The sequence below is a fragment of the Balaenoptera acutorostrata genome, chromosome 11 (assembly GCF_949987535.1).
Source record: "Balaenoptera acutorostrata chromosome 11, mBalAcu1.1, whole genome shotgun sequence".
Classification (NCBI taxonomy): Eukaryota; Metazoa; Chordata; class Mammalia; order Artiodactyla; family Balaenopteridae; genus Balaenoptera; species Balaenoptera acutorostrata.
Window position 1 is genome coordinate 61,578,662 of NC_080074.1, and position 60,948 is coordinate 61,639,609.

Here is a 60,948-nt window from a genome sequence, read left to right on the forward strand (position 1 = left end):
ACCCTCGTTTACACATGCCCTCCTCATGGATGGGGGAACTCAGATCCAGGGACAGAGGCCCCAGCCTCCCTGCAGCCTTTGCATTTTGGAGAGTTTCCTGAAAACAACTTGGAACCAGAACTGGGGGATCCAATCCCAGTTCTCCGGCTCAGACGTGCCACCAGGACTTCCTGTCCAGCTCCAGCCTGCAAAGATCTGTCCTCAGCCCTGCCAGAAGCCCCCAGTTAAGAACCTGGAACCTGGGGAGCGAGACATGGCAGCTCTGGACAGCCCCCGCCCCGGTGGGCCAACAAGGAACAATAACCGTGGATTGTGCCCCAGGCCCCGCTCAGGACAGATCCCACACCAGGATCCACGCTGGCCCAGAACCAGCTGCAAGGGGAATCAGAACTCGAACAGGGCCAGATCGAACCTGGGGCCTGGGGTTGATCTGGGACCCAGACTCAGACATTGGTAACCTAACTAGGCAGATCCAGGACTACATTTGAGCCTGCTCCAGACCTGGGCCTGGAGGCGCAATCCACCTCTGACTCAGGAGAAGTCAGGAATTGCCCAGGACCCTGAAGGGGCCACGATGGCAACAGATCTGGAACCTTAACACTGGCCGGACACAGGCCCTACCAGTCCCCTGGAGAAAGGGGGAGCCCGCTGTCCCCGGCCTGCAGGATCTGTGTTCGGCCCACCAGCTGCACTGACGCTGCCCCTCCTCTCCCTGCCCAACCCTCCCCTCACCTTGGCTCCGGACACCCGGGACTTATTTAAACTCTGTTGCAAGTGCAATAAACCCGGCCCGGTGCCCCCACTGACCAGAGCTGGAATCTGTCCTATCCCCCTCTTTCCAGAACTTTCCTGGAACCAGACCGCTTGGTGGGTAGGAAATGTTCATGTTTCTTGCAACTTCTTTCCACTGGGAGCCAAGAGTATGACCCCCAGCAACTGTGGAACTAGTTTTGGGGTTCCCTTTTCTTAAGTGAAAGAGATGATGGAAGGGGTGAAAGAAGGGCTTGACTCCTGTGCTTATCACCCAGCCCCGCCAGATCTGGTCCCAACACCTCCGGGAGAGAAGGGAGCGGAATCCCTTCTCTTTGGGTTTGAGGGTTAGGGAAGAATACAAAGGGGGAGGTCCAAGTTGAAGGTGGGGGAAGATGGTCCAGAAGACTCACCTGGGCTTTCCTAAATCAGAATAATGAAATGGGTTGCGAGAAAAGGCCACAGAACTAAATCAGAAGAAAGCCAGTTGGGTTTTTGTTTTGTTTTCATTGCCCATTGTATTCTGGTGCGTAGAGGGAGTGTTAAATAGTTTACATACAGTATCTCATTTAATTTGATAGAAATTAAATGTGTGAAGTAGGTACAATTAACCCCATTTACACAAGGGGAAATTGAGGTCCCGAGAAGTTATGTAACTTGCCCAAGGTCACAGACTCAAATTCAGCCTTGCCTGACTGTGAAAGCCCTCATTCTTAACCAACATGGCCTTGAGGTTTTTGAAGAGAAATCAGAGTGAGGGAACCCCTCAGGATCCTCTGTCTCCTCTAGGACTGTCCTAATATCCAGGAAGAGGACGGAGAGGAGTGCTGAAATGCTAGCGGGATTGTTAGAGGCAAAGATGTTCATGTCCTGCTAAACCAGAGTTCAGCCACCAGAGGGCAGAAGAGCCACAAATTCATGGGAATTTGGGGAGGGGAGGAAATGAGGTCCTCCTCACCTTTCTTCCCCCATCAACAGGGCTATTCTTATTAACTTAGGCTCCTGCCTATCAGTACCCGCGTGGTCTCAAAATTATCTCTCCTAGGAGGCCAAGCCTGCTCCAATCTGTGACTTCTTGATAATTCCGTAACTTGGGAACTTCTTCCCAGAACCCATAAATGAAGAGGGACTGACAGGCAGGGTGAGACCTGATGAGGCAAAGAGCCACGCAGTATTTCCAAGGATGACAGCTGTGGCATAACAAGGCACTGGGAATTCTCCAGGAAGGAAATCCCATACTCGCCCTCTCGGGGGATGGGTGGGAATGGCATCAGCCAAACTCCAGGAGCCAAATCTGAAATTTCTTATACTATTATGAGGAGGAAATGAGGAGGGGAAGTGGGCTGTGAGTACTGGGCTAGTATCATGGGCATGTCTGTATAGTGCCTGTACCTTTGAGTCTCAGAGAGTGACAAGGTCTCTCCCGAGGATGCACAAAACAAGATAAGAATTCCTTGGGCTCAGCAATGCTGCAGATGTAACCCAGCACCAGCCTCTCTGTCCCTGAACTGTAATTCTCAGGCTCTGGTCTGTTTCCCCTTCCCAATCTCCCAGCCCCTCCAGAGCATGTCTGCCTCCCATCTTGAGACTTGAGTGATGCAAAGGGACAAGAGTGGAAGGGGAAGGCCTGAGTCCTAGCCTTGTCTGTGTCAGTGGAGATGGAAGGGAGGCCCTGGGAAGGGAACAGAGCAGCTGGGGGCACAGAAGGGGGAGGGGGCTCAAGAGAGGCAGCTGGCAGGCGGGAAGCTGATCTGGGGGTCTCAAGTTTCTTGACATCAATTAGAGCAGCCGGCCTGGGCTCATTAGTAGCCCAGGGTGCAGGGCTCATCAATAATGAATTCATCCCACACATTGTCCCCCTCCAGCTGCCTGCAAGGTCACCCCGCCCTCCAACCAGCTGCCTCCCCTTGGTGAGCTAAGGAACCCCTCTTCTAAGACCTCCCTAACTCAGGGTCCCTGGGGGTAGAGTGGGAGGATGGACAAGGCTGAGGGCAAAGGGGTCTCTATCACTGATCAACCACGCCTGATGCTGACTCTGGTTTGTTCTCTGAGTCCACCCAGGAGAAAGAATGGGAAGAGGCAAGGGGGGTAGATAACAAGGTCTGGGAGAAGCAGGCTTTGTGATACTAGGCTCGAACAGCATGGTGGTAGGTCGGATCTGGAGCAAGAGAACCTCCTCTGATGGGCTCGGAGACCCTACCTTCTCCCCCAAGGCCAGATTCAGGCAGCAAGGCCACAGTCCCCTGAGATCTCTGGGTCTCTGGATCAGAACAAGACCAAGGCATTAGCACCCCCAGAATTCACTTGCCCTTGAGCTGGAGCATCTTGGCAGGTGCAGAAACAGATCTTTTTTTCAAACCAGATCAGTGGGGTGAGGACAAGAGACTGCTGAGACCCAGAAACAGGAACTTGAACTTCCTGTACTTTAATTAGCCATATGGTCCTAAATTCCCTGCAGAACCCAGGAATGCCAGTCTTCAGTCCCCTTCCTCTTTCCTAGACTGTTCCAAGACTCCAGTCCCCCCACCCTTCTACCGACCTCTTCCTCCCTGCCTCCACTGTCCCTAAATCCCAAGTGTTCTAGTTCCTACTCACACCTCCTTTCCCTCTGGCTGGGGGTTGGCCTGAAGCTGGCTGCTTGGCGTTCTGGGAAATCCTCCTGCTGCCCTCCCTCTTGGGGCAGGTACAGACAGGTCCAGGCTGCAGCAGCTGCATCTTCCCCAGACACCTCGTAGACTCCCAGACTCCAGCCTCGTGCTGCGGTCCCAGTTGCCTGCCTTAGAATACATCCTGTTGGTCCTTAGAATACATCCGATGTCCTGTACTCCGCCTCTCCCCTGACATTCTCCCCAGCCCATACATTCTGTCCTATCCTCCATCCTCCCCTCCACCTCATCAAAGACACCCTACCAGGCCTCTTCAGTCCAAGTTCACCTTAATGGGGAATGCCCTGGATAGATGCTCCCATCCCCACACCAATCCAGGTCATCTCTACAAGGTTGAGCCTCAGTTCTTGATCTTCTGTCATCTCTGGTTGCCCTAATGATCTCAGTTGCAAGCTTCTATTTCCACCTCTTTGGGTCCACTGATTGCAATCACTTCCCTCAGACCTTCCCTAAGGACCTAGGCATTCAGACCCCAGCCAGAGATCAACCTGGGGTCCATCTTCAACCCCACATTTCACCTCTGAGACCCAGCCCCCAGGCATCCTGCTCCAGAGCCAGGGAAACAAACTAGTACCCAAACATTCTCTGCCCCACCCTCCGCTCCGGCCCAGCGCATCACTCTGGAGAGGACTCAGGTGTCCCATCCAGCCAGGTCCCATCCCTCCCCAGAGTACTTAGGCATTCCCCACCCCATATAAGCCTGTGACCAGACTTCCCGCCCTCAGACTCAGCCCTTCCCGGGATCCAAGGCATCTTAGTTTCCAGCTTCCTGTGTCAACACACACCGTCCTCTAGATGCCTTGTTCCCCCAGCCCTGGCTGCAGTGACACCGTAAATCCAGGAGACCCAGGCAGCAAGTAGAAGAGAAAGCGGGAGGGAACAAGGAGCCGCCAGGACGCCCTCTCTTGGAGCCCTGTGTGCCCGGGTCCCCCCTCCTCCCGTCTTCACCTGCTGCGGGCTCCGCCCCCGCTCCGCCTCGGCCGGCCTCTGCTCCTCCCCCGACTCCACCCCCCGTACCCCCAGCCCGGCCAGAACGGCCCCCGGGATAGAGCGACGCGGAACCGCGGGCGCCTGGGTCCCCAGCATGATCCTCGGTGAGTGGGCTCTGCGGCTCCGCGGCTCCAGGCTCCTGGGTCCCTCTCAGTAGGTCACCCCCCCACCTCCCGCACCGCGGTGACTGCGGCCGCCCGTCAGCCACCGGTTCCCCCTCCCCCTTCATCTGGCTCCACATCTGGGGCCCCCTCTTTCCCTCTTCCCCAAACTGCCGCTTCTTCTCCCGGTAATCCAGGGAGTGGTAAAGGGGGAGACAGAGCCGAGTGAGACCCCCCGCCCCATAATGAGAACATTGCGTATTCATGAGGCTCATGAATATTATATGACAGTCTACGAGAGGCTGGGGGAGGGGCTGGTCCTGGCCTGGTAGAGTTGAGCGAAAGGTTCTGACCCGTCCCCCCCTCCCCCGCCTCCCCGGGGCCTTCCCCCACCCTTAGCTCAAACACTCCGACATCCTTCTGGGCCCAGGATAAGAGGGAAAGGAGGAAGTGAGGGGCGGGCGGGGGGAGAAGATGGTGGGTGTAGCTTCGAGGTGTGTGGTGGGAGGTGGGAACCTGAGGGCTGAAGATAAGGGGTCTGGGGAGAAAAAGGGGTGGGAAACTGTCCACCCCAGGGCCCCTGCGGCACGGATCCTGTCTCCGCAGCCATCCTGCCCCAACACGCCGGGACCTGCCCATCTCTCTCCCTGCTCTGGCTGCCTGGGCCCTTCCTTCCCGGCTGCCTTCTTCTTCCTTCCTCCCCCACCCCACCCCCACCCCTGCCTTGGGCCGGGGGCACCAGCAGAGGAAGGGGCCCCGGGGAGCACAAGGATGGCGGAGGGAGGCTCCCGCGGGGCTCTGACATCCCTTCAGCCACAGCCACCCCAGCCTCATGACCTACATGGGAAGGAGCCCCGGGAGGGGGAGGAAAGGACTCCTCATCAGTCGGGCTCCAGGCCCCTGCTCCACGATAGTCCACAGGCCTGCTCTGTCCTCTGACCTCTGACCTCTGCCCTCTGTCCTGGTTAGGCCGGTTCCTGGGCCCTGTTGGTGGTGGGAGACCCCCCACCAGGCCCAGACACCTGTGGTCTCCCTGCCCCCCACGGGGGACACCTGGCTGCATGCTGGCACCCCAGGGCTCGCCTGGCTCCCACCTCAGCCCTCTGCTGGGGCCCCCTTGGCTCTTTTGCTTTTCTTCTTTCGTTTGACCCCTATTGACTCCCACTAGGTGGCTCTCTCCCTTTCTGCCCTCCTTCCTCCATCTCTTTCTCCCCCTCCCCCCCCCGTAGCTCCTCACTCTCACCACTCTACATCTGCCCCCCTCCACCTGGCACCCCATCAAATCCATTAAATGAATGAGCCAACAGAGGCACGAATGACTGGTTGCCTGCCTCCTTCCCAAGAGTGTCTCTAGCAGGAAAGAGACTCCAGGCCCATCTATGAAGACTGTCCCGACCCTAGTGTGACCCCCACCAGCACACTTGGACTCAGGTCCCCAGAGCACAGGCTCCATATTCCTCCAACCTGTGCAATCCCTGCACCCTGGCCCCAGCCTGGGCACGGGCCCCAGAGGCAACATCACGCTTGTCCAGGACAGGCCAGTTTGAGCCGTGCTTCTCCTGGTCAGTAGGCCTTGGAGAGGACCTCGGGAACCTGCTCGAACCAACCCAAGATCCCACCACAGGAGGAATGCCAGGGGCCACCAACTGGACGCCCACCACACCTCCCTGAGGACACTGCAATTAACTCGCTCCTTGTGCCCAGCCCACAGAGGGGTGGGAAGCCTGGCGGGCCACATACCTTACCCCTCTTTGACGAAGGAAGGCAAGAGGGAGGCAGCTGCCGGCCAGGCCTGAGGCCCATTCTAAGGTTTTCAGGTTCTGAACGCTGAGGTCCACTGAATCTGTGTGCAGGTGCTCTGCCCGGCAGGTGAGGCCCAGCCTGCCTGCTCAAGAGCCAGACTGTGGGCCCAGGTTTAAGGTGGTGGTTCTGGGCTCAGGTTCACCGTTCTGAGCTTTGCTTACCCTCCTCTCCAACTGGGCCCTTGGTGTGGTGTGCGGGGCGGGGGCATTGAGGGAGGCTTTCCCCATCAGGCTGGGGAAAATTCCCCAGGGGTCTTCCTTCTGCCTTTCCTGGCCACCTCCCTGCTTTAGGCCCTGCCCCCGCCCACATCTCCCCCGGGGTTATTAGGCATGATGTTTTGAGTAGTTGTTCATAATCATCCCCTTGTTGCTTTCATCTTTGACTTCAAAGCCTTTCCAGCACTCAGCCTGCCTCCTGCCAAGAAGGGGGAAATTGAAGCAGAAGGGGACAAATACCTCAAATACCTGAGACTTGGTCAAGAAGGCAAGATCTAGGGGTTCCAGGCTCTCCCATTAATCCCCCAGTTTTAGGCATTTCTGGGGTTAGAAGAGGCCAAAAGGCCTGAAGTGAAAAGGGGATGGATTAGAGATGAGATTCCAGTCCAGACGCCAATCTCATTTCTCCTTGGGCCCCAGAGCCTAATTCCCATTTTAACCCAGTGCTGACCCTATGTTTTTCACCACCTTGGGCCCTAACGCTACTTGCAACCCTATCCCCAATACCTCTCTGTGATCTGAATCTCATCGCGGCCCAATCTCCAGACCAACACTAACCTGCAGCCTTACCCTAACATCCTTCCTGGCTCCTGTTCCTACCCAGACGCTGCCACTCCCAGAGCCAGCTCACAGCAGACACTCCCATTCTTTGCCACAGGGGCTTCAGGCCCTAGGCCCGACCTGAGATAGCCGAGGCACTGGGACTCCCACCTGGCCAGAATTTCTGGGGAAGAGAGGAAGGAAAAGACCAGCTCTGAGTGGGATGGAATGAGTAAGGAGTCAGACCTGGCTTGGTTGTGGCCTGGTGCTGGGGGGATACCTGAGCAGGATCAAAGGGCCTAGGTCCAGGTAGGGTGCAGAAATGGACAGATGGCCATCCATCCAAGGGACTGAGACTTCACCCCCCCTAAAGTGGTTGGGAACTGTCTTTAATAAAGCATTTGGCAGCTCCCCATGAAGCTGGGTGGGGCTCTATCTGCTCGAGCTAATGAGCTTCCCTCTGGAGTGGCCTGTCCCAGCCAGGCCTCAGCTCCTCCCTGCCATGCTTGACACGGTGTGCAGACCCACACGCATGCGCGCGCGCACACACACACACACACACACACACACACACACTCCAGTTTGCTCTCCACCTCCTCCTCCAAACCCACCTGAAGCCCTCACCTAACCAGCCATAAGAAGCCCTGGATTTCCTACTTCATTTCCTCCTTCACAGCCCTTATTATATTCCTGCCTTTTCCCCCCTCCAACCCTAGGAAAGTGTGGTGCCTGAAAGCCCTGTCTGGAGCCAGCCAGACAGGTTCAGATCCCTCACTAGCTGTGTGACTTTGGTCAATTAACTCGCCCTCTCTGAGCTGATGGTCATCTATAAGATGAGGATTTGTTTATTTACCAAACATTTATTGAGCTTTCTTTGTGGCAGGCCAGCACTTTACATGGATTTGTTCAATCCTTTCAACAACTCCACAACGCAGGTACCGTTGCTCTCATTTGACAAAGGAGAAATGAGACAGAGAGGGTTCGGAAACGAGCTAGTCACCCAGCTAGTGAGCAGTAGAGCCATCCGCAGGGGGGCGTATATGTAAAGTGCCTGGCATACAGTGGGCCCTTATTATTCTCAGGATGGCGGAGAGGGGACTGAGGCGTGGGCTACCTGACACCAAGGGCCCAGCTTCTCCCCACTTGGTCCATAAGTTGCCATCTGCCCCCTCCCACCTCAGATCTCGGTGGAGTAGACCCAGGAATCTGGGAAAGAGACACATGAATCTCCAGTTGCCCACTTTGGTTCCTTGCCTCACTCCATCCTTCCTTCCTTCCTCCCACTTCCCCTTCCCTCCCCCGACCTCAGGGCTCCTGTCAGTGGAAAAGATGAGTTGCTGGCTAGAGGGAACTGGCTGGCTGCTACCTGTTTTCCTCCAACTCCAGGAAGGACATGAACTTGTTCTCCCCTTCCTCTCCTTGGACAAGACGGAAGCCTTTCTCAGATCTCTGCTGAATTCAGAGTTAAATTGAAGCCCTTTGGGGTTGTGTAGCAGAGAAAGAGGGTGACAGATCTTGATGGAAATCCCAGCTCTGATATTTACAGGCTGTGTAACATCAGCCAAGTCTTTTTAAGTTCTCTGAGCCTCAGTTTCTTCAAGTGTCAGATGGTTAAAAACTAGTATCAGCTACCCCATAGAACAGTTACCTCAGAGATTAAATGTGCTACTACTCAGAGTGCTTTACCTGAAAACATTCTTTTTTTCTGTTGCCTTTCGTGGAACTCATCTCTCTCCTCTGAGGTGGTTGTTTGAGGGGTGGGGGCCTGGAGAGTTCAGAGCCAGGAAAGGGTCAAGGAGCTGAGCTGCCTCCCTCTCTGGGGCCAGAGCAAGTGCCAGTCCCGGACCAGCTGCCTGGGGTGGGTGCTGGTTGCCGGGGACTCTGGGAGCGCTCAGGTTTCTCTCACCATTCCTGATTCCGCCTGGGACTCGTTAAGGCTGCCCTGGCCTTGTGTGCCAGGCAGGAGGAGGTGGGCACAGAGGGGAGAAGCCATGGGGGGACAGAGGGGAAGGGGAGATGGTCGCCCTGCCCCATCAGTCTGTCGGTCCCTCTCTCTCCTCTCTCCCTCTCTCGTTCTCTCTGTTCTCTGTCCTCTGGTCTTTCTGCCCTTGTCTCTAGCTCTGTGTCCAGCTTCTCAGCAGTGTCTCTGTTTCTCTCTCATTTCACTCTCTTCATCTCTCCATTGTCCCCTGTCCTCTTCTCTCTCAGTGTCTATGTCCCTTTTCTCAGTCGCCTATTCCTGCTTCTGTCAGTCTTTCCCATTCTATCCCACTCACTTTTGTCTGTCTGTCTGTCTCTCTCCTCTCCCCCCTACCCCATCTCAACCCCGAGGTGGCAGAGGAGGGAACGGACATGACATACGGACCCCTAGCTGTCCAAGGGCCAAAGCCAAGCATCCTGCCCTTCTCCTTCAACCCTTAGATGTCTGCAGCCCAAGCTCCCAGCAGCCTTGACCCCTCTCTGCCTCAGGCACCCTGGCCACCCAGTCGTAGCAGTGGGTGGAAAAGACAGACCCCTCCAGACCTTCCTGGACCAGCTCCCTGCCCCCAGCTGTGCCTGAGCCCTCCCTGCCCCCACCCTCTCGCATCCGATTCCCCTAATCCCTGCTCCCCCGCCCTCCCCTCTGCCCCACTTTTCCAGGACTCTGATTGGCTGATTCTACTGACTGGACTGGGGGGGAGGCTGGCAAGGGAGGGGGCAGGGGGCAGAACCAAGGGAAGGGGACGCTGTCAGGCCCAGGCCCCTGGGGGGCCAGGGCCAGGCCACTGCCTGGGGGCAGCAGGCACCAGACACTGAAGGTATGAAAAGGGGCCCTCTCTGGAGGGAGTAGGAAAGGATCCCAGGGGGACCCTCTGCCCCAGTAAGGTCATGGGAGGACGGGGCTAAGCTTGCAGCCTCCTGGGTTTGCCTTTGTTCCTGGGAACCCCTGTTGCTGTCAGGGAGTTGCTAGAGCCATGAAGGGCAGCCAGAGTTCCCTGACTGGTTGACAGAGAAGTCTCAGAAGGGAGCTGGGCCAGCAGAAGCCCAGAGGGGTCCTGAGGGCCTCTGGGCCAGCCCTGTGGAGCCTGGCAGAGCTCCTCCCATGGCTCTGGGGTAGGAGGAGAAGGTTTCAGGGACGGTAGTGGAGTGGCTAGCCTGGAGTTTCATTTCCCCTTGGGGTCAGACCCAGGCGTTCCCCTCCCAGCGGCTGGTCGCAGTTCCTCCCGCAGAGCCTGAGCTGAACATTCCCGCGGCTGACAGAGGGACCTGGGGAGGACTGGAAGGTTGGGAGAAGGGGCTCTGAGAATGGCCACAGGCAGTCCACCTCCCAGATCGAATGCCACTTTCCTACCCCGAGACATCGACAGTTAATTAAGAATTACGATTAGGACAAAATCATAACTCTCTGGGGAGCCTGAAAGATCCAGCAGCCCTCCTCCAAATACAGGCCTCAATATTCCTCTCTAAGCAGTGGGATGAATCACTCACCTGACCGTTCTCCCTGGGGTAAGACTTAGCCTTTGGGATTCCCTGGGGGAAAGCAAAACCAGAAGAAGGGAGTAGCCAGGGGTGTGGGACTCCAGAGTCCTTGTGGTCCAGCAGGCAGCCTGCAGAGAAGGCCTGTGATCTTCCTGGGTCTGTAAAATGCCTAAAGGTCTTGGGGGAGGGAGGCTGGAGAAGGGGGAAGTGAAAATCACCCAGAAGGGAAGAACAACAGGTCTGTGCCCTCCCCCAGGCCCACAGGGCACCGTGCTCCATTGCTCCGGAGCCAGCCTGCAGGGGAAGTGTGTGTGATGGGGGTCACACTTCTGAGTGTGTGCCCCCAGCTGCGGAGCGGGACTGCTAGGCTTGGGTTGGGCTCCCGAGCTTCAGGCTTCCTGCCCCACATAATGTTTTCTCTGGTCTTTAGGCAGCTTGAGCCGGGCAGGGCCCCTCCCTCTGCTACGGCAGCCCCCCATCATGCAGCCCCCACTGGACCTCAAGCAGATCCTGCCCTTCCCACTGGAGCCGGCACCCACCCTGGGCCTCTTCAGCAACTACAGCACTGTGAGTAGCAGCCCGCCTGCCTTCCCCACTCTTCTGCCACCCCGGCTCCTTCTCTCCCTGCCCTCTTCTCCTCTTGTATCTAATTCCTTATGTCTTCTTAGGGCCCCATCTCCTTTACTTCTAGTCAGTTACAAGTGTCGTTGGCTCTCTGGTATACTATTGACAACAATAACAATAATAACTAATATTCACTGAAATCCGGCTATGGGCCAGACACTGTGCTAGGTGTTTTATATGAATCATCTCATTCAGTCCACCATCGAGAGAAGTCACAAGACCTAGACGGGTGGTAGTGAGTACAGGGAGGTGGAAAGAGAGACTCTTCAAGGGCATAAGCAGCCTGTTTGTAAGCTCCAGCTCTCTGGAGCCCACCGTTGGGTGGGTAGGGTAGGATCAGTGGGGTAGGGCTTGGAGGGCTGGCAAAGTTGTCTAGATTTAATCACTATGAAATAGGGAGCCATTATCCATTCTTGAGCAGGAGAGTGAGTTGGAAGGAGCAGTGTTTGAGGCAGGTGAGTGGGGCAGCTGGATGGAAGGGAGCAGAGACTGGAGGATGGTGGCCAGTTAGGAGGCTGTCCCAGCAATAAGGGCCTGCAGGGGAACCTGGAGAGCCAGACCGGGCCCATCGCGTCGGCAGAGTGAGTGAAGGAAGGGGGGTGGGTGAGGTGTTTCCAAGGAAATATTGACAGGCCACGGTGACCAACCAGGCTTTGGGGGTGGGGGAGAGAAGATGAGTCAGGGGTGACTCCAGGGTTCAGGCCTCTGCGCCTGGGAGAAAGAAATCACCTTGCCAGGGGCAGGGGGTTAGAGGAGGAGGCTGGCCTGGGGTGAGGCTGCTGAACTCATTTTAGGACATGGCGAGTTGGTGGACCAGTGGGACGTTGAGCCAAAAATGTCCAACAGACAGTTGGAATTTGGGTCCTGGAGAGTGGGCTGGAGCTAAAGGTTTGGGGGAAGTCAGCTTTATTCAATTCAAGTAACCCACCGTCAAACCATATTCAGTTACAAACACGTATTGAGCATCAACTATGCACCAGGCACTGCAGTAGATGTGTTTTTGTGTGTGTGTGTGTGGGTTTTGTTTGTTTGTTTGTTTGCCTGCACCGTGTGACTTGTGGGATCTTAGTTCCTCAACCAAGAAATTGAACCTAGGCCCTCAGCAGTGAAAATGTGGAGTCCTAATCACTGGACTGCCAGGGAATTCCCTGCAGTAGATGTTTCTATACTTGATCTCATTTAATCCTCACCACAACCCAACAAAGTAGACATTATTATTCCAGTTTGACATACTGGAAGACAAAAACTAAGGCCCAGAAGGGTTTAGGAATTTATCTAAGTTGATGCAGTACGTGCCTAAGGTATGACTTGATGCAGTACGTGCCTAAGGTATGACTTGATGCAGTACGTGCCTAAGGTATGATTTGAACCCAGAGCATCTGACTCCAAATACAGTTCTCTTTATACCTGCTGCTTCCTCCAAACTCCTCCCAGAGAATCCAAACCAGCATTTGCATTGCGCTTTGAGGTTTACAAAGCATTTTTCATATCTCAGGTTTTATAACAACTCTATGGGGTAGCTGTCATTTTATCCTCGTTTTACAGACGAGAAAATTGAGTAATGACTATCAGGAAGGCGCTGTCCTAGATAAAATGGAGACATGAGGGTAAATATGACATGCTCCCATGCTAAAGGCGCTATATTCAGGAAAGAAGTATAGATGTGTATGCAGTGATCTACAATGCAAAACAGAGGAAGGGTTATAAATATTGTGACAGAGACACTAACAAAAATTCAATTGAACAAAAAAATTTTTGAGCACCTACTATGTGCTAGGCACTGGTATCAGGGACACAGGACTCAGTCTGTGCTTGGAGAGCTCACGGTGTAGTAGGAAAGACAGCAAGTTAGCATATACCCTATAGTGTGAGAAGAGCTGTGCTGGAGGCATGTAGCTTGTAGGGGAGCCCAAGGGGGCGTCAGGAAAGACTTATTGGATGTGGTGAGGGACCAACCAGAGCTGAGCAGGAAAAAAAAAAAAGAAACAGCAGAGGAAAAAGGGATAGAAGCTGGAGCAGGTGACGTTATGAGTTGGGCTTTGAAGAACTATTAGTAGGATTTTAAAAGGGATTTCAGAGAACACTCCAGACTGAAACAAGGGCTAAAAAAGAGCACTTGAGAAACTGCAATTGACTGGGTGTGACTGGAGCAGAAGGTGCTGGGAATAGTTTCCCCCCAGTCTACATACCTGATTTACACTTAACCTTGGGTCTCCTATCTTTGTTCCCATTTTATAGATGAGGAAACACTGACCCAGAGAGGTTAAGTGACTTTCCCAAGATCACAAAGCTACTTAGTTGATTCACGTGGATAATCCCAAGTTTCTGACTCCCCAGGTTCATGGCTCCACGGCCTCTAGTGGGGACAAGCTATTTAAAGCCATGAGAGTGGATAAGCTTGGAGAGAGTGTGGCCAGGTGTTGAGTGATACCAGCTTTGGCATCAGACTGGCAGGATTTGAATTGATGTTCCAAAAGTACTGGCTGTGTGACCTTAGGCAAATTACTTAACCACTCTGAACCTCAATTTTATCAGCTGTAAAAGAAGACAGTAATAGTACCAACTCGCAAGGTTGTTGTGAGAATCGTATGACATAATCATAAAGCCTAGCACCTAGCACAAAGTAAGTTTTCAATCAGTGTAAGCTGCTATGATTATTACGTTATTTCATTGTTTTTATTTAATAGAGGATCAGAGAGAGAAAGGTAGTTACCAAGGCCCAAGCCTTGGGGAATAAGCAGAATTAGGCAGTGGGAACAGGAGGAGGCCCCTGCAAAGGAAATGAAGGAGCCACAGGAGGGGGTGGGGAGAGAACCAGGTTCCTAAAGAGTTGGAGAAGCCAAGGGAGAGAGTGTGGCAGGCTGCATCAATAGTGCCAAATTCTGCAGGGGAATGAGGACTGCAGAAAGGCTGCAGACATGCCTTGGCAGTACTGTGCAGCAGTTAAGTACAGGGCTTTGGAGTCAGGATGCCCGGGTTTAAATTCAAATCCCAGTTCAGCCACTTACTAGCTTATGACCTTGGGCAAATTATTTAGCCTCTCTAAACCTCAGTTCCCTCATCTATAAAATGAAGATAATAATAGTACTTACTATTATAATAGTGGTTGTAAAGATTAAATTAGATAATCCATGCAAAGAGCTCAGTCCAGACGCTGGCACATTCCAAGGGCTCAATCAACATTAGGTGGTGGTGGTGGTATTATTATTCACGGAAGAGTCTCTCCATCCCTGCACTAATACTTCCAGATCTCTCCTACTCGGGTAGTTCCTACCCCTTAGACCCCTCCCTGCATTATGCGTCCCTCTGCCCTTGGACATCCCTCGCTGTCTCCCAAAGACAGCCTCTCTCTACATCCAGGCCCCTGCTTCGCTCATCTCTCGGCCCTAGGTGGAACGGAGGGGATGAGATCCAGAGATGAGAGAGCCGGAATCCTAGGACCTATCCAGAGAGGATAAGGAAGTGTTTGGGGCAGTGGGCTGTTCTGCCCTCCTGTCCCTCGTCCCCCAGTGCTGCCCCCACTCTACCGCCAGAGGGCAGCAAGTGCACGAAGCATAAGCCCTTCGGGAACCTGGTTCTCCAGCAGGTGGCAGGCGAGAGGAGGAGGTGGGAAGAGGTTAGGGATGATGTCCCCAGTTTGAGGTCGCTTCTGCCCTGGGCGACCCCAGCTCCACCGTTCAGAGGAGTCACCAAGAGAGCAGTGCCTGACACCTGGGTACCTGGGCTCGGTCTTGCATCCCTAGTAGGGGAAGTGACATGTATAAGGGGCACAGGGGTCGTGTGCAGAGGGAGCAGGGGAAGGGGTCGTCTGCGGACTCGAAAGAGAAGCTGTCAGCAGAAGAGCGAGGGTGGAAAGGGTGAAAGAAAGGCGAAAGGTCCAAGCTGGAGAAACAGGGTCGGCCATTGGTAGGGATACTGGACCCAGCAAGGGTCCCCAGTGGAGGAAGCCCAGTGGAGCATCTGGTCAATGCCCCGTCGCCAGGCCGAGCGGCCCTTCGCCAGGACCAGGTCTTTCTGGAACGAGTGTCTGGACATGGACACCCCGTCCTCTCTTCTTTTCGCCCTAGCGCCCCTTCATGCCTCCCGAGCTCCCTATCTCCGCCCCCGTCCTCGGCCCCGCCTCTGGGGCGGGCTCCGGGCCGGGCCGGCGCCGCCTCCCCTTCTCCGGGCCGGCCCGGCCGCACAGCCCCGAGCCACCCGGGCAACGAGCGCCGCGTCCCCGGCCTGCCCGGCCCGGCCAGGCTCGGCCTCCCCGCCCGGGTCTGCCACCCCGGGCCATGGAGCCGCGTCCCCCGGGGTCCCGCAGGGTAAGCCACCCGGCCCCTCCTCTCTCCCTGGCTCCCGCCGCTGCCGCAGCGCCCCCCCCACCCCATCCCCGCCCGCCCCTGCCCGGCTCCCTACCTCTCCCTTCGCCTGGTCCTCGGGTTATCCAGCCCATCCCCCACGACTGGCGCGGCCCCAACCAATCTCCGGATCCCATCTGGCGCCCCCCAGACTGCTGCCACCATACTGGATACCCCGGCCTCTGTTTCTCAGATCCTTGAAGTCCCCCAAATTTTCAGACTTCCCATCAGGTCCTACACCTACCCTCAAATTGCCACGCCGCCGGTCAGATCCCTTATGCAGCCCTGACCCCATCTCAGCCTTAGTCCCCTTCCTAGCGTCCCTCCCCCACCAGCTTCCACCTGCTCTTTAGACACCCTCTAGCTCCCTCTCTTTCCTGTTTCAGTCCTTCCTGTCCCTCAGGTCTTCCCATCCCTGAGATTCCATCCCCCTTCCCTTTTTGCCTTTATTTGGGGTGGGGGGGGTGGTCAAACAGGGGCAGCGGTGCCATCAGATAAAGGGCAATGGAAGGAAATATAATCATAGCCCCTCCTGGTGTTCCTGATCTGGTTTCCCCCTTCCCTCCCCCTTGCCCTTCCTGATTCATTTTGCCCCAGCTTAGGGGAGCGATTCCCTTTCATGTCTGCTATTGGAGGGCAGGTGGGAGGTGGCTGTTTTGTGGACCTTTCCAGACAGTGTCTAGGCCAAAATCCTAGGGAAGGGGCTCTGGGAGATGCTGGCCTTCACCCCTCCCCAGAGAGCCCTCATCTAGGTCACCAGGGCCTCTTGACCTTGGCCTGGAGCAGCACTTCAGTGGCTCATATTCCACCTGCGCAGGGATTGGGCCCAGGAACCCTCACCTTCAGCCTGGTGTCTCCTCCGTTCCTGGAGGAGAGGGTGGGAAGGACCCACCAGACTGGGTTGCTGCCCTCCTCTCTGCCCACCTCCCACCCCTAGTGGGTGTTTATGGACTTAAACCTGAGGAGAGGGCTGTGCAAAGGAAAAGGCTCTCACCCTGGAGGAAGGACCCAAGCAGGACAGGGACCATTTGCAGGGGATGGATGCTGGGACAGTCAGCTCACAGGTCATCCTCAGGGCACTGGGTCCTCAGCCACTCTGGGGAGCAGGCTGGGGTCCTGGGGTGGGGCACAGACAGAGCCAGGGACCTCTGCTTTCCCCTCTCCATCCCACTCCTCTCTCCCTACCATTTTCATCGACTTAGGTTTCCTGGCCCAGATTGGGTTTCTGTTTAGGCTGAATTCCATTCCCTACCCAGCATGTGAGGACGTCCAGGGGCTATGGAGAACCCTGGGGCAGAGTTGGGGGTCCCTGGTTAGGGAGGACTGTCGCCAGGAGGCTGGGAGCTGAGTGCAACATCTGTCTCCCCTTTCTGATTAAAGCCTGTCTCCAACTTGGTCTGTCTTCCTGCCAGACACATCATACATTCACACCGATAAACACACAGATGGAGATTGCACAACCTGACCATTCATGGCTTCGGCAGAGCCCCCCACCCCGGCACAGAACTGTTGATACAGAAATGATGTACACACAGCACGTGACACGCCTTCACACTCCACCCCTGCACAGATTGATCATAGACTGCCTAGACACACACAGACACACCCAGTCTTCCCCTGTTTGGCTTTTCCCTGAAAAGGACCTGAGCTTCCAGGAGGAGAAGAGTAAGCCACTGAGAGGGGCTGCTTCCAGCCAACGGCAGGCCAGGAAATTGACACTGGTCTGTCAGACTGGTTATCTGAACCTGGCTCCTGCCTCTGCCGCTGCCACATGGGATGGCGCATTTCACAGGGATGCTAAAGCCCCTTTCCTGACATTGACCCCAAGCAGCCAGTGAGACAACTTTGGGGAGCAGAGGGGAGACAGGATGTGTGGGCTTTCCAGACCGCCTTCTTCCCCCTGCTCCATGTTCCTGTCTCTCACCAGCGTCTCATGGGGAATCATGAAGACCTGGGCACAGGGAGGGCCTCAGCTGAGGAGCTAAGGACCACCAAGTCTCCAGCAACTTTTTTTTCACTTGATCCTTCCACCTAGAAGATAAGGTTTCAGCTCTAATCTGGTTCCATGCTTATGAGAGATCCCAGCCATCACCCAGTTCTGCTCAGCCTCAGCTGCATTCCAGGCTCGCCTCTCCCTGGCCGCCTGGGGGCCAGAAGGGAGGAGGACAGGGCAGGGAGGCAGCTTTCATGCCTCTAGGCCCCTGGCTTTATCCCCATAGCAGAAAGCCTCAGAGAGAAACTCCCATCCTCTTCCCGCCTCATGTGAACTCTTGGCAGGAGACTGCAAAGACATCTGCTGACCCAGGGTGGGGGCAGAGGCCGTTCCTCATCCCTCCCAGCCCCATAGCCCTGCCCCAGAAGCCCTGTGACCAAGGGGAGGGAGTTCAGAAGATCCCCGGGCTGCCTCAGGCCAGCCCAGCTTCTTACGTTCTCTTACTTATTCCTGCTGGAGCCGCCTACTCTCTCCTGAGTTCTTTTACTCCCTCTGGAAGCTACTGCTTTAAGAGGTCCAGGGAATGAGTGTGTTAGGGCAACCTGGGGCCCAGAGATGGGAAGCTGGGAACATCTGTCTCCTGGGACCAGAAGCTTGGCTTGGTTGATGGTCGTGCCCCAGAGCGGAGGCCAAAAAAGGCTTCAGCTGAGGGCCCTAGGATCTGGGGTGCTTTGGGACTTCCTGAGTGGGCCTCTGGTGGATCAGCCCAGGAGAAAGGTCAAGGTGACAGAGCTTGATCTTCATGGTATAACGGATGGAGACGAGTCCAGGTTCAAGTCCCAGCTCTGCTATTAAGTCATGCTCTGACCTTGGGCAAACCACTTCTACTTTCTGTCAAATGGGAGCACTGGGCCAGGGGATCTCTCAGGTCCCTTCCAGTGCTATGAAGATTGGGCTAGGAGGGAATCAGGGAACTGAGGCTCAGAGCCCTCTGGCATGCTAGGGGGTTTGGAGGAGGCTCCGGGTACTTTGGTTCAACCCAGCTGCTGCCAGTGGGGTTGTGATGGACATGAGCTTGTGCTGGGGTTCCTGGCTCACCCCAGCCTGCCTCCACAGATGGACCCTGTGCAGAAGGCTGTACTCTCCCACACTTTTGGGGGACCCTTACTCAAGACCAAGCGGCCCATCATTTCCTGTAATGTCTGTCAGATCCGCTTCAATTCTCAGGTAAGAAACCCAGCTGCTCACCCATCCACTGGCTGGGGCAGGGACGACCAGGGGATCTTAGGGGAGGGCAGGGTCTGGGAGCTCTGGGTGAGGGTCAGGGATTAAGGGGATATGAGGGGATACTGCAGGAGAGGCAGGGCTGATGGAAAGCACTTGGGAGGGACAAGAAATGGCTGTATGTATCCCTCCCTTGGGGACTGAGGCATCCCTGGCTCAGAACTTCTTGGAACACAGGTGGCCATCTGTGTCTGGGTGGGAGTGTGGCCTCTGGCCCTCTGGTCTTGGGTACAGGGCTGAGTTACGTCATTGGCCCCCTGCAGAGCCTGTGCCCTCCTTGGCCTCTGCTAAACTCCTCCCCGGCTCATCCATTTCCCGCTAACCTCCTGGCTTCCTCCTCTCTCCACCGTCCTCCCTCCACATTACACACAAGGCCTGGCCCCCACTGTTCTCCCAAGGGAAAGTCTCTCCCATGGGAGAAGCCACCCCAAACTCAGAACCTTGGTGTCTGGCCTCCCAGATTTTCTCCCTCGGAGGTTCCCTTGGGACTTCTGTGTGGGTCTAGAGGGGGCTTTGTGGCATGCAGTTTCTGAGAACTTTTGGAGAAAAACAGCAGAGCCTCGTTCTGCTGAGTAAGGAAAAGAAAGCATGTTCTGTTTCTCTACCCAGTACACACACACACACACACACACACACACACACGCACACACACACACACATGCCACACCATGCCGCCAGGCTCTGCACACCCCTGCCCCACCCTCTTTTTGCCCTCCCCTCCCCTTCCCCGCCAAGCGCCTCTGTTTTGACAGCTGTCTCTGCTGCTCTCTCTGTCTCCAGAGCTGGGCTTGGGGCCTGGGGCCAGGGTCCTCCAGGGTGTCTGCAGAGGCTTCAGGGAAAATGAGACCCAGAGGGGAGTAGTCAGGGTACAGCCCAGGCTTCAGAGCTCCTGGGACTCCCAGCTTGAGGATGGGAGTCCCAGGAGCAGCAAAGGCTGGCTCCTGGGGCCAGGGGACACAGGCACAGAAGGCCCCGGGTCGAAGAGGATGCGGACTGGCTAGATTGCTCGGCCCCTCCCATTTAGGGTTCTCCTATAGGTGTGAGGTCCCCTTCCCTCACCCCTGGACAAGGTGGGAAGCCTGAGTCAGCAGGCAGGCCCTGGGTGTGGTGGTGCGGGTAGAGCCTGGGCTAGGTGGGGACCCAGGTTCCCAGCGACTGAGTAACCAGGGCTCCTCGACACGGGGCTTTACCTCGCCCTGGTGTAGGGAGAGATTAAGTGCAGCCTGCTGAGGCCACCCCAGGACCTGAAGGAGCTCCATGGGGAGAATGTTCAGATGAAAGACGATCTCAGATTCCCTTTTCTTCCTCCATCCCTAAAGAGCCAGGCTGAGGCACACTACAAGGGTAATCGCCATGCCCGAAGAGTCAAAGGCATCGAGGCTGCCAAGACTCGAGGCAGGGAGCCCAGCGTCCGGGAAACAGGAGATCCAGCTCCCCCAGGCGGCACACCCCCAAATGGAGAGGGTGTAGCCCCCCGTCCAGGTATGTCTGACTCCCCCCCAGCATCCTTCAACTGATCTTGTCCCCTCCATTCTGTCCCCACTTCCCAGAACTCTCCTCTGCTTTCATCTCTCTCTTCCTCAGCTCCCACCCCAGCCCCACCCAAGAAGAGTCCTGCAGCCAAACCCAGTGACGCAAAATTTCCATCCTGTCACCCCCACTGCCGCCCCAGCTCCTCTCAGCAGAGTCCCCACTGTCTGTCCTCCCCACTGCCCAGTGACTCAGACAGGGGCCAGGGTGAGGCTACCTGGCAAACTTCCTCAAGAAAAACGGAACCACCAAATCCAGGGAGAGACCATTTCATCTTGGGGAGAGGGGCAGGGCAGAGAATCAGGATATCTGAGGGCCTGCCCACGGGAGCTCCCCCCAGGGAGGACTGAGCCCAGGAAACCCAGGCAACTCCCTGGGTGATCTTGGGTAGATCTTTCGACCTCTCTGGGCCAGAGTTTTTTGTCCCTCGGAAATGAGGGAGTGAGACTTGAAGATCTGTGAGGTCTTTTCCGGGTTTACAAAAAGCAACTCTGAGATTCTTTCTCCCTCGTGGCTGGTGGCCATCCTCAACCTTACTCCCAGCCAAGAAACTGGAAAGAAGGAATATCAAGACAGGACGATCCGAGCCACCCCCATCCTGGGATTACCACATCAGATGTCAGTCATGGCAACTCCAGAGAGACCTGACATCCCCATGTCCTCCTTGTCCTTGCCTGTCCTTCCTGCCCTACCCTAAGGAGAATGAAAACCAAGGAGCTGCACCACCAGCTTGGGAAGCAGGCCCCACTCTCACCACACATACACACACAAACACACACACCGTCCCTCAGGGATGCACAGATAGGGTGAATGGGTGAGCTGAGTTCTAATCGTGTTCTGGCTGCTTCTTAGCCTGAATATCTTGGGTTAACTTTGGTAATGTCTCTGTCAAAGGGGGATGATGATGGTGGCGGTGTAGCTAACGTTTCCTGTCTAGCACTGTTCTAGGTTCTTGATACATATTACCTCACTTAGTTCCTAGGGCAATCTCCCTAAGGAGGTAAGGATACCTGCCCTGCTTTTGAAAGCCAGGAGGTTCTGTCCAGATAGAGATGTGAGTGTGCTGTCTGGATTGGGATGGAGATAAATGATGTCAGAAATGAGAAAGAGAGAAAAAAAGGAAAGATCACAGGATGGACCAGCAAATGGACACCTGCAGGGCTCAGGAGGTCCCCTCCCACCAGCTCCCCAGCCCCACCCCCGGCCTCCCCCTGACCCGGAAACTGGATCAGCTGCTGGAGCAAGAATGGGAGCGCTAGAGTTTCCCCTGTGCAGAGGCCAGAACCCAGCGCTGAAGCCTGGGGCCTGTGCATCTTTAATCAAGCCATGAATTATAGAGCAGCCCACATCCCTGTTTCTTCCCTCTCTGGTTCTGCTGTTTCTGTTTCCCTTTTGCCATGTCTGTGTCTGTCTCTCCCAACCTCTCCTCACCTCGCTTCTGCCCCTTCCTAGGGTTCTTTGGCATGCCTCCCTGGGGACTGGGCAGGCCTCTGAGAAGGGGCTGGCCGGGCGGGAAGCCCAGGCTGGCTGGCAGGCCTTGGAGGGGAGGTCCCTTGTTCCATGCCCCTCTCCCCGTCACCAGGCTGGCTGCCAGCTTCACCCTGGCTGAAGGAGAGGCTGGTGGGGCTGGACCCCTCAGCCATTCCCAGCTTATGGAGAATGAGCCAGGCACTGGAGTCTCACACCCACCCTGCGGCAGCTGGACCACATCTGGCTCTGGTCCAGGGCATGAGAGCATGCATGTTGTCACAGGGTGGGGACTCCTGGGCCCTTGCCCTCCAGGAAACGGGGCTAGGTCTCCTCCACATAAAGAATCTTCTCCGAAAGCCATCTGGGATGATCCCTATGTTTCTCCCCCAGTGACAGTTTCCATGGAAAATGGACTGGGTCCAGCCCCAGGATCCCCAGAGAAACAGCCTGGCTCCCCATCCCCTCCCAGTGTTCCGGAGGCTGGTCAGGGTGTAACCAAGGGTGAAGGGGGGACTCCAGCCCCAGCTTCCCTGCCTGGGGGTAGCAAGGAAGAGGAGGAGAAGGCCAAGCGGCTGCTCTACTGTGCTCTGTGCAAGGTGGCAGTGAACTCCCTGTCCCAGCTTGAGGCACATAACAAAGGTATGGGCTCCCCTCCCCGACGCCCACTCCCCTGTCCTCATCCCCTCCTGCTTCCTATATCCTAACTCTCCTGCTTCCAGCATCCCTGGACCCTCTGAGACTCACCAGCCTATCTCCCTCCCTAATCATCTCCCTCATTCCTCAGCCCCTTACCTCCTCAGTTCCCTCCCCGCCCCCGCCCTATTTCTGGTAACTGTGACTCTCCCCTGACCCACCTTGTGTCTGGAAGGGTCCCAAGGGCCTTGGAAAGCCCCCACGCTTCATGCACACCCCCCCCCCAATATAGTAACTGGAAATGTGGGTATTTGAGGCATAGTAGGCCTGGAGAATTTTTTTCCACCTCTTACCTTCTGCCCTCTGCGGGCTCCAGGTACTAAGCACAAGACAATTCTGGAGGCCCGAAGTGGACTGGGCCCCATCAAAGCTTACCCTCGGCTGGGGCCTCCCACTCCCGGGGAACCAGAGGCCCCTGCCCAGGACCGAACCTTCCACTGTGAGATCTGCAATGTCAAGGTCAACTCGGAGGTCCAACTGAAACAGGTGGGTCCAAGGCCCTTTCCGAGAATTCTGGACAGTGTACCTGCTGAGAGAGGAGGGAGGACAGGGAGCTTGGGTGAGACTCTTCTTCAGGGTCATCCTTTGGTGCCACAGAAGGGGCGGGGCCTGGTGCTGAGGTGCGATCACCCTGCTCCCTGGCGGTTGCTCCTTTCCCCGTGGTTCACAGCCCCCCACCCACTGGTCCCTGCAGCACATTTCCAGCCGGCGGCACCGAGATGGCGTGGCCGGGAAGCCCAACCCACTACTGAGCCGTCACAAGAAGCCCAGGGGCGCCGGGGAGCTGGCGGTGAGGCCTGGGCGATGGAGAATTCGTCCAAGGGGCGGGGACCGGAGCGGGGAGGAGAGGGGATGCTGGCCGGCCCTGGGAGAGGTGGAGTTTGCGGGGCCACAGAATGACTTTTCCCTCTCCCCGCCCCTCTCCCCCCTGCAGGGCACTCTGACTTTCTCCAAGGAGCTGCCCAAGTCCTTGGCCGGAGGCCTGCTCCCCAGCCCCCTCGCGGTGGCTGCGGTGATGGCAGCGGCAGCAGGCTCCCCGCTGTCTCTGCGCCCGGCTCCCGCCGCACCTCTTCTCCAGGGACCGCCGATCACCCACCCCCTGCTCCACCCGGCCCCCGGGCCCATCCGAACTGCGCACGGACCCATCCTCTTCTCCCCCTACTGACCTGAACCCTGAACCCCCTCCCATTCAACCCCCCCACCTCCAGCCGGGACCCAGGCCTCCGGGCTCCCAGTCCGTCCCTCCTCCCGGCACTCCCTGAATGATCTCTCTCCTTCCCCCCCACCCCGAGGTACGGGGTTCCAGGAAAGGGGAGGGGTAGCGGGGGAGGGGGGCTTCAGAAGGGGGGGAACACCCCAGATCTCAGGGAACCCCGCCCCCTGCCCTTCCCTCTCCCCTAGAAAAGGGGGGGCTGTCTCACCCCCGAGCCCCCTTGGAGACACCCCCCTCCCAAAAGCCATGTGCATCCAGCCCTTCCCCCCCAAACCTAGCACAAAACGGGGTTCACAAGCCATGATCGGGGTCCAGGGGGCAGAAATGGATTTTCTTGGCAATAAGCGGACTCTGGGACTCCGGCCCCCTACCCCCAAACTGAAGCGCTTCCGTGAACACCCCCGTCCTCCGCAGGGGGAGGGGAGCAGGCGGGATCCTGGGTCCCTCATAAGCACTTTGGTTTTACCGCCTGCAACCTCACTGTGCCCGCCCCGCATCAGGCCCCAGCCCAGGTCTAGCCGGGCCCATGGGCAGCACTTGGTGGCATCTCTGGCACTTGGGTGGGACCAAGTAGATGCCCCTATAGACCCTTCCCTCACCTTCTTCCTTCCCAGTCCGGATTCCATTCTTTTCACCAGCACCCATCGCCCAAGGGGTACCAAGGGGGGCAAGGGGTGTCCAGTCCAAGCCCACCCCCGCCTCGCCTTCCGCAAAACTGTGAGCAAAAAGCAATAGAAGCCTCGCCCCCGCCCCGCCCCTTTCCGCAGGATTTGCAGAGTCTGTAGCCTACCCCATCCCAGCTCCTAGACCTCATGGCTGTCCTCTCCCACCAGACACCTCCACTGCACAACTCGGGCGGGGTCGTGACCTCCCTCCCCCCCTTGTGGTTTCCGTATCGTCAGTCCTTCCAGCACAGACCCGGGAGGGGGACAGGCCCCCACTGGCCTTCCCCTCCCCATCAACTCTTTCTGCTTGACGATGTAGCAACCCCGGCCCCCAACCCACGTCTTTCCCTTTTCCCCCTCCCTGACAATAAAATCTGGATTCGTTGCCCTCCGTCCCTGAGACTCAGACTCTCCGTCTTTGCCCGCTGATTTGGGAGCAATTCCATCAGGGAGTGTATGTGTATGGTGAGGGGGGCCGGCACACAGGAAAGAGGGCCAGAAGAAGGAGGGGGACGGGGAAATGGGGCTGGGAGGAGGCAAGATCCAAGGCTTGCTCAAAGTGAGCAGAGCTCCCCATCCCACTCACGCCTACTCCGGCCCAGCTCAAGTGTCAACTTGGCCCTGGGGAATCATTTCGAGTCCAGGTCTCGGATTGCAGCCATGGCTGTTGAGAATTCGCCGCAACTCCACCAGGCGGCGCCAACGACATGGAAAAGGAGACCGCTAGGCTCCAGTGCATGTCTCTAGATTCTAGGCAGACAGGTCTAGACCCGGTCTCAGACAAAGGAAGAATCCAGGTTTTTGTACCTCTGGTGGGAAACGCACGCCAGCAACACTCAAGGCATGGGAATAAGTGGGGGCAGGGACTTGGGAAACTGAGCTGTAGGCTCTACTCGGCCCCATATAAGCAGTGACCTTGGGGTTAGTCCTTACCCTCTCGAGACCTCAACTTCCCCATCTGCAAAATGAGCAGGTTTGAGTCTCTTAAAAGTTCATTGAGACTTCATGGATCCACGACTAAAGTGCTGGGACCGTGCCATTTACAGATATGCTAGAATGCCTTCTCATCTGGTTCCCTAAATGGTCTATGGGACAAGAGGGCACACATCGCTCACTGCCTCCAACATGATGCTGGGGGAAGGGGTCTCTTCTCTGTCTTCAGAATTTGACTCAACCACACACTCACAAGAGCAGCCAGTGATTCTGTGACCACCCCCCCTCGCTCTAGTCCAGCTGGGCAGCAGAAGGTCAACAAGAAAGGCCAGACCAGAACCCAGCCTCTACACGGGCCCCTCCTGAGTTGCATTTTCTTTGCTCACTTCCACCTCTCTACCCACTTCCCTGTCTTGCAGAAGAAAGGGGGAGGGAAGGTGGGATGACGACTGTTAAAGAGGAAGGAGAGGGGGAAGAGGGGCCTCCTGAGTTAGTCAATTGTGAAGTTGGGGGTGGGAGTTTGCTGTAGGCTCAGAAACGGAACCCAACAAGGAGTTTTGGGGGTTTTTTTGTGTGTGTGTTTTGTTTCGTTTTGTTTCAGGTCGATCTAGCTCAAAAAAAGACAGAGACTGGAGATCTAGAAGTCTGAGGGGCAGGAGTGGCTGAATAGGAGAGTGGAATGAGAAAAGCCGGGGCTGGATCACATGTGGGGAGAGAGAGGGGGGCTGGAAGAAATCGGGGTTAGAGGGGCTGAGATATTAGCATGTCCCACAGGTACTTCAAATCTGGTATAAAACTGAATTCATTATTTACCCCCTTCCCTAAGCCTGCTATGCTTCCCACATTCCCTATCTCATTGATTAAGAGAACCACCATCCACCTGGAAAACTGGGAGTCCTCCTAGTCTTCCCTCTTCCTAACCCTTTATCTAATGAGTCATTAAATAAATCCTATTTGACCTCTTAAGGACCTATGGATCCCGATCATTGTTCTCTATTCCCACAACCGCTGCTCTAACCAGGACCGGCTACATCATTTGTGGGGCCCAGTGCAAAATGAAAAAGCAAAGTGTTCAAAAAGGATCTCAAGGCTGACTGCAGAGCATTAAATCAAGCACTGGACCCTTCTCAGCACAAGGCCCTGTGCGATTACACGCGCAGGTGGCATGCCCACCAAACCAGCCCTGGCCCTAACTCAGGCCCTGCCCCCCCCTTGTCTGAACTGGTGCCTCTTTACTGGTCTCTCTCCCTCTGGCCTGCAGGCTTTCACTCCTTACTCACAGCTCTCCAAGTGTCAATCTCCTCCAGGATATAACCCCAACTCCTCAGCATGGCACACAAGGCCTTCCTTGATTCTGACCCCACTCACCTCTCCAGGATCGTCCCTCTTGCCCCCTCCTTCACATGCTTTGTTCGCCTCTACCTAAACCTCTGTGACTCTCTGCATCCTGTTCCCTTTATCTAGAATGTCCTTCTACTTATCCGCCCAAAAAACTCCTGTTCATCACTCACAATCCAGTTCAGGTGTCTCTCTGTGAACCCTTTCCTGATCCCCTCCTTGGCAGTTCGCTCCTTTTCTCTAAGTCTCTGATGTACTTCACAGAAGGGTTGGCAAACTTTTTCTTAAAGGGCCAGATAGCAAATATTTCAGGTTGTATTGGCCAAGAGGTAAAATTGAGGGTATTATGTAGGTACCTACATAGGTAACCATTTTAAAATGAAAGAAAACATTCTTGGCCCATGACCCATATGAAAATACATAGTGGGCCAGATTTGGCCCAAAGGCCAAACTTTGCTGACCCCTGCTTCAGAGGACCAATTAGGCATTTATATATTTACATATCTGTCTCCTCCCCTAGACTACTCACAAGGCCATGCAGCATCCCCAGGGTCTAGCTCAGAGTCCAATGCATAGTAGACACTCAGTACGTTTTTGGTGAGTGAATGGATGAATGAACCAATGATTGGGAGCCTGAGCCCCTGTGAGGCGGGAAGCCAGAATCCTAGATGCTTCATTTCCCACCTTTCTTCGTTTGAATCCTTTTTCAGATGTGAACCATCTCCAAGTTCTGGAGAGAGGGAAGGCAGTGTTCTCCCAAAACAAACCCAAGGCTTCTGGGGTGCCTAGAGTTGCTCCTAGAACTTGGTCTTGTCCTTTGGCCCCTTGAGAAGTGGCCCAGATACTCTGATGCTCTGCCTCCCTGTCCCAACAATTCTCGGCAATGATCTTATAGGTGTCCTGCCATGCAAAGAGAGGGAGGAAACAGAGCTTGGGTTTCAGGAAGGAGAACTGAAGGAGTGATAAGACTTTGGAGTAAGTAGCAGGGAAATTTCAACAGAGAAGCCCAGATTTCACTAGCTAAAGCAAAGTGAGTAGGACCAGAGGCAAGGGAGGAAGCAAGGGAGGAAGTGGCTGAGGTTGTATAACTGGGGACCTTCTTGTTGTTCCAGTCTAGTATAATAGGAGACAGGAGAGCAGAGCACCTCCTGTCTGAAGCCTGACTGCCCACCAGAAAGGACTGCTCTTTGAGTGAGCTGGACGTCTTCCACCAGAGAGAGATTTGAAGGCTGGGAGACTCAGGTGAGTACTTTGGTGGTGGGAGTACTTTTATATTCTCTGTCTCCTCATCTCCCAGGTGGTAAAAACAGAAAAAACTGAGGCCTGGGACTACAGACAGAGGGGACTATTCTCCTGAATACAGAGGAGAGGGGACTCCTGGGTGGTCTTAAGGGACAGGGAAAGAGTTAGAAAGGTCGGAGGGTGCTGGGGTTACTGAGAGTATCTGGATGGATATTGAAAAGGCTGGGAGTTTGGAGTGGACAGAAATTAAAGTTAGATAAAAATTTGGGAAAATCTTTGAAGATGGGAAAGGAAGGGGTTGGGGATCTTGGGATGAAGAGGCCTGGGAATGGCTCAGGGGGCTGGTGAGATCCTGGAGTGGTTCAGGTGTCCAGGAGCCCAGAGTTATCCAAGAGATCTAGGGACTTCCCTGGTGGTCCAGTGGCTAAGACTCCATGCTCCCAATGCAGCGGGCCCAGGTTCAATCCCTGGTCAGGGAACTAGCTCCCACATGCTGCGAGTAAAATTTTGCATACCGCAACTAAAGATCCCGCACGCCACAACAAAGTTTCCTGCGTGCCTCAACTAAGACCCAGAGCAGCCAAATAAATAAATAAATAAAATTTTTTTTTTTAAAGAAAAGAGAAAGATCTAAGTTCAAGGTCAGGTTCTAACTCCCTCTTCCTCTTCCCCCCACCCCACCCCTTTCAGCCTCCATCATGTGGAACACCTCTGATGCCAATTTCTCCTGCTACCATGAGTCTGTACTGGGCTATCGTTACGTGGCAGTTAGCTGGGGCGTGGTGGTGACCGTGACAGGCACTGTGGGCAACGTGCTGACCCTGCTGGCCTTGGCCATCCAGCCCAAGCTCCGTACCCGCTTCAACCTGCTCATCGCCAACCTCACAGTGGCCGATCTGCTCTACTGCACCCTTCTCCAGCCCTTCTCTGTGGACACCTACCTCCACCTGCACTGGCGCACTGGTGCCATCTTCTGCAGGGTCTTTGGGCTCCTCCTTTTTGCGTCCAACTCTGTCTCCATCCTCACCCTCTGCCTCATCGCCCTGGGACGCTACCTCCTCATTGCCCACCCAAAGCTCTTTCCCCATATTTTCAGTGCCAAGGGCATCGTGCTTGCACTGGTGAGCACCTGGGCGGTGGGTGTGGCCAGCTTTGCTCCCCTCTGGCCAATCTATGTCTTGGTGCCCGTAGTCTGCACCTGCAGCTTTGATCGCATTCGAGGCCGGCCCCATACCACCATCCTCATGGGCATCTACTTTGTGGTTGGGCTCAGCAGTGTCGGCGTTTTCTATTACCTCATCCACCGCCAGGTGAAGCGAGCAGCACAGGCGCTGGATCAGTACAAGCTGCGCCAGGCGAGCATCCACTCCAACCACGTGGCTGGGACAGATGAGGCCATGCCGAGTCGTTTCCAGGAGCTGGACAGTGGGCTGGCATCAGGAGGGCACAGCGAGGGGATTTCATCTGAGCCAGTCAGTGCCGCCACCACCCAGACCCTGGAAGGGGACTCATCAGCAGTGGGGGACCAGAGCAACAGCAAGGCAGCTAAGCAAATGGCAGAGAAAAGCCCTCCAGGAGAGCCTGCCAAAGCCAGGACAACTAAAAGAAAGCAGGGAGCTCAGGGCTCTCCGTCAGAGTTTGGGAAGGTGACTCGGATGTGTTTTGCTGTGTTCCTCTGCTTCTCCCTGAGCTACATCCCTTTCCTGCTGCTCAACATCCTGGACGCCAAGGTCCGGGCTCCCCGGGTTGTCCACATGCTTGCTGCCAACCTCACCTGGCTCAATGGTTGCATCAACCCTGTGCTCTATGCAGCCATGAACCGCCAATTCCGCCAAGCCTATGGCGCCCTCCTAAAACGAGGGCCCCAGAGTTTTTGTAGGTTCCATTAGAACTATGTCCCCAGTCACCAGAATCTGGAAATGTCTCCTCCAGAACTAAGGTGGCCAGCTGGTATGAGAGTAGATGAAAGACCTTTGGGAATTTCCACAGACAACCTCTCCCCAACCCCCAAACCAGGCCTCTCCATCCCTCGCTCAACATTTCAGCCCTAGGCTGCTCAAGGTGCATTATTAATTATTAATAAACAAAATCCATCCTTTTCACATTCAGGTGTGATCTTTGGGGAAGAAGGAAATAGGCCAGGGTTGGTTTGCAGCTGGAACTTAATAGTTGAGGGTTTGGGGGGACCTAGATCAGAGCAGGGAGGGGCAGGAAGCAGAAGGCCTGGGACACAGCCTTCAGCTGAGGGGTTTCCAGGTATAAAACATGTGAGTTGGTTTAAGAGGATTAGCCTGCCTTTTGTTTAACTTCCCAGAAACGGCCCCCACCTGCTGCCAGGATCCCCCATCACTGCAAACAGGTTTTTTCAGCTCAAAAAAGTTTTGAAATCCAGCTTTGATAGCCCCTCCAGTGAGTCCAGCCTCCTGGCCCTTGCCCTATCCAAAGAGAATGGTCACAGGGAAGAACTCGCTCTGTGGAAATGGAGCTGAGCTTAGCTGAGGCAATGGCAGAAGGGTGTTCTAGCTGCCCTAGCGAGGTCATGCTTGTTGGAGCTAATTCACCTGGGTCCTGGCCCCTCCCTTCCCCCAGACTTGCTCTTGTCGTCCTGGATTACGAAAGCTGAACAGAGACTCTAGTTAAGAAGGTTCAGGGGGCTTCCGTGGTGGTGCAGTGGTTTAGAATCCACCTTCCAGTGCAGGGGACGCGGGTTCAAGCCCTGGTCCGGGAAGATCCCACATGCTGCGGAGCAACTAAGCCTGTGCGCCACAACTACTGAGCCTGCGCTCTAGAGCCCGCGAGCCACAACTACTGAGCCCGTGTGCCACAACTACTGAAGCTCGCGCGCCTAGAGCCTGTGCTCCACAACAAGAGAAGCCACCACGATAAGAAGCCCGTGCACCGCAACGAAGAGTAGCCCTCGCTCACCGCAACTAGAGAAAGCTGTGCGCAGCAACAAAGACCCAATGCAGCCAAAAATAAATAATAAATAAATTAAAAAAAAAAAAAAAGAAGGCTCAGGAGCCAAGCTGAGGGGAGAGCATATCATTCCCTTCCTCCAGTGTAACTGACATCCTGTCACCCATGTGCTTGCGAATGCACATGCACGAATTTAAAGCACCTGTGGCCACCAGGTGACGCTGGTTCTCTGTGTTTCCTTTCTGGCTTCCCTGTTGAGGACAGAAGGTGTCAGCAAGACTGGGGGTCCAGAGATATCACCACCCTCCTGGCCAGCAGGGGTGGAGACCCAGGAATCTGCACCCCTCCCTTTTCCCCAAAGCTTAGGAAGAAAAGTGAAGAATTAGACACTTATTTTTCATGAGATATTTATTGTCTACCTGGTTGGACTGGGGGGAGCAGGGTGGGCACTGCAGATAGAATGTGAGACTCACGCTGATGGTGACACTGCTCTGGCTGGTTGCCATCCCTTCCCTGCCCCCAAGTCCATGGTTTGAGAGAACAAAGTCCAGAGAGATTAAGACAAGGGCAGAAAGAACCATAGTCAGGGTGGACAGATTGATACCCTCACATTCAACACACTTCCAGGGCCCAGGAATCCTGCCTCCTAATGAGGAACATGTGCTTCGGAGTGTCCTCCTCCCGCAAAAATCACAGCAGCCTATACTGAGTCAAATTCAGGTGACTAAGGCAGGGGTCCAGACAGGTGCGGTGAACGGCAGAACCAATAAAGAACATCAGCCTGGGAGTGTAGGCACCAGGGCTCCAATCAAGGCTCTCTGATAATTAGTTCAGTGAACTGGAGGAGGACCCTGGATCATTCTGGACCTCAGGTTTTATCATCTGTACGAAGATGGGGGTGGGGTGCACTCTTATCATGTGCTTTGTGCTGTCCTAAATCCTGTAAATATATATATTTTAAAATTAATTAATTAATTTATTTATTTATTTTTGGCTGTGTTGGGTCTTCGCTTCTGTGCGAGGGCTTTCTCCAGCTGTGGCAAGCGGGGGCCACTCTTCATCGCGGTGCACGGGCCTCTCACCATCGTGGCCTCTCTTGTTGCGGAGCACAGGCTCCAGTCGCGCAGGCTCAGTAGTTGTGGCTCACGGGTCTAGTTGCTCCGCGGCATGTGGGATCCTCCCAGACCAGGGCTCAAACCCATGTCCCCTGCATTGGCAGGCAGATTCCCAACCACTGCGCCACCAGGGAAGCCCCTGTAAATATATTATTTTGTGTAATCCTTACAAAATTTACCAAAAGGTATCTATTATAATCTCTTGCTTACAAATGAAAAAAATGAAGCACAAATAGGGTAAGCAATTTGTCTTAAGTCCAAGGTCTAGTAAGTGATATGATCATGATTTGAGGGCCGAAAGTCTGACTTTAGTACCAGCCCACATGTCTAACCACTATAGGACAGCAGCCTTTTTTAATAACTAGAATCGAGTGACCAGATGATCCCTAAAAAGCCTTCCTGCTCAGACGTTCTAAGATTCTGAAAGTTGAGAGTTCTCTGAAGGGTTGTAAAAGGCTTCAATTTTCATATTCCTTGAAGACGATTCAAAAGCTTTGGCAAGTAGAAAGGAACAGCAATAGGGATTGAGGTTAGACCTCAGGAGGGACTTCCCAATCATCAGTCGCTGGGAAAAAATGACTCGGGGAACACGGAAGGAAACCCTGGAGTCTGAAACCAGAGAGGACAGATCATAGCGAGAAAGAAACGCCCTCCTCTCTCACCCTCCACAGCCCACACACCCATACCCCACCCCTAATCTCGATAGGCGCTGAGTGAGGGAAAAGAGGAAGATTATCTCTCAGGCTTTTTCTCTCTTGCGGGTGTGCACGGCGCGCGTGTCCCTCGTGGTGCGGAGCTCACGCGTGTCTCGGGGAAGTGTATGCATTTGTCTTGGGGAAGTGGGTCACGGGGGCCCTCCTGAGGGTGTCAGTGTCTGTCTCTCTTTTCTCTTTATCTCTGTCAGTCTCGGGCTCTATCGCGGACTTTCTGACGCTATCTCTCAAGGCTTCTCTTTGTCTCTCTCCATCTGTCCGTCTCTCCTGTAGGCTGTCTTCATCGTTTGTACCTCCGTTATCGCCTTTTTTCTCCCGAGCTTGTTCTCTCCCTCCTGCCCCCCGCCAGCTCTCCCCGCGCCCCCTCCCCAGTCCCCCACCCCGGCGACTGTCGCTCGTCCGCACACTCTCTCTCTTTCGCTGTCTCTTACAGGCAGATTTATGGTCAGCCCAGGGCCTTTCATTGGCCAAGCGCTGACAGGACTTGATTTAACGCCGCCTCTCATTGGCTGAGCTTGACAGGCCGATTTACGAGTCACTCTGCCATTGGCCAAAATGCCTTGGCCCTGATTTATGGCTCGGTGGCGGAGGAGGGGGGCGCAGCTGGGGAATGAGGTTGCCCCTCCCCTCTGCACCGCTTCCGTCTTCCTATCCCCTGCTTTTTCTCCCCTTGCTCTCCCTCCCCTCAAGGAACCGCACTCCCTCTACCTGTTCCTCAAGCCCTCTCCTCCTCTTTCATACATTGGAAGGGGAAAATGGGGCGTGGTGGTGGTAGGAACTGAAGCAGACGAGGAGGTCTGAAGGGGTAAACAGGAGCTGAGGAATCTGAGGGGTAGGATGGGGTAGAGTAGGGAGAGAAGAGATTGGAGAGGGAGAGAGAGTCCTGAGCTGAAGAGCGAAGGGGAAACTGAGGGTGCGAAGGGGGTGACCGAGGAATAGGAAGGCTGAGGAGAAAAGGAAGACTGAGGGAGAGAAGGTGGGGGGGCGCTCTGAGGAGAAGACGGGAGAGACTGAAAAGAAAGGGCGTGTATGAGGGGGGCAAATGGGCAGAAGCGGGGAGCTCCGGGCACGGAGAGAGACTTTTCTTTTCAAACCTCACTATCCAGACCGAATAAGAGACGGAAATTTCCTCTTCAGACAACGGTTCTGAAAAGGGGGAGACTTGGAGGAGCAAACACGTAGAGAAAAGCGCCGCAGAGAGGGGAGAGGGGCGCAGGAAAGAACTAGAAGGTAATAGCAAGAAAAGAGAGAAGGAGAAGGATGGGAAACTAATGGAGAAGACAGAACTAAGTTTGGTTTTTATTTGGGGGCGTGAGAAAAGGCTAATCCCTAGAGGAACGATGGAGAGCCACAACTCCGCCTCCTCCTCCTCTCAGTGAAGACCCATAGGCGTCTGCCCGGGGGCAAGTCAGACACCGCCCCCAGGAGATGTCCTACTTCCTCAAGGGTTCAGTAGGCTCCCCTTCCCTACACCTCACTCCTCCCGCTTGCCCACCTCCCCCGTTAAATTTATGAGTTCAGGGCTGGCCTTCAGGAATTAGGAATATTTATGCTTCTTTGAGAGTGAGGTTTGGAAGGTGATATAAATAAGGGGTCATGGAGGGGCTGCAGCGCTGGGCTCCTATTTTTAGCACGGATGCTTTCCCAAGGCCCCCACCCACCAGTTCCCTCTCATCCTGAGCCAGAGAAAGGAGCACTGAGTGAGGTGGGGAATGGCTTTCAGATACCAGAAAGGGCCTTTGACTATCCTGGAGAGCCCCTCAGAGGACTGCAGAGCTTTGCAGCAGGAAGGATTGAAGGCAGATGGGGGAGGAACTTTCCAATCATCCTGGCATTCTTATCACCCCTCCTCGAGTGCAGTTACAGCATTTCTGCAGAAGACGGAGAGAAATGGGGAGAAGCCAGTTTCCCCTCTGCCCCCCTAAACTCAGTTGCTGGGGAATAAGGGAGAGGAGCCAGGAAATTCAGAGGCAGGTTTCTCTGGCTTGTCCCGTCGCTCACTGGGAGAGGAAGATGTGGAATCCTCCACCGCCCCACAGACCACAGCCTGGGTCCCTGGGAAAGGAGGCTGGGAATGTGGGGCTCAGGGCATCTCCTAGGAGTCTAAGCCCCCAACCTGTCCACCCCCACTGCTGGCTGGGAATTAAAAACAGCCAGTAGTAGTTCACGATACCCCTGGGCCTCCAGGAAATGAGGGAGGGAGAGAGGATCTGTCCTGTGGATCCACATGACTTCTCCAGCCCTCAGCTCCAGGAGCTGTGTCTGTGACTCCCAGCCCAACCAGAGGGCTTGCTCTGGCTTGGGGAGGTAGTGAACAAAGAGGGGGTCCATGATATAGGGGGACCTAAAGAGAACAAAGAGAGGTGGGGAAGAGCTGCCGCCTCCATCCACACGCACACTGTGCCTCCCATCCACTGTGGCCTTAGCAAGGACGGCCACAGCGCACACGCCGGACTGTGCTGCCTGGAGTGGGAGAAGGGAGGGAGAGAAAGGTCTAGACTGGCCCTTTAAGAGCCACTTAGGGTCAGAGAGCCTGGGCTACAGAGAGGGGAAGGAGCTGATGTCAGAAGACGGATGGGCAGCAAGATGGGGATTGATGCTAATGGGGGAGTTAAAGCTAAGTACCCAGACACGCAGAGGGCAGAACTGCAGATCTGTCTTCCTCACGCTCACCCCCCTCCCCAAACCAGGGCTGTAAATCTGCCTTCTCAATTGGGGGAAGAGGGAGTGAGGAAAAACGAGATGCTCACTTCTCCCTTTTCCTGTTTTTTTCCTTACCCTGTGCAAATCCCCACCCCACCCCCCAGTTCTTTTGTCCTCTCCCAGTCTCTCCTCCCAACCCATGAACGCTTCCCACTGAAATTTCCAATTTTTGGCTTTCCATCAAGAATTGAGGGAATGGTTTCAGCTTGCAGAAGAGTTTAAAAAGAAACCACGAGAAGGTCTCCCTCATCAGCCCCTGGGTGGGAATGGGTTGGTGGGATTGTGGTGAGAGGCTGATAGACGGGAAGCTCCCAGTTGCCTCGGTTTCTCTTCCCTCCATCCTCTTTTCACTTGGAGGTAACTTGAGCAGCCTTCTCCTGGGACAGTAGGGTGAAGGCGGCAAGCGGGATGTTGGGTGCCAGGAGCTGGAAGGGGTGCAGCTTCAGAGTTGGGTTTGCGGAGGCCCCTGACACACTGAGATTCTGGAGGGGCTAGTGGGCCTCCAGGGGTGGCTCGGGAAGCTGCAGGAGCTGTCCACTGAAAGATATATGGTCTGGTTTCTCGGAAACTCCTGGATCATACCGTTCCCTCTCCTTGAGCACACACCCTGCCTGCTGAGTGGAGACAATTTCGGGCCAATAATCTATTTACTGTAAAGGCAGGGTCCAGCTGCTCCTCATCTTCTCAGGAGGCAGTTGGAGGTCTCAGGGAGGAAGACCTACTTTTTTTTTTTAATCCAATCTGAAGTGTTTTTTTTTTTTAATAAATAAATAAATGTATTTATTTATTTATGGCTCTGTTAGGTCTTCGTTGCTGTGCGCAGGCTTTCTCTAGTTGTGATGAGCGGGGGCTACTTTTCGTCGCTGTGCGCAGGCTTCTCATTGTCGTGGCTTCTCTTGTTGTGGAGCACGGGCTATAGGCGCACAGGCTTCAGTATTTGTGGCACTTGGGCTCCGTAGTTGTGGCTCGTGGGCTATAGGAGCGCAGGCTCAGTAGTTGTGGCGCACAGGCTTAGTTGCTCCACGGCATGTGGGATCTTCCCGGACCAGGGCTCGAACCCGGGTCTCCTGCGTTGGCAGGCGGATTCTTAACCACTGCGCCACCAGGGAAGCCCGAGGAAGGCCTTCTCACAGTGGCTGGAGCTAATAACCCTTGGGGAATTCCATTTCTTTCTCTGCTTCCAGGTGAGACGGTATCTTCAATCTTTCAGGACCCATAATCACCTTTATCTCCCTCTTTATTGGCAATCAGGGCCTGTTCTGGAGAAGTCCTTCTAGATTAGGGGAAGTTCATCTCGTTTCGCCTGTTGCAGGGCTAAACCTGAACTCCTTTCTAGTCCTGGAAATAACTGATTCTACCTGGTTTCCAAATCCTCCCCTGTATCCATAAGAGAACGACCCTAAGACACCAATCTCATCTCTTCCCTCCGCCCAGGTTTTCCTTCAGAGGCCTAAAGCCACCTCGAGGCCATCGTCTCTGTTTCCTCAGTCTTCAGGGACAAAGGAGAGAGCAAGGTTATAGTGGGAAGGGGTGGGGGGTGAGGGTTGTGAGCAGGAGCCATTGGAACCCAGGCTTCCTGCCTCCCAGCATCTGGCCAAGCACTCCCTCCCATCCAGGGAGGTCAGCCATTGCCCTCAGCCCTGGTCTTGGGGATGCTTCTCTATCCCGGTGATAAATCCTGTCTTTGTCTTCCCTCCAACCCAGGCCCCAGGCGGCTGGGGGTCAGAGGCTGGGGGAGGGGTCAGTGTGGAGGAGAGAGAGATACAAGGAGAGTGGGAGGAGAAGACGGACAGGAGCAGCTGGTGAGCAGGCATGGGGGTGGGCAGTGAGGGGATGGGGCCTCTAGATGCTGCAGATCCTGACTGCACATTCCAGCAGGCCTGCATTCCAAGTGAAAAAGCCAGGATTCCTTGGAATCCTGGAAATACCTTGGGGATGGCCCCTGGAGCATCAGGAATACTGGGGGTGGGGGGGTTGGTATGGGGTGCCTCAAGGAAGGAGGCTGCTGAAAGAAACGGGAGAATGAGAATATTGTGGGGATCATCTCTATCCCCACCAGACACCCCTCCACGCCTGTACCCTGCATGCACGTGCATAGATGGACCGACGGACACACACACACACACACACACACACACACACATGCGCGTACACGAAAGATTTCTGGCCCAGCAGTGTGAGGGGGCCCAGGAGGGCCAGCCTGCCCCTTGCCTGGCCCCTCTCCAACTGCCTTCTCTTGCTTTGACTTTCCTGTCTCCACCTCTCCATTCTTTCTCTCTGCTCCCAGCCTTGCTCTCTTTGTGTGGGTTTCTCTCACTCTTCCAGTTTGCTATGCTGGCTTTCTGCTAACCCTCAGCCGCTGCCCTCCTTGTCTCTCAGTCACTTTTTCTCTTTCCATCTTCCTGTCCCACTCCTCCCACCTTTCCTACTTCCTTGGACTCTCCATCGGCCTGTCCGGCCTCTGCTGCTCTTCAGCCCAGCCATCCTCTAGCCCACTGCCACCCCAGAGCCCTCTGTCTGGCCCGGGGGGACATTCAGATTGCAAAGAGGGATGGCAAGGAGAAATGAGTGACTCTGAATGAGTCTCTGCTTTGATGGGAGGTCTGGGATCATACTGTGTTATTACATGGGATGGATGGAGATGGGGGAGGCCAGGTGACTGCGAGACAAGTTCGACAAATTGAGGAGGGTGAAATGGGAGGGAAGAGAGATTGATAGAGAGAAGACACAGAAGGGCAAACACTAAAGAGAGACGGGTAAGGACTAAGGGTTCCCTTTAAGTGTGTGTTTTGGGTCAGTCTGAAGGTGAGGAGCTGAGGGGCATCTACTGAGTCGTACTGAGACACAGATCCAGAGACAAGATCTGGAGACCCAGCCAGAGAAACACAGATGCGACGTCCACCAGGCAGCCAAACAATTCGAGCTCTCTCGCCTACCTGGGAAGGTCTCACAGACCTCTTTCTCCTCTGCAGATAGTCCTGGAGAGCCAGTTCCCTCTCCACTCACCTCCTCCTCCCCTACCCACTCCTGCCCCACCAGTGAGAATGACATCAGCTCTGGCTGCCACTGTCCTCAGCCCTGCTGATGTACTCTCCCATGGGTGAAACAGAGGCCAATCACCTCTGCTCCACCCATTCATTCTCCAGTCCAGGAGCTGGGGCTTACACAAGCCAGCACCCCGGGGTGGGAGTGGGAGGAGGCTGTACCAGGAAAAAAGGGGGGGCATGGGCACCAGGGGGAGGGAGAGGAACTGGAGAGGGGTACTGAGGAAGAGGGGCTGCAGCACTAAATCACTCTGTTGAGGGGGCTCCCTCTGCTCAGTGGGGTGGGGAGAGGATAGACATTTGGGGAGGAGGGAGAGAAGAATGGGAAATCGCCACATCTGGCAGGCAGGTGTCTGGCACTATTCAGGCTGTAGTCACTTTCCCAGCCAAAGGGGAGGAAGGGGCATGGGGGAGGAGGGGTTCCCAGGATCCCCTGGGGAAGAGGGAAAGGCTCACAAACAGAGACAGAGGCCCAGAATCAGACAGAAAGAGACCAAGGGAGGGAGACAGTCAGACCCTACTCCCCAGTCTCTGCTTCAGTCCGGGCTGGGAATGGGTTTGCTCAGAGTCCTGAAAGGAAATTGTTGGCCAGAGGGCTGGGTAGGCCGGGGAACTAGAGTTCCATTCCTAGTGGGAAACAGAGAAGGCAGGAAAAGTTCAAACCAGGCCAGGCTGGGGAAACAAGCTCAGAGAATTCCAAGTCTGAGAACTGGATAGAACACCATTCTCCACACCCGTCACTGATCTGCAGCCCTCACCTCTCAGACTGACACGGCCCAGCCCCCAGCAGGGTCAATGCTGACTGATGAGTAGGAAGCTTAGGGCAGCGATCTTAATTACTGAACACTGCTTTTCCCCCACCTCAGGGGGGCAAAGACAAAAATCCCTAGCCCTCATCCAGCCCCCTGTACCCTAACTCTCAATGCAGGACTGCAGGGTGCTGTACCCAAGCATTTTTCTTTTTCTATCTGCTGAGGGTGACCCTGGGCCCAGTTGCCCCACAGTTGCTGAACTGAATTGCTAGGTTCTCAAAGAGCAGGCAAGACTGGACAACTATAGGTTTCATGCCTTGGTGCTGGAGAGGCTTCCCCCTCTGGTTGCCTTTCTTCCCTCATCCTTTCCTATCCAAGGTCCCAATGCAGTCTCTCTTGCCTAACCCCAGAATTACAGGCCTATCTCACGAGCAGTAGAGGTGACAGAGACCCTTCAGATTGCAGTGCAGACAAGGGCTCCCCACACTCCCCCTCTCCTTCAAATCCTGCAGGGGAAGGGGTAAAGAAAACCAAAGCATTCTCCTGTCGCCGCGGCAACCATAAAACCCCCAGCTAAATCCATCTTGTGAGCTCACCGCCCCATTAAGATGCAGGGCCAGGCTCTGCGCCAGCCCAGCCACATTCATTTGTGCGAAGAAAGGTGGAGGAGGGGGAGGGGAGCAGGCTCTGGAGGGACGGGGAAATGGCGAGGAGAGGTTATTTACACCACTGTCCTGACCTTCTGGAGCAGCACTGGCTCCGATAAATAACCCGCTCAGCGCCATTTCGGAGCGGGAGAGGGAGGTGCAGGGAGGGAGCCGGGGCTGCAGGCGGCCCCCACGCAGGTGCGCGTCTCCAGGTTACTAATGGCTGAGGCGGGAGCAGGCAGCTGGCTTCGGGGGTGGTGGGGTAGCACTCAGTTCCCTGGGACTCCCACTGAGAAAATACCATCCCTACCCCACCCCTGGCGCCAATTTCCAGGCGAGTGGCCGGGGAGATGCCAAGGAGGCAAAGAGCCCCGTAAATTAGGGATGGGGGGTGGGGGGCAGAATGCTGGGGATTCTCTGAGGTGGTAGAGAAGAAATATTATAAGAGGGGGAGCGGGCGTGGGGGGGGGTGTTTAGAGGAATAGGAGCAGCTGCCAAGAAGAGAGGAAGAGGAATGGAAACATCACACAAAGGCAGTTTGGAAAAAGAAATGTTTTATTCCTCTTTGCGCAGAGCAGTATATGAAGCTGGCTGGCATCCTAACTCCGTACATCTCACACAAAAACGCCCCCTCCAGGATGCCCAGTTATCCGCCCCACTTGCAGAACTGGCAGTTAGTGGGTGGGGGCAGAACGCTAAGTCTCAGGAAGGTTTCTTGAGACATTTTTGTGGGAAGTTTTGGGTCAAGGGGAGAGATGACCCAACAGTGGGTGTCCCATCCTCCGTCTTCCTGGGAAAATCCAAATCCCAAAGGTCTTCTGAAGAAAGGCACCTCTCTCAGCGACCTAGGGAAGGGAGGCGCCCAGACCTACCGCCCGGATGTAAGGCTGAGGCAGAGAGAGGACAGGGTTAGGCAGCAGAGATCGCAGACCCAAGGCAGAGGAGTGAGGTGCATGTGGGAGAGAGAAGGGGACTGAGAGAGCCCAGAGGCCCAAGTCATAAATTCCACCCCGTCCCCAGTTCTGAGCAGAAACTCTTCTTCCCAAGACTAGAATGGAGTTTTAGATCAGGGACTGGCTTGGCTCCAGAGCACAGACAGGGCAAGCCAGGCAGAGCTCGCACGGGTAGTGAAGGTGGAAAGTTAAGGTATCAGACCGAGAGACAGACACTCCCACAACGAACACTCACAGACCACAGGAGTTTTGAAGCTATAAGCCAGGATCAGGGTAAAAAATGCAGCTGTGTCTGATATACAGAATTTTATAAGCCCTCTCCAATAAAATTTAAATCACTGCTCCTTCCACTCTGTCCCCTGCCTATGAGCTGTTCCCAATCTTTTTTCCAAGGCTGGAGGCCTGGGCAGTTAGAACGAATGGGAGAAAATACCGAGGCCAGGAAGCGGGGCTGTGGCTGAGAATTCGTATGCCTCTCCCCACCCGCGCTTCTTCTACAGAAAAGAATTCTCTCTCTCTCTCCCCTTGCTGGACATATGGGCTGTTGGGATGAAGGCAGGGTAAAGGCAAAGGGAGGAAAACACTCAGCACATTCTTTCTCCTGCTTTGATCTGAAGTGTAGCTGCAGCAAAGGGCACAGAAGTGGAGGAGAAAATATGGGGGATAGGAGAGCATGGGAGCATAATCCAGTCGAGCAAGGAAGAGGGTGCTTCCCCTGCCCTGTGTCCAAATCTGCTGACAGCTTTACTCCCAGGACTGCAAAAAAGAGTGAGAAGGAACGGGAGGCGTATATGGGTTTGCGAGGGGGCAACCACAGACAGGATGGAGACTTAAGGATCCCTGTTATCCCCGAGATGACCCTGAGAGCATCAGTTGGGGGGCTGGATGAGAAGTCACAGCAGACGTGGATTTTTTGAGGGGGTGAGGAGCCAGGAACAGTGGGGTCTTCACCGAAGGAGTGACCACTTGATCTGTTCTTTGGCTGACTGCAGCACCTGCAGGGACAAGGGTGGCATTGAGGGGCTTGCTGGGGGGTGGGGGTGGGGGGATGGGTCTCTCCTTCCCCTCACTTGCCTTCCCTGTCCTTAGAAGATTGGCAAATAGAAAATCCCCAAGGGTAGAGGGATGGGAAGAAGCTCTCTAAGGCCCTAGAGGACTATCAGTTTGGGAAATTCCAAAAAAATTCAAGTCCACTGGGGGGATGAAGAGAGAAGAGGTATACCTGGGAGGAAAGAAAAAAACTGGGGGTTACCGGACATATGTTAAAGCGGGGTGGCGGGGGGAGAGTTTTACCACATCCAGATGGACTTCTTGGTAAGAATTCCAAGTGGGTAGAAAACAGAATCCCTCCCTGGCCCCCCTCCGCATCAGGCAGACAATCTCTCTGCAAAGTAGCAAGATCGATCTGCAAAACCTGCAAATTCTAGAATATGCATTTCCAGCTTAGCCCTCATTTGAATAATAAGAAAGACAGAGAGTGTGTGTGTGTGCACGCACACAGATCATCTGCTTAAGACAAGCTTCTGCTGGGGAATAAATCACTGAATGAGGCATCAGGCAGGGAGGGTTTGAAGGGTACAGAGCAAGGCTGACAGCCTACTGCTCATAGGAAACTGGGATAGGAGTTGGAGTCGGGTAGGGAGCGGCGGGCTATATGAGCCCGTTTTCTGGACTAGGAGGGAGCCCAAGAAGAGGTGTCTTCAGTCTCTAGTCTCCTGAATTCAGGCTTGGTGGGTTGGGGTGGAATACTATGCTAGCCTCTTTAGTGACCCAGTCCATCTGGAGAGGACGAAGGAAGACAGTCATACCTGAGACACGGTCTGCTCCGTAAGGGGGACATCTTCTCCCTACGGCACAGAGAGACAAGCATTCAGCGTGGAAGAAAGCTGGAGTAAGACCTGACTGAGGTGGGACAATGGAGAAGGAAGAGGTGGTCCTTTAAACTGAAGCAAAGGGCACATGCCCTAACCTTCTCAGTCCCTCCTAGGGACTAGTTAGTACAGCCACAGTTTTACTTGGCCAGAGGGACTGTTGAGCAAAAAAGGGTCATCTCATCCATCTTCTGTTTTAAGGCAGGAAGACTTCTTAAAAGATTTATTCCATTCCAGGTAATCAGCAGGTTATCTGATCCTCAACTTGAGGATGGGAGACCAGATTCCCTAGTCAGAGAAGACCTTCCCCGAATATCAATATCGCTAGGGAGAGGATAAGGGGGAGCCCAGGGTAGTTTAATGGATCCCGCAAGGCCTGATGGGTAACGACAGCATGTTAATTTGAAGAAATAAACTGCTGCAACAGCAGCCTGAGAAGGGGAAGGAGGGAGCTGGTGAAGGCGTGGGGTGGGGGGGGGGACCTTCTCTCTTGCCACATAGAGACATATGTTAGAGGAGAAGATTAAACTATGCAAATGGAGCCCACGGCAGTTAAGGGAGAAGATTTCCCATTACCCGGCACTGTCAGCCTTCACTCTGTGGAGGTCAGAGCCGGGACATTCTGTGAATGGAGAGACTGGCTCTGCTCAGGCATCTCTGCACCCCTACAATTTGCTGGCAGGCTCTCTCTGCACCCAGCAGACTTGGAGCTTTCTCTGGTTAACTCAGAGGCCTCTTTCTGCTATCACTAGCACCAAAGAGGACAGAGGTTCTGGCAAATAAGTACTTCCTGACGGAGAGGTACTGTTCTCAGTCCTAAAAGACTTTAAAAGACAAGGAAGACATTACTCTGCCTCAGATAATTGGGATTCATCCCCACAGGAAGAAGAAGCCAACCTCAAATTCCTTTATCATTTCAGAACCATCAATATTAAAGTTCCCTTTATTTCATCTTTGATTTAATAAGTATGTATTAAATGTCCACTCTGTGCAGACTGTATGAGATGCTAGGTACCACGTGAGGGGCAGAAATATATTCCTCCTGCTTCCCTTCTTTGAGACAATGAGAATATGAAAGGGAAGGAGACAGTATTCTACAAGTATGTATTCTACAAGCCCCAACCCTTAGATCATTTAGCAGGTCTGGCCCTGGAGGGTGAGTAGATGGGGGATGTAGAGGGGAGATAGTTCTGCTTACCCTTAACGCCACTCGGTGTACCACTTGCTGGGGATCGCTCTCCAGGATCACCCTGAAAAGACAAAGAAGAGACCATTGTTCACTCTGTCCTGAAGAACCAACTTACTGTGGGGAAACTGGTCACTCGGCCCCCTTGCCTTCGGACAGGGGCAGTGGCCCCACCCCTCACCCCAGATCCAGGGAGGTCCAGGGAGGTCCGAGCACTCACCCTCCGTCTACAATTTCATCCACAGCCAAGAAGAGCCCCTCCATGTTCTCCAGCAGAGCTCGCTTTTCTACATTTTTCCTGAGTCCCCGAGAGAAGAGAAAACACAGCCTGAGTGTGAAAGGGATCCTAGGACATTGTCTGAGCCGGGGAGCCTAAACTAGACCAATATATGTCTCCACGAACCACACAAAGAAGTAAATAAGCACTTTCTGGCTAACCCATTCTAACCCCCTTCCTACTCTTATTTGCTGAGTAACGACCAGGGATGCCAGGAAAGAGATTCAAAATACACACATAGGGTTTCCCTGGTGGCGCAGTGGTTGAGAATCTGCCTGCTAATACAGGGGACACGGGTTCGAGCCCTGGTCTGGGAAGATCCCACATGCTGCGGAGCAACTAGGCCCGTGAGCCACAACTACTGAGCCTGCGCGTCTGGAGCCTGTGCTCTGCAACAAGAGAGGCCACGACAGTAAGAGGCCCGCGCACCGCGATGAAGAGTGGCCCCTGCTCGCCACAACTGGAGAAAGCCCTCGCACAGAAACGAAGACCCAACACAGCCAAAAATAAATAAATAATAAAATAAATTAAAAAAAAAAAAAAAACACACACAGTCAACTTCTGACTATTCAAGGGCTGATTTCCAGAGCTATTGTTTCTTTCCTACCTGCCACGCTGCTGCTCACAACATTGCTCATGAACACTGACATCAGTGGGTGGAAAAGAGGGAGCACACAGAGCGAAAACTCAATCTGGAGGTGGCGGGAGGTGAGAAGGGGCTGAGTGCAAACTCTGTTTGCACTCAAGCTCTGACAAGCCTTCCAAGCTTCTCTCTGCTCCCACCACCAGCTCCCCCAGCTCTGCTCAGGCCTTGAAAAGAAGCCCAGCTAGGGGGCTGCGAACTGCCAGGGCCCGGCATCCACCAGCCTCAGGTCTGGTGGTTGGTGCATATGGCCAGTCACATCCGTCAGTCTGACTCTTTCACTAGATCACCGAAATGAAGTCTATTCAATCACCTGGCTAAGAAATAAATCATCCCCTTCCTGAGGAAATCTGAGCCGTTCGCCCTGCTGATTCTGTGGGGCTGAGAGCACCTGCTGATTCTGCTCTGTCCGGATGGCTGTCTGTACTGGCTTCACTTGGGAGCCCTGGATGTTTTCAGGAAAAGTATCTTGTATCTCTTCTATTGCCCATCTGCATGGGGAACAGAGGGCTGGCGGGGAGGTGGATGGGGAGGAGAGGGTAAAAGGCACATTCTTCCTGCACTCTAGAAGGAAAAACTAAGGGCCGGACGTGAAAAATTGTGAGTGCTGCCTCCATTCCCAGGGTGCTGCTGTTGCATCTGGGACATTTCCCAATGCTTGCCCTTTCTCTACCGCGAATGTAAAGAATGAAGCCCGGGAAAGCACCTTGAGGGTGCTTGGAACTCTGACAGAGCCACTGGGGGATGCGAGAGCAGACACAGAGGCAAAGATTCTGCTCCTTCCCGGTCCCTTTTCTCAGGAGAATTATTCCACAGGAGTAACACACTCTCCCATCCAGTCCGCCCCATCAGTGCAAATTACTCTGAAATAATAAGCCCGACTTCTCCAGGTAAATCAACTCCCCAGAGCCTCTGCTCATTCCCCGCAAATCCCTGGACCTGAAGAACAGTGACTGTCCCTCGCAAACAGATGTCAAGAATGGCCTGCTCACCTCAGCATCTGGCTCAATGAGTCGAAGAGGCAATTCAGAACAGCCATGAGCATCAGCTGTTTGGAGACAGAAGAAGCAGAAGGATAAGGTTCAAGGCCCTGAAAGCTGCTACCTGAAGACAAAGCCCTCTAACTCATTAAGCATCAAAAGACACAGGCTTTCACAAAGGACCAACAGCATAAGGTGGAAGTGAGAGTAAAACAGGAAGAGGACCCGTGGCTCCCCACAGAAATAAATTCTGCTTCATGACCCCATGATTTTAGGTCTCTCTTTGACCAGACTGTTCAAACAGAACTTTCCTGTCACAGTCTTCTTCACGTCTTTACCAACTGTATATGTGTTACCCTATGTCTTCGGTGGAAAAATCATTAACCAAGCAATAGCTGAGGTCAGACTGTTGTCAAAACAGAATGGACTTTGGAGTCAGACAGATCTGGGCTTAAATCCCAGCCGAGCCATTTCTAGATGTGTGACCCTGGGAAAGTTATCAGTTTGAACCACATGAAACTGCCACTTTTGTAGTCCGACAGTGGTCAAATATAAGTAATTTCATATGGTTCCTCAAGGTTTAGTTTCCTCACCTATAAAACAAGGGCACTAATGCCCAAAACTCATAGAAGTGCTGTAAGGTTTAAATAACAATGTATTCTACAAAGCACTTGCAGCAATAAGAACTCAGGAAGAGTTGGTTCTCTCAAACTTTGACTTTTGCCTCAAATTATGTAGGGGCTTATTTTTACCTACCTACTCTCCTAGAAGTTGTGACCTAAGGTAAATAGCTTTTCCTGAGTTTAGGAAGCAGGTTAGGACTACACCCACAGTCTTCAGAGAGCCACTCAGAAGGTATGGCTTCGACGTGACCCACAATGTTGCCTAAGTGACCCGAACTCAGTCAGGTGTGGACCCTGCACAGCAGGAGCAAGCATCCCCTGAACCCTGACCACACCTCAGAAATCCATCTTAAAAACACCATCCAGGGAAGGCCATTGGTATTACACATTAGTATGTATCAAAACATAGATGGTGTGTCCTACACGGACACAGAAATCTGGGAAAGCTTCCATTCTAGGTTGATTCAGTTGCTCGGCCATGTCTGTGAGGCTGACAGGGATCTCCGACAACTTCCTTAGCCAGCCAGACGCCAGAGGGACACAGGGACGTGGCAGTCCTAGGGCCCAGAACCAGTCACGAGGTCCTGCCGGTGGTTCAGGAGGGGAGAGCAGAGACAGCAAAGAGGGGTGGGGCTCCTCACCTCATTTTCATAGGAGCTGCCGATCACATAGAAATAGAGATCGATGCTGCTTTTGTATACCACTGTCAGGCCTTCCAAGAGGGCAATTTCACCTGTTCGGGGGAACAAAGGTGGAAACGGTAGGTGGCCTGAGACAAAGAAGTAGGAAAGAGGGAGTTACCATGAACTCCTGGTATCCAGCTGTGTGGGGCTGAGGTGAGGCAGGTCTTAATGACCCCCAAAGACTGAAGTGGACCTGCTTTTTCTTTTCGGGTGGTAGCAGAGGGCGGCAAGTGTAAACTTGGGGGAGTCTAAGTATCTTCTCCTCTAACTGCTCCTGCCCTCCAGCCACCAGTAGCCTTATTTCCCTCCTTGTATACGAGACAGGATACTAGTCAATCCTTCGGAGGTGAAAATGCAGAGCGGTCACCTTTACAGACTTCCATTTACCTGCCCTAATGGATGCGGTACAATAAGCAGAGCTGCAGTTAAATTTGTCAAGTGAGGCTCATAAATCCGGGGACTAGACAGGTAGCTAACAGCCAACCTTCTAGCACGGTATTCCCGCGTGAGGTACACTCACCTCTCCATTACATTTCTGAAGAGTTTATTATATGAGGGGAGGAGGAAGAAAGAGAAGAAGGAGGCAGAGTCATTTTGCCCTTTCTCCGCCGCCCCGCCGCCGCCCCCTTCCCGCTGTGGCTCTCCCACTGCAGGGAGTAGTGAAAGGAAGACGACCTACTGTCAGTCCGGTGGGTCTTGTTGAAAATGTTCTTCTCAAAGGCCTTTTGCTCCTTGACACTGGGGTAGGTGTCGTCATAGTACTGGTCAGAGGGAAAGGAGATGAGTTGGGTCATTAGAGCTGGGAGGCCAGAATGACTAGTGACTGTTTTGCCCTGGATCTTGGATTTCTCTCCTTCAAGGCGTGGGGTGAGGGAGAAATACTGACACGAAGAAGGGAGAACTACAGAGGCAGGGAATGGGCAGTGAGTAATCGGATACAAAACGAGGTTTCTCAGGACCCTGCTACAAGCCACCCCGCCTCACAGTTCTCAGACTGGAAGGGCAAGAGGCCTAGAAGCCCTGTGATGAGGCCCTGCCCCGTCTGCATTCTAGGGCAGCAACCCTGAGGCCATTCCCAGGCGCCACCCCAGGTCAGGGCGCACTGCTAGAGAACACGAAAGGCACCAGGCCCTCACTATGCAGGGCTGAGGAATGGGGAAGGGCTGCAAACACCTCCTCTACAGAAGGGCAAGCCCTGCCTGTGCTCTCTGATCTCCTGTATCTTCGCTTCCTTTCCAGCAAACTGGAAGAAGTGGGAGGCAAGCTAGCACACTGTGGAGCCCACTCCCAAGCTCTCCCTGGCAAGGGGGTGGAGATGCAGGCTGCTAAATCGCTCTGCTCTTTAGGGGCTAATCTGTTGCAGTCAGCTGAAGACCTATAACAGGCCTGGCATTTAGTAACTGGATAACTGTTTCAAAAGGTGTCCTGCATAGTTACATCCAATTACAGGGAGGAACAGCTGGTGAATTCTAAACTAATCTCTACCTGCTGATTGATTTATGCTATGCTCGCCCAGAGTTAATCCACCAGTGACGGAAAAAATTTCTCCAGGAGGGGGAGAATATGGAGGGAGAGGAGAGGGGTGTCCTTTCTCCTCTCTTTCAATAGATCCAAAGTTAGAAACATCCCACTGGGGAACTCAGGAGGTAACAAGCTTGGTGGTGACTGGAGACCTAGGACTGGAACCCTGGAGCTGCAAGAGAATTCCCTGGAAAAACCCAGGCAGGATGATGAGGTAGAAGAGAAAGGGACAGGAGTGATGGGCATGGGCAGGCTGCTTCTCACATCTAGACATTGCTTTGTTCAGAAACCAAGGTTCCAAAGCTTTTTCCTGTTCTGATGTTGATGACAAAGTCTAAGGATGGCAAGTAGGGAAGCAGGGCAACTAAGAGACAGGAGCAGTTTAGGTTTTATCTGGAGTAGTCAGAGGTAGATGGAAGAATTCTCAAAATTATGTGTGGATGAATATGAGTTAATTGGGCCAGTCCCAAGATCCAAAGCTCAGAAAAAGTCTGTCTTTGCTCCTAAACTAATCTGAAAGGGAATCTCACCTTGGCAAAAAGTCGATCTCCATCATTGTCCAGAATCAGGATGGCTTTGACAGTATACAGGGAGGGTTCCTGAAGAGATATGAACATACCTTCAGTCCTGAAGGCTCTTGCCACCATTAGCAAACCAGATACCTTCCCCTGGTCCCACTGGGGCTGCAAGGGGATACAGAAGTGCCTCTGTAGGTCCCCTATCCCAACCTGGTTAGATTTTGACATTTCCCACTGAGAATGACCAAGTGGTACATGAACTGAATTGAGGGAGGGGACATTTCAACAAAGGACCCAAAGCAGCACCAGAGAAACAATTTCTATGAGCCAGACTCACAGAGGGCTTAATATTTCTTATTTCCAAATATTATGCTACAGTTAGTTTCCAAATTACTCTCCCTCCCTGGTCTCCCACGCACAGGTGGGTATGGAATGTGGAATGTAACCAGATTAATTAACAGGCACTGCACGAGGCTCTCTGAAAATAGCGGTGACTGCCCTAGTGTACTTGGAAGTTCCTGCAGTCCCAATGCAGTAGCAATGCAGAGGCATAAAGAAAGGCTTCCCTAAACCACCCACATACTGAGCAGATGGAAACAAGCACGCATGCACGCACATACTCACACACAGACACACCAGTTCTGAATGCAGCCCAGTGAGACATCCATCTTCCAAGACTTCCCCTAGGATCTCAACTCCTCTACTATACCCTGACGACCACCACTTAACTTGCCAAGACAAAAAGCAATCTGAATTTGTGGTAGTTAAGAAGCAGTAAGAAGAGGCTCCGTCTAAGAAACACTCTGGAGCCTGGAGACAAGGTGCAGGAGTGGAGTGTTCTTTCACTACCAAAAAGCAACCTTTGAGGAAACTGGCTCCCCAAGAAATCAGGGGCTTCCCTGGCAGTCCAGTGACTAAGACTCCACGCTTCCACTGCAGGGGGCACGGGTTTGATCCCTGGTCGGGGAACTAAGACTCTGCATGCTGCATGGCATAGCCACAAAAAAAAAAAAAAACAAAAGAAAAAGAAATCAGAGTCTCAGCCTTAACAGTTACACTAAAACTCAAAGCATATCACTTTGCAAAAGCTCCTCCACTCCTGCAACTTCCAGGGAACCAGCTAACAGGAAAGGAAGAAGAGGAAGGGAAGGGAGGCCATGGGATGTGTACGGAAGGTGTCTGCAGGCTCACATTCCTTGACTTTCTAATCAGCGTTACTTACCGTGGATATCCTTCTCCCGTGCTTTGAGACAAGGCTGTTGCTTTGCTACCTCCGTTTCCTGGCCCTACTTAGGAAACCCACAGCCTTCACAGGGCCAAACATATTCTCCGAGCATATGTTTAACAAAGACCCAAAGGTGATGAGGAAAGATTCACTGCCAAGGATCTGCAGCCTCTACAAAGGTAAACTATCCCATAAGGCTCCAGGAGGTTTATGGTTCCATGCAAAGAACCAACCTTAGCTCAAGGAGTTAAGAATGAGAGTAAAGGGAACCCAGTCTTTTGAGAACAGGGTGATAAAGAATGTAAGCTTTCCCCACTTGGATTCTTGAGGACAGAAATTTTTGTTTCTTTCACTGATTTATTACAAGTGTCCAGAACAATGCCTGACATATACTAAACTCTCAATATTTATTGAATGATTATGAGAATAAATGAAGTTTGAGAGTAAAGTAGAAATTTATTGCTGCAGTAAGCATCTAGGGGATTCTCTTATAATTAGACATCCACGTACAGGTAGAATTTTTGGTGTGGCCATTTTGGGTGATATTACTACCAAGTCATCCTCCTCTGACAGACATTCCTTAAAGATGCCCATGCTATACACATTACTCTCCGGAACACTCTCTCAAACTAAGGGACTCTGTCTAGCAGAAGGACGTCCTCTAGAGTCTCATCTAAAAAGTCACAAATAAAGCAGCTTTCCTAACTCCTAATTCCCCACAGAAAGATCTTCCCATAAAGCAGGCTCAGTTCTATAGCAACTTGGATCCTCGATTCACCAACAGGGAGACAGTCATGGGAATGAGTTTTCTTAATAGAGGAAAAGAAGTCCATAAGGAAGGAAATTTAGAAGAAATCATTTTTCCCACAACATTTTCCCTGGAAATCTTTGGCTCTGTTTCTCTATCCGCATTCACAGCAACCTTAGAGAGTTTCCCAATGGTTGAAACCGGGCATTGATCTGGCGCAGGTAACTCGTGCCTGCAGCCACAAAGTCTGGCATCTCTAGAAAGAATGGGATCCCAAAGCAAAGAAAAACCCTTATGGCAGGACTTCCCTGGTGGTGCAGTGGTTAAGAATCTGCCTGCCAATGCAGGGGACATGGGTTCGATCCCTGGTCCAGGAAGATCCCACATGCCGCGGAGCAACTAAGCCTGTGCGCCACAACTACTGAGCCTGTGCTCCAGAGCCCGCGAGCCAGAACTACTGAGCCCATGTGCCACAACTGCAGAAGCCCGTGTGCCTAGAGCCTGTGCTCTGCAACAAGAGAAGCCACCGCAATGAGAAGCCCACGCACCGCAATGAAGAGTAGCCCCTGCTCACCACAGCTAGAGAAAGCCAGTGCGCAGCAACTAAGACCCAACACAGCCAAAAAATTAAAAAACAACAAAAAAAACCCTTATGGCCACCAGCCAACTAGGACAGTCAGACAGTCCTCTGTGGCCAACAGGGTGAGAGAGTGCCTAAAACAGCCGGCAAAGAGAGAGACAGATTCCTGGGTCCTGCTCCTGGCTCTTTTCACTGGCTTCCTAGAAGACGCAATCAAGGAAACCCCCAAAATAGAAACATGGATCTTCCTGGGAAGGATAAAATACAGGCAAAGGCAGGCAAGGAGAAGACCAGAAGGAACTCTAAGTATGAAAAGGGTAAGATGGCACTAGAGAAAAGGCCGGTCATTTTAAACTTCCAAAGAAATGACCACACTAAATAAAGCTGAGAACTTAGGCAAGAGCTTAAATGCTGCTTTAATTCTCCACTCTGCTACAGCCAGAACTGGCAGCTTCTCCTTTACTTCTCCTGCCACCTCCTGACTGCAGCTGGTTCCACTTCAGCCTGGGGCCTTTACCTCTCAGGAGTGGGGAGGGCCTGGAGCTCCTCTCATATCATAAAACCAGCCAGTTTAAAGGGCCCAGAAGCCATTACTGATAATGTAATTTCATTTTAAGTTTTTTGCAAAGGGCAAGTTTATAAATAACTCCCAGCTCTTGAGAAATGGGCTTCCTGGACAATGGACTAGGCTTGACCTTGTAACACATTAAATGCTGATTATTGAGAAAGACACTACAAGCTTAGGGCCATGTTCAAAGGATTTTAAAGGTCTATTCTTCCCTCCCATTCCCAAATGGGTAGCTGCTAGAAAGCTTTCGAGACAAAGTTCTGTGATGCACTGACTTTCAGAGAGCCACAGCCTGAGTGTATAACAGAACTTCACCTCAAATGCTAATGGTGCCTGGAAATGATGTGCAGGCAGATTGGTTTTGGGGATGGTGGGTGACTCAGATAGATTTTCATGTCCATTTTTATTATCAAGAAAACTAGGGCTTCCCTGGTGGTGCAGTGGTTGAGAGTCTGCCTGCCAATGCAGGGGACACGGGTTCGAGCCCTGGTCTGGGAAGATCCCACATGCCGCGGAGCAACTGGGCCCGTGAGCCACAACTACTGAGCCTGCGCGTCTGGAGCCTGTGCTCCGCAACAAGAGAGGCCGCGATAGTGAGAGGCCCGCGCACCGCGATGAGGAGTGGCCCCCACTTGCCGCAACTAGAGAAAGCCCTCGCACAGAAACGAAGACCCAACACAGCCATAAATAAATAAATTTAAAAAAAAAATGCAAACCTTTAAAAAAAAAAAAAAAAAGAAAACTAGACTGGACTCCTCAGGAGAGCTGAAACAACACCGAACAAGCAACGAGCCTGCTGCAAACAAGTCTTTTATCTCAATCAGGGGCTTCTGAAGCCTGGTGAAAAACATCACCATCTCCCATTATCCCCTACCCTACCCCAGCACACAGAGGACTAGAAGGGAAGAGTCGTTCCTCGTGCTGCCCCCTGTGGGCCTTCGGATGACCTGCAGCTTCCTCAGCACTATAGTCATTAGCAGAAATATTAAAAAGGCAGCTCTGGAGAAAAGCTCTCTATTTGTGTGTCTTGTAAGTCAAGCTAGGAGAGATGGGCCCTGAAAAAGCACTGAATTAAGTCTATCCACAATGTATATAGTAAGAGGACACTCTGGGGTAACATCATGATACGCCACCAGAAGAGGACTAGGGTAGTGTTTGGAGCAGGTAGACAGGATATTTGAGGCCTATGACTAATTATTTTATTTGATCCTTTGTGGGGGATGGAGGAGGAGGGAGGGAGCCAAGAAGTCTTTGTGGAGTTAGAGGATGCTATCCACAAAGCTGAAAGGACACAAGTAAGAATCTGGTTGAGATTCCTAGAAAGTTCTTCATTCCCCACTTGTAAAGAAATCTTTATGGCCATGCCAAAAAGTAGTACCCTGGCTTGGCAATGGGTCTCCATCAACTAGAAACAAGATGCTCTTCCCTCAACCCTATTTATAAAGTAAAACCAAGACAGTAAAAACTAGGAGAAATTTCTAGATACCACTCCCAGCTCCACATGGCTAAGCAGGTATTTTGCTCCCTGATTCTGTGCCAATTTCTTTAAAATGAAAAGCTCCTCTGGGATTGAGGGCTCCAATTTGCCAGCCACAAGCCTGGGGACTTCAGATGAAAAGAAAAGAAGAATTAGCAAAGGTTTTGCCAGAGAAGGGCAGTTTTCACATACTCCCCAGGGGTTTGCTTAGATTCAGGCAGCACAGCTCAGGAAAGAATAGGAGCCAAGGTACCACCGAACATTACCCATCTGACCTGAGACCAAATATTGGTTATTAAGAGGAAACTGAACACAAGTCTTAGGAAGGAAGAACTGTTGGCAGAAAGAGCCACCTAGGGCTTCCCTGGTGGCGCAGTGGTTGAGAATCTGCCTGCCAATGCAGGGGACACGGGTTCGAGCCCTGGTCTGGGAAGATTCCACATGCCGCGGAGCAACTGGGCCCGTGAGCCACAACTACTGAGCCTGAGCGTCTGGAGCCTCTGCTCCGCAACAAGAGAGGCCGCGATAGTGAGAGGCCCGCGCACCGCGATGAAGAGTGGCCCCCACTGGCCACAACTGGAGAAAGCCCTCACACAGAAACGAAGACCCAACACAGCCAAAAATAAACATAATAAATAAATAAAAATTAAAAAAAAAAAAAAGAAAGAGCCACCTAGAAAGAATCTTCCTATCTGACAGATACAAACCATGAAAGCACGGTCACCAGAAGTCTGCCACTACAGGAAAAAATGTCTCTAAACTCCTAAAATCCTTTATTATAGTCTGCATCAGCCATTAACTCAAGTTCTACCTTTCTCTGGGACTCAGCTTTCTCATCAGTGAAATGAGAGGCCTGAGCTAGATCAGTTAAGGTTAATAACTTTGCTGAGTTACAGCAGACCCCCTTTGATAAGCTGACGAAATCTATGGACCTTGTTACCAGAAAAATACACATTCACAAATTTTTATGATTTCAAGGAGTTCATAGACCTAGGTTTAGAATTAAATGAGATTCTCTCTGAAGACAAAAAGACGGTGCAGGGAGGGGAGGAAAAAAGGGGGAAATGAGTGATACTTTTGTAAATCACCCCCTCTCCTCTGCCAGGCACCGAATAATGACTTCAATAAATATGTGTGTGGCCTTCATAAATTAATAAATGATTGAGAAAACTAACACAGCCAGCAGGGGGAGCTAAGCTCAGCACCACACCCCTCCAGCTTTCAGTATTAAATTTCACGGCCATGAGACAGGCAGGACAAAGATAACCAGGCCCCAAGCTCTTCAGGAATGCAAAGTCTCAGGTCCTTTCTTAAAATTCCAGAAGCTTGTCTGCTAGAGAATTTTTTGCCCAGGGGGGTCACACAGTCCCTAATTCTTCAACTATTCTGGAAATGAAAGAATTACAGAAATGAGGGACAAAGCGAGAAGCACTGCTGGGAAGAGATGAACTGAACAAGCAGAAATCACAGTACTCCACACCTGAGGCCTGAGAGCAACATGAGAACTTCCTGCCTGCCCAGTTTGATAACCCAAGGGCTCTCATTGAAATATCATGCAGCAAAGGGAAAAATCAAATGGGGCTAGATCTATTTCTGATGAGTCCTTGGTCATGATTTGTATCATAATTTTACTCCCCACCCCACCCTCCATCTGCTTCTGAAAACGAAAAGGTAGTCTCTGAAAGACTGAATTGACAGCCTCTGTGTTCATCTTTCAGTCTACTTGCTCCCCCAAATCAACCCCCGAGACAGAACTGCTATCCTCTCCCCTAGTTTCAGCCTCCCTCTAAACACTACACAAATAGTAGAAAAGGAGTTGGAGAAAATTGGTAGACAGAGCTGTCCAGGCCAACTGGCTGTGGATGGGGATATCTGCCTTAATAATGGGAATATTAAAAATCCAAAAAAGGAGATGTAGGCTTCATCTGCAGCATGTAAGACTTAGGTTAGACAACAGGAAAGACTTCCTGAAGAGGTGAGGGTAGTCAAACACCAGAAGAGGTGACACAGGCTAGGGAATCTAAGGATAGGAGAACTCCTCTAATAATCTGATCTGAGGGAAAGCCTATTCTGTGCAGAATCAGCAGAGGCAGAATGTGAGAAGGCCCTTGCCAGTACAGATCTCTTATAATGTGCATGGACCCAACCTAATCCAGCTTCATCAGCTGCCCATGGGCACTCTGCCTTCCATCTTCCTAGTTACTCTAGCATAAGTGGGTAGGTAGGCACTAATTCTTTACCCCTGTTCCATCCTTTATTTGCTTCTCTAGCTCCCCTTTCCATAACTAGTTTTCTTGTCAGTATCCTGACTCTAACCAAGTCACGTTGATGGAGTAAAGTAAAAAACAGTAGCAAGTATCTAGCTGAAAAAGACCCTGAATCTGCCACTAGGCTCCCTCAAATATCTGGATAATTGCATTCATCCTCTGCCTCCCAGGGAAGACCTGGCTTCTCAAGGGTCTGGCTTTCTTCACATGGAGGCCCCCTCCTCCTCTTTTGACCATGTGACAGCTCCCCCAGACCTCTAATATAATTTATACCTTGCCGGGGACCAACTCTTTCCCACCACTGTGAAGGAGAGGGAAAAAATATATATAAATACGTCGGAAATCTATAACGAGGTCTTCTTGGAGGGCAAGACATGGGGAGAGTTAGAAGCAGCGTCAATTGCTCTTTAGGGGTTTTAGTTCAAGCCGAGGTCTGCTTCCAGCAATCAACCATTAAAACAAGCCGGCCAGAGTAACAGCACAGTTTATTCTGATCATTTAATTTGAAGTGTCAATAAATTAAACCTCAATCAATTAAACTAGGTGTGCAATAACCCAGATGGACACCCCGACACCAACATAATCACAATAAAAATTTTTATGGTTGCCAGGGACCTCACCGGGGGCAGTGCTGGCACTGCTCGCGCCCTAGCTGAGAAATATATCTCCACAGTGCAGGAACGAGGAGATTGCTTCTCCTAACGAAATGGACGGGCCAGGGCCAGGCACCGGCAAGGACACAGCTGGGAGAGGGGCACAGGGGACTGCCAAGAACGAGATGGGAGTGCTTTGGGGGCTTAATGTAATTGATATCTTTGCCCAGAGCAGGGGGAGGGGGCATTTAGGCCAAGTACCTCTACTGTTAGTGCCAAAAGAATTTAACAAAAGCCCCATTAAGATGATTCAGGAAGCAAAGGCCACAGAGCAATATCAACCTTTAAGAGTCACTGATGTATTCTGCATAGTTTCTTCCTCCATATATACACATACTCTTGTGCACTCTGGATGCCCTGACTTTTGAATGAGGCTTAGAATTCAGGATCTGGTCATTGTTTTAGGATAGAAATTTATTAAGGGGAGAGTAAGAATAAAATTAAGAAGTCTAGTCCAAAAAGCACTGGAAAAGCACTCAGAAAGTGAATCCAGAGAGGATTAGGAAAAATGAAACCTATGAGGAAAGATTTAAGGATCTAGACTGCTAGAGTAATTCAGTTTTGAGGAAAAAAGGGTAAAGAGGGGAAGGAGGAAGGGGATAAGTCATTATCTTTAAGATTCCATAAGTGATTAATGGAGAATGGTGACCTGCAGAGATCCCTCTCTATTCACAACTAAGAGAGAACCAGCAGAAGACAGCAGGAAAGAGGAAGCTGAGTCCAAAGATGCGGGCTGGGGGCATTATTATCAAGCACTGGGAATGGAAGGAGATGAAAAGAGACCCGAGAAAGATCAGACAAATCTGCTTGAAAGGTAGGGCTGGATTACTTAATTCAAGAAAGAAACTCACCCACTGTAAAGTACCTAAATGAAGGGAACCCATTGGTATTTAGAAATTCCCATAATCAGATCAAATTTCAAATGATGGTTCTTCTTGCCCCCCTCTAGCTTACTCTTCCCTTCTTCTAAATATCCTATGGCTATGTGTCTTGTAGAGGTGAGGAGACAAGAATATGCTTTGATCAGGTTTCCCCAGAGGGCCAGCCAAACCAGGAAACAGAAGTGTGAGAGGAGGAAGCCTAAAGGAACTTTGGAAGGTACCTGCCCTCTCTAAGGAGTGGTTTGTTAAATACTATCCAGGCACAGTAAACTCTTTAGCTCAGTAGAGAGCTAAGGTAAAATCCAGGGAATTCCTTATACTTTTCATAACAAAGATGGTGACCTAAGAATTAGGGGATGCCGCTGAGTACACAAGTGGATGAGATAAAAAGGAACAGTACGGAAGGGTGATTCTGAACCAGACGGAGCTAAATTTCGTGGGCCAGTATGTGAGGGTAGTGAGAAGAGAAATAAAAATTTAGGAAATACCACCTGATTCTCAACCACGGTTCCTCATCTGAACCACTGAATACTGAAAATTATTTAAATACTATTTTGTCACTTCTCCCAAGGATAGTACAAAACTAGTGTCACTGTGTAAACAGAGAAGCTGATCCATTACATACAATGACACCTTAGGGTATTAGGGCTTAATTCTCCCCTGGAACTCCAGTTGAGAAGGGCTGGAATGGTGAGAAAGGCTGACACAGAGGAAGGAAAATACTAATTTAATATCCTAAGAACTCTGGTGACCAGCACAAGGACTGATACCTATTGGTACTTTGTCCCCAACAAAAGCTTTATATAACTGACAGTTGAAAGTACAATTTGGCATGTTGAAGATGTGGAAAGCCCATGATGAGATAACATCAGAGAGACACTTGGTCTGGGAGGATTAGGAGTCAAAAACTAATCCTAGTCTTGATCGTGCTTCCTTGAGGAAGCCCTTTGCCCTAAACCTTCGTTTCCCCTTACCCCATCAAACAGGTTCTTCATGACAAAGAATCAGTAAGGTTTCTAGAGCAAACTTCAGAGGTACCTGACCAGGTCAGCAAGGATCTGTGAATGCAGCATCTTAGGTATAGATTAAAATGGATATAAGGAAGAAGCAGGTTGAAACAGACTTCGCTGAGGAAGCAGAGACAAGAATTGAGGTAAGAGAAAATGTGAGAGAGAGAGACTTTCACATGTAACTCCCTCAGTTCAGCACTACACACAAATCCCTTGTTAAAAGGGCTCCTCAAGTAATATCACCCTCACTCCTTTACCTCTAGGCAGGCTCCCTTCTAAACAGATCTAGGGGGCAGTCTAAAAACTTCTTAAACTTCCAAAGAAACTAATTCCCTAGAATTTATCCCAGTCTGTTAACTGGTTAAGAATACTGGTTAATGGCGGGGGAGGCGGGGTGGGGGGTGCGGGGATGAATTGGGAGATTGGGATTGACATATATACACTAATATGTATGAAATAAATAACTAATAAGAACCTGCTGTATAAAAAAATAAATCAAATAAAATTCAAAAATTAAAAAAAAGATATAATTTACATACCATTTACTCATTTAAAGTGTACAATTCAACTGTATTTAGTATATTCATAAAGTTATGAAACTCTCACTATAATCTAAGTTTAGAACATTTTTATCACCCCAAGGAAACCCCACACCCACTAGCAATCACTCCCCATCACTCTTCTCCTCCCACTAGCACTAGGCAATTACTAATCTGTTTTCTGTCTCTACACATTTGCCTATTCTAGACATTGGATATAAATGAAATCATATACTATGAGGTCTTTTGTAAATGGCTTCTTTCACTTAGCATATGTTTTCAAGGTTATCCATTTTGTAGCGTGTATCAGTGCTTTATTTCTTTTTATTGCCAAATTGTATTCCATTGTATGAATATGTCACATTTTGTTTATCCATTCGCAAGGAGATGGACATTTGAGTTGTTTCCACTGTTTAGCTATTGTGATAAAGCTGCTATAAATATTCATGTGCAAAAAAAAAAAAAAAGAATACTGGTTAACTGCTTGGTACAGAAAATGTCTTTAATAAGATTTTAAAGCTTTCTACCTAGACTTAAACAATCCATATGATGGGAAGGAATTATCCCTATCTTTGCCATTTTGAAAGAGGGGAATTGAAACCTGTTATTCTCTTTTACCTGATGAGGATCTGGATGTGTACATGTGAAGAGCTGAAGGAAAAAAAAAAGGCCTAGAGTTCAACTCAATTAAGGAAGGAGCTGGGAGCTAAATCCCTACACCCACATATATATACGTTAAAATCCCCAAATTGAAAAGGGGGGGGCTTTTTTGAGAGAAACGCTCTGGTTCAGTTCTAAAGAAGGGGTAATAGTATTTTATTTTTTTGAACAAGCGAAAAGGATCATATGAACAGGGGAGCGAAAAGGTGCCCTTTAGCCACCAAAAGTTTTACATAACCAGAGGAATAGTTGGCATCCCAGATCCTACAATAAGAATTCCCAAAGTTTAAATGAAGAGAGAAAAGGAGAACAGAATAACGAGTCCAGAATAAGGAAAAATATTCCACAATCCATGCTGACTCTATCAGGTATTCCAGAACTCTGATGGAATACTGATTCCTCATGATGACAAATCTACATAGCAGGAAGCCGAAGAAGAAAATAGCTTTTTTTGAAGGAATATGACGGGGAATTATCAACGGAGAGTCACACTGTGACAACTATCAGGAGGAGCCTATGATGACAAACACCTGCACTCTATTCTGACAATTTGAGGCGAGTTTGGAGTTTTGGGGAAACTCAAATCAGGATATCATCCACAATGATCATAATCAGAGGGAATCTGAAGGACCCCAATCCAGTACGCTCATGATCCTATGTGTCCTAAGGACTCCATGTGCTCCCTTCAACTTTCCACTGACTCTGCCCTCTCCCCGGCAGAGCTTCCTACTCTAAACCGAGGCTTTAGCTCCTGCACTAGGCCACAGGCCTATTCCAGGGACCGGCAGAACGTTCGGACCCCGAGGATTACCCGGAACTCCCCTTTCTACCCCCTCCCACTCAGGCTGAACCCCGACTCCCGGCCCCTCTGGACATCGCAGCATCTCAGCCACCCCTCCAGCTCCTACCAAAATCAGCGCCTCCATCTTGCCCCGCAGCTGGTGCCGACGTGGAGCCGCAGAGACAACGCCGCCGCTGATTGGCCCTAAGTCCTCATTAGATCCCGCCCAGAATGAGGGTTATTGGACTCCCAGGTGTCAGCTATTACTTCATTGACCAATCAGTGTACTAGCTTACTTAGCGGAAGCAAGGTGTCCAGCCAGAAGGCGCAGATATTTGATTGTCAGTTTAAACACTCAATAAAACAACAAAGCCTCACTAATGAACGGGGCGGGAGGGTCAGTGGGGCGGGGTTGTTTCCATGGGGAATAGAGGAAGCGATTATTAATTTTCAATTGGCAGGGCTGAGGGCACATGATATCGTCGGCCGGATTTAGCAACTTTAATTCGCACTCCCTTTAGGGAGCGCTGTGTCTCTTTAGCCGTTAACACAGGCAGCTCTCGACAGAATCCTACCCTAATCCCCATCCAGAGCCTCCATTAGGTCCCTGATGTCCACGGTT

General features: G+C 52.4%; 4 protein-coding genes across 8 annotated transcripts in view; 3 read left to right on the plus strand and 1 right to left on the minus strand.

Moving 5' to 3' along the window:
• ITGA5 (integrin subunit alpha 5) overlaps positions 1-811 on the plus strand; it is a 21,449-nt gene extending 20,638 nt beyond the window's left edge. The window contains exon 30 of the mRNA XM_057556541.1: positions 1-811. This exon is cut by the window's left edge and continues 284 nt beyond it. The gene's annotated coding sequence lies outside the window, so the exon portion shown is untranslated.
• Positions 812-4,440: 3,629 nt separating this feature from the next.
• Positions 4,441-24,674, plus strand: ZNF385A (zinc finger protein 385A). 5 transcript variants are annotated; one of them, XM_057557640.1, is made up of 8 exons: positions 4,441-4,510; positions 10,955-11,091; positions 18,541-18,651; positions 20,028-20,190; positions 22,099-22,347; positions 22,718-22,887; positions 23,096-23,191; positions 23,336-24,674. In XM_057557640.1, the coding sequence occupies exons 1-8, from the start codon at positions 4,501-4,503 to the stop codon at positions 23,564-23,566; spliced, it is 1,167 nt and encodes a 388-aa protein (XP_057413623.1). In that variant the 5' UTR covers positions 4,441-4,500; the 3' UTR covers positions 23,567-24,674. The 5 variants fall into 5 exon arrangements, with proteins under 5 accessions (XP_057413623.1, XP_057413625.1, XP_057413624.1 ...); XM_057557642.1 differs by having other exon boundaries at positions 4,483-4,510; positions 10,959-11,091; XM_057557641.1 differs by lacking the exon at positions 4,441-4,510 and adding an exon at positions 7,983-8,000.
• Positions 24,675-28,490: 3,816 nt separating this feature from the next.
• On the plus strand, positions 28,491-29,681 carry GPR84 (G protein-coupled receptor 84). Its single transcript, XM_007179516.2, has one exon. The coding sequence runs from the start codon at positions 28,491-28,493 to the stop codon at positions 29,679-29,681; it is 1,191 nt and encodes a 396-aa protein (XP_007179578.2).
• A 10,537-nt stretch (positions 29,682-40,218) lies between these two features.
• COPZ1 (COPI coat complex subunit zeta 1) lies at positions 40,219-60,542 on the minus strand. Its single transcript, XM_007179515.2, has 9 exons — positions 60,454-60,542; positions 48,950-49,018; positions 47,578-47,659; positions 46,857-46,948; positions 45,605-45,660; positions 43,913-43,990; positions 43,705-43,756; positions 42,444-42,482; positions 40,219-41,630 (listed from the first exon to the last, which is right to left on the minus strand). The coding sequence occupies exons 1-9, from the start codon at positions 60,469-60,471 to the stop codon at positions 41,583-41,585; spliced, it is 534 nt and encodes a 177-aa protein (XP_007179577.1). The 5' UTR covers positions 60,472-60,542; the 3' UTR covers positions 40,219-41,582.
• Between the last annotated feature and the right edge of the window lie 406 nt (positions 60,543-60,948).

Bases quoted from the DNA above. Each gene is read 5' to 3' on its own strand.
- ZNF385A (XM_057557640.1), top strand. The intron at 18,652-20,027 runs GTAAGAAACCCA...CCATCCCTAAAG, and splicing joins AGATCCGCTTCAATTCTCAG to AGCCAGGCTGAGGCACACTA. The intron at 22,348-22,717 runs GTATGGGCTCCC...TGCGGGCTCCAG, and splicing joins GCTTGAGGCACATAACAAAG to GTACTAAGCACAAGACAATT.
- GPR84 (XM_007179516.2), top strand. From the start codon at position 28,491: ATGTGGAACACCTCTGATGCCAATTTCTCCTGCTACCATGAGTCTGTA.
- COPZ1 (XM_007179515.2), bottom strand. The intron at 43,991-45,604 runs GTGAGCAGGCCA...TCGGGGACTCAG, and splicing joins TCATTGAGCCAGATGCTGAG to GAAAAATGTAGAAAAGCGAG. The intron at 42,483-43,704 runs GTAAGCAGAACT...TCTGTGCCGTAG, and splicing joins TACACCGAGTGGCGTTAAGG to GGAGAAGATGTCCCCCTTAC.